At 38.3% G+C, this 72,089-nt stretch overlaps 2 protein-coding genes across 2 annotated transcripts; one reads left to right on the top strand and one right to left on the bottom strand.

Annotated features, from left to right (window-relative positions):
- Positions 1–44,625: 44,625 nt before the first annotated feature.
- LOC129242174 (collagen alpha-1(I) chain-like) lies at positions 44,626–45,260 on the bottom strand. The gene is made up of 2 exons (XM_054878737.1): positions 45,233–45,260; positions 44,626–45,167 (listed from the first exon to the last, which is right to left on the bottom strand). The coding sequence occupies exons 1-2, from the start codon at positions 45,258–45,260 to the stop codon at positions 44,626–44,628; spliced, it is 570 nt and encodes a 189-aa protein (XP_054734712.1).
- A 354-nt stretch (positions 45,261–45,614) lies between these two features.
- LOC129242173 (collectin-46-like) lies at positions 45,615–46,037 on the top strand. Its single transcript, XM_054878736.1, has 2 exons — positions 45,615–45,645; positions 45,715–46,037. Exons 1-2 carry the CDS (start codon positions 45,615–45,617, stop codon positions 46,035–46,037), a joined length of 354 nt encoding a protein of 117 aa, XP_054734711.1.
- Positions 46,038–72,089: the final 26,052 nt, after the last annotated feature.

Here is a 72,089-nt window from a genome sequence, read left to right as displayed (position 1 = left end):
CTGGTGGTTGATATATTGAATCCAAGCAGGCATTTTGTCCTTTTGCGATTCAGTTTTGGCCAGAGCGCTTTGAACACCTTGCAGTTAGTAGTCAGAGACCACCTTCTATTGGTTTCCGCAATCACGCTGAAGTCAATTGCAGTGAAGAAATCATTCAGAAGAATGTTTATATCCCCTAGCATTCGTTGATGGTCCAACACACTGCCTTTTCTGGCGCACTCATCCGCTTTCTCATTTCCCTCCACTCCAGAGTGGCCGGGAACCCAACAAAGTATGGTGTTGTGTTGTTTGATGAGCGAGAGCGATCTCCTGTATTTTTTAACACATCTTGAATTGATACGCGTGGAGGCCGGTGCCTAATCGCTGCTTGACTATCAACAAAATTGGTAAGGTTTGCTGGATGTAAATCCATCAGTTTTATAGTTTTTGCTGCTTGGTCTATAGCGCACATCTTAGCTTGGAAGACGTTGCACCAGTCTGGGAGTCTAAACGAGCAATTTAAAGACAATTCTAAGTAAACTTCCGATCCAGTGTCACCGTTCATCTTTGACTCAGGTCTGGCATTCCTTTTAGTCGGGTATTTTGTACTCTCTTTTCAGATCTATCTTGGGAACCAGGTAGTCTGTTTCCGATGCGTCCTGCAAATACTCCACATATAGTGGGACTGATGCATGACCGTTCGTGTTTTCTTTAAGCATGTCTGCTGATTTCATCCTGGAAGCAGATTCGACAGCTAGCCCTTTAACATATATCAGTGGGTGGAATATGTAGGATCACTTCCAGCGCCGTCTGAGGCGTCGATCAGAGCTCTTAGACTTTACTTACCTTTAAAATATTTAAAATATTAAAACAGTTAGAGATTATATACACCCCTGAGGTGTGATATCATACGATTTTGGTGGTCAATCCACTGGTCCGAGACGAGAAATAATTTGCTCACCGAAACGATGATGCAGTAAATCCATGTTTCGCGGGCAGTATGGCAAATAGCGCCGTCTTGTGGGAACCAAACGTTGTGAAGATCACGGGTTTCAATTTTCAGTATCAAAAATTTGTTTGTGATGACGTGATAGCGTTCGCCATTCACTGCTATATTGGCGCCATCCTCGTTTTTGCAGAAATATGGGCCGACGATTTCGCCAGCCCATAGGCCGCACCAAACGGTTGCTTTCCGTGGATGTAACGGCTGTAGAATGAATGAATGGCTTCGGGTTGCTCTTCAGACGAAATACGGCAATTTTTCAAATTGGCGTAGCCTTAGACCTAAAAATAGGCTTCAGAGCTGAGAAAAGTTTCGCGTTCCAAAATGCGACCCATGGGTGTATTTTCTAAGAGCCCAACGTTTGGAATTATGATGCTTTGGAAGTTCGGGGGGCTTCAAATCTAGAACTAGCTGTATTTTTTATGTTTTCAAACCAAGATATTTGCATCAAATCGCCCAAATAGTGCCATAAGATGGGCTAAGTTGTTGCGATCAGCCCCAAATCGATTCTTCCGAGTCTTCGGTAAAACTCTCATTTACAGCCGCAATATTCTCTTCACTTTGGGCTGTACGTGGTTTAAACGGTTGAGTTTCATCCAATAATGTACAATTATTCTCAACTCTGCCGATGGTTTGCCGAGTAGTACCTTCGGCCGGACAGTTATGCACACCATAAGTTGGTCTGAGCGCGCTATGACTACGAGGGGTGCCTTTAATATGTCGTGATTAGAGAAAAAAAAACAAATTTTAATCATCGAAAATCACTTTATTGATTTTCCAAATATTCTCCATGAAGATCTATACACTTTTGCATGCGTCTGAACCAATTGTCGAAGCACTTTTGCCACTCTGAATGAGGTACCTCCAAAACATGCATTCTGAATGCCGCAACCGCTTCTTCAGGTGTCGAAAAACGTTGACTTCTCAGTTTGTTTTTTACGTACGGGAATAAAAAGAAGTCATACGGTGCCAAGTCAGGACTATACGGCGGATGACCCATTCATTCGATGTTTTGGGTGCTCAAAAATGCAGTTGTTTGAGCCGATGTGTGAGAGCTCGCATTGTCCTGGTGAAGAGTGATCCGTCTTTGGCGATTGGTTTTCCTAATTTCTTAGAAGACAACTGGCAAACAAATGGTTGTGTACCACACAGAATTTACTGTTCTGCGTTGTTTTAGTGGTACGGTTGCGACATGTTCAGTTTTTCCGAAAAAACAGGCGACCATTTGCTTGGAAGTGCTTCGTGCGCGAAAAACTTTTGTTGGATTTGGCTAATCTTGAAACACCCGACTGCTGTTTACTTTCGGATTCATACGCGTAACTCCATGATTCATCACCTGTCACGATGTCATTGACGTGTTTCGAAGCCACGCGATCGTATTTTTTGAGCATTTCCTTCGATCAATCGACACGAGCCTTTTTTTGAGCGATTGACAAATTGTGTGGGATCCAACGCGAACAAATTTATTTGACAGTCAAATGTTTATGCAATATTGAATGTATGCTGGTCCCACTAGTGCCTAAGATTGTCTCAATCTCACGAAAGGTCACATGACGATCTTGCAATATCAGTTCGCGCACAGCATCAATGATTTTCGGAACAACAACTGATTTTGGACGACCTTCACGAAATTCGTCTTGCAGTGAACTACGACCACGATTGAATTCACGACACCATCGATAAACACTGGTCCTTGATGGAGCTTCATCGCTAAAAAGTGAATTAAGTTCATCCATGCAATGTTGCTGAGTTAATCCACGTCGAAAGTTGTAAAAAATAATCGCACGAAAATGTTCACGATTTAATTCCATTTTTGGACCGAGATGAATCTTTTAAGTTAGTGTAAACAACACAAATGGCGCTGGTATTTCAAAACGTTCTGAGTACGTAAAAGCCAAAAATTTTCAAACTTTGCGATACAGCTGTCAGTTGCCAGATTGCAACAGACAGAGTGTGGATTGTCGTAACAGAATTGTACGATTTCTGAACGTTGTTGAGGCGTAAGTCTTTCCGTGATAAAATGTCGATATATAAAAAAAAAATTGTGTATTTAGTTTGGCAGCATGACGCGTTATTTGTTAGAATAAACCTATTGGAAAAAGTATCACACCTCCAACCTGATCACCCCTTAGTACATTTTATTTTATACAAGAACCATTTTTTTATAAAATAACAAGAGGAACGAAGTTCAAAAGTATCCACATATTTAAAAATATATATATTAACTGCCCACGGTGGGCAGATTTTCATAAATGTAACATACAATATTTTATTTCTGTGTGTGTACACATACAGACATTTCGCTTGCATACACAAAGCCTTAAATATCCACTAATGCTTTTAATCAAATCATATCCGCTCATAATTAAAGCATTATTATTATTACATCGCTGCAGTTGCAGTCGACGAAGCAGAACAAATGGACAATGGCTAACCGAGCACAAAAACAAAAGCCCATAACATTACAAACACATACACATTTACATAATCTGTATACGTATATGTTGGTATGCTTGTGCGAGTAATCGATGAGTAAACTCAACTAAACGAAGTTTGTAACGCTGCATAGCTGATGGCATATTTACTGCTAACAGCCATACAAATATATGTGTGTGTGTGTGTGAGTGCAAGCTCGCAATCACACACAAGTGCACAAAGCGGATATTTGCCCACAAATTTATAATCGCTTAATCGGAAGCCAGGTGTTACATCCGGTTGTTGGCCAACACGAACACAGACAGTGGGGCAGACACGCTCACACTACGCCATTCGCGTACAGCCCACATGCACAGTGCGGTTACACTCACACACTTTGCCGTTGCAATTGCATGACGCATTTGTGTGCAGGTGTATGTGGTTGCTTAGTTGTTATTGCTGTTGTTGTTGTTGCAATACTGTTGCAGTTTCGCCATGTCTACGGTTGTCGCCCACATTTGGCACTTGTTCAACAGCCATAACAATAACGATAACGACAAAAACAACAAGAAATGGGTATAACAGCTTTTTCACGAGCACACTCACATACATATGCGGATGGGCGTGTATGTGTGTTAGTGCGCAATAGTAGTTGCGCTGAACGCAAAAACTAAAAGTCGTTTACCATTCGAAAGGTCAGTCAATGGAGCGCACAGCAACAGGCAACAGGCGATAGGATATGTGGCAATTGATAAAAAGAAAGAGAAAGACAAATCAAATCACTAGTCGCAGGGTGTGTGCAAAGGTTACATGGAAAACTGTGTGTATTTTTATGGGTGTTTGTGTGTATTGAAAGATGTGTAAAATGAAATCATGGCAGACAGGCTGGGGAAAGTGTAAATTTGTTTGCGAATGAACTGAGTTATTGTACAGAAAGGTTAAGTAGGAAGTGAAAGAAAATTAAATGCTGTTGCAGGCAAGTTTAAATAACAGATTAACCAATATGACGTTGGCAAAATCGATGTCTCCAAGTTTGCTCTTATTACTCTCCAGTAACTTTTGAAAACACCCAGCGTACTCAAAAAGCTTCGCAAATCATTCTAAGTAAGTTTAGGTGTGCAGTGATTCAAATATTTTGAGTCTTCCCGTATATTTTTATTAAAAATTGTTTAAACAATTTTTATTGAATTTTTTTATTTGTGGGCTTGAATAGAATTAGAGGTAAATTGAAAAAAAATATTTATAATATTGATTCAGGTGGTTATTACTATTATTATTAGAATGCCATAACGCTCTGCGACCAGAGCTGATCTATTGTGAAAGGCCTATTTTTGTAACCCTACTGTTTTAGGCTTTTTAAAAATTTTAGCACAATTTTGGGTTTGTTGTTCGAAAGATTGCATGGAGATACTACGATACCACCAAGGTGATGAAGTATCTGTCTGCCCAACGCAGGAGATTCACCAAGCACATGTTCTGAGCTATCTATGTCCATTTCGCAAAAACGGCAGACATTGGTCTCAGATAGACCAATATTATTTAGATGATACCTCAGGCTGCAGTGACCTGTAAGATATCCTGTTAAAAGACGCAGATTTTCTCTGCTTAGTGAGAAAAGCTTGTCAGACATTCCTTTGTTGGGACTTAAGAATAGGCTTGACGCTGACCGACACAGTTTAGCCAATGTGCAGCAAGTTTTCTTTCCTCCCATTTCCTAAGGAATTCATTAATGTGGCCTTTTGTCAGTCCACAGAAAGGCTCAGGACCAGTAAGTTGTATATTTGCTCCTTGTTTTGCAGCCATTTCATTCCCCTCATCAGCCATTTCATTCCCCTCATGTCACTCATGTCCCGGAATCCAGCATAGTGTTAATATGTTGAGGTTTCCTAACGTGTTGAGAAGGTTTAGGCAATCATATACCAATTTAGAGGTGAGGTGGTTGTTGATAGAAGGGCTTTTAGAGCCGCTTGGCTATCTGAAAGTATGTAGATGTGAGTACCTCTCATTATCCTGCTAAGGCATTCTCTCACACATATTTCAATGGCATGTATTTCTGCCTGGAATATTGTTGGGTAGGATCCCATCGGAATCGATTTTTTTGAATTTGGGCCCATTGATTCCTGCCCCTGTTCTACCATTTTCCAATTTGGATCCATCAGTAAACCATAACTGGGAGCCAGGTTTGAAAGTGATAGAGTTAGTTCTCCAGTCTGTTCGTTCATTAATTATAACTTGGAAGTTCCTGAAGAGTATTGCTTTGGGTAATAGTATATCATCCCTATGAAAAATGGGACTATGTACGAAGTCTTCTAAGATCTTTGAATGTCCTTTCATATCCCCACTTTTAAGTTCAGATATACCTTTTAATCTTAGGGCACTCGAGCGAGTTTCCCTTTCAATCAAGATTGGAAGCAGTGGTATGTTCATGAGCACACCCAATGCATCCGTGGGACATGTTTTCATAGCCCCTGTAATACCAGCACATACCAGGCGATGCAGTTTGCTTAGTCCCCATGTCTTACCAAAAAGCCTTGTACAGGCAAAGAATGCCCTTGTGACTTTTGAAGTAACTCTCTCAATATGGGAATTCCACGTAAGCGTTTTGTCAAGACTGACGCAAAGATAGTTCGCTTCTGTCGAGAGTTGAAGTGTTGCTCGGTTAAGGGTTGGACATTTGAGATTTATGTTCCTTCTCCTAGTAAACGGTACAAGTGTTGTTTTGGATGGGTTGATGGAGAGCCCTTTTTCCGTGCACCATTTGTTTATTATTGTAAGGGCTTGCTGCATGCGATCCGAAATGGTATCCTCATGCCAGCCTAATACATAAACTACTAGGTCATCAGCGTAACCCTGAGTGTGAAATCCTAGGTTATTCAGTTTGTGGAGAAGCTCATCTATGACCATGATTCAATTATAGAAGGTTAGGTAAGTAATGACAAGGGCGCTTTGACACTCCCTTATTTTAGGGCTGCATTTACGAATGATGGAGAAAGAGGGAAAAATGTTTTCCCCTTCTTGCCTAAAGGGAGTAAAAAAGTACATAAAGTAGCTAATTAGTCCTGTACTAAGAGAATAACTAAGTATATTGGTTATTTAATCTATATTAAAACAAAACAACAGAAAAACTATTGTTTTTTTTAAAGCAAATATAAAATTTATTTAGAACATTTTCGATGTTTATCTAACACAAGAGCACGCAGAACTATGTGATGTTACTTATGTACATATGTGTTTTAAGTTAGTTTGCAGTTGTAAAACAAATATTAGTTAGATGTTAAACGAGACCGAAGTAAAAAAAGATTATTTCATAATTGGTTGTTATTCCCTGACCAATTATGAAGAGAAACTGAGTTATCCGGTTAAAATATATTCCTTTTCCAGGTTTTTACATGAAATCTACGAAAAAGTATTTTTTTCCCATGCAAAATACATGGGATATTTCAAAGCCCCTTCGGCACCATTAAATATGGTCTGATTAAAAAAAAAAAAAATACGGGTCGTTTTATTTTTCATTCTTTACTATTTTGGGGGGCGGCAGCATACAAATTTTTTTTGGACCACCCTAATATATATATAATCTTGCAATAGTTTTGTGTATATTTTGGAGGAAAGAACAAAAAATAGTCATAATAAAGGAATTTAATGTGTTTAATTTGCTACAATAGTACAAGTCTTTTAATACACCAAAGGTCAAAATATACTTAATCACAGTAATGAGATGAAACAGAAAGTTTAATTTTTTTCTTATTTCGTGCATAACAATACATGTAGATACATATGTTACCGTAAAGACATTGCGAAATTTGTCTACCTTAATATACTTTGCGTCCCTAATATTAATAGGGAAATGTATTAATATAGACTTAAACGAATACATCGAAAAATTTTAGGTATTGGTAATATAATCCACTTTTAGTAATTGTGATTGTTTGTAAATTTACGTATATCAATACCACGTGTCTCAGTAATGAATCGGAGTGGAAATATGAGGAATGTGGGTGCACTTGCTCGTATAGGTGTTGGAACGCTGCACCTATTCAGGCAGAAATCAAAAACCTGTAAACCAAAAACTTAAAAATTGTTAACTTACAAATATATCATTACAACTTACCTGTAATTGTAGACTTAAAGCGCGAGGACATGCTCGTGTACGTGTTTCGCATATATCTACGTACAGCATATTGTTCTAGACGGGGTAAGGTATCGACGTGGACAGCCAGTTCGGAAGTCAAATTGATTTCATAGGTAGCAGTACTAGGCACATAATGACCGTCACATGTTAAACAGGTATTTGCACCATCATACACAACACGCTCAATGTAACCTATGAAATTGTCCGTAGCACCACATGAGACAATGGTAGAAATACGCGCATACGTGCTTTCGTTTCTAAAACCACAATAGTTGTGCCACCTAGCTCTTCAACACACACCTTCCGCAGCAATTGCTCGTCTGTGAAGTCCTACAAATAAAAACTTTTAAACACAATTTATTAGCAAATATTCTAACAGAACTTACTAACTGTAGTTTATGTATTGTATGTAAGGTGGTCTCTGTTATATTTGCAAAAACGCTGCTATAAAAACCTATGAATGAAAAAGTTTAATAAGAATTTTTACAAATGTCTGATCTGGACTTACAAGTATGAAAATTCACAAACCGGTGGTTTTCTGCAACAGAAAGCCGACTCCAAATAATCGACTATCACCATATGTAAGACATAATCGACCTAAATAGTGAAAAACGGCATTAATTTACAAAATATCTAGCTTTTATTATTATACTTACTTGAATGTTTACAAACAGATAAAAGATTTTCAACGAATAATAACAAAGCAAAGCGTGAAAGTGGAAACGGTGTTGCCGACCATATAATTTGCACCAAAAGTTTAATTTTTACTACAATTTAAAAGTTTTTTCATAAAACATGTACATTTTTTTTATAAAGAAGCAACACGTTTTCAAATAAGGGAGCCGATTTGTCAAGAGGGAGCGAGAAAGCTGCTTACTTACCTAACCTTCTATAATTGAATCATGATCTATGACTAGAGTCCACAGAAGAGGAGAAAGTACGCCACCTTGAGGGCAACCTCTTGTGGCTTTAATAGATTTGATTGTTCCTCCTAGTTCGGTGCTGATCGTCCTAGATTTCAGCATGAATATTATCCATCTAGTGATGGGTTCAGGTACTTCCTTTAGATATAGGGCATTATAGATTGCCTCATAGGAAGTGTTATCAAAAGCCCCTGATATGTCATAAAATGCACATAGAGCTATCTGTTTGGACTCAACAGCCTTTTCAATAACTGTTACCAGGCTGTGTATTGTAGTCTCAGTGGATTTTCCCTGTTGATAGGCAAATTGAAGTCGATATACTGATCAACTATCTTTTCCTTTGTTTTAAGGAAAACTGAGCTGATACTAATTGGTCTGTATGATTTAGGCAATTGTTCGGGTTTTTCCCCTACCTTTGGAATAAATACAACTTTAGCCTCAGCCCATTTTGTAGGTAAATATCCTAGCAGTAAGCTTGCTTTGTATAGTCTGGTCAAATTAGGGATAATATGGTGTGCACCCTGTTGTAAAAGACAGGGGAATATCCCATCAGGACCAGGAGATTTGTATGGGCTAAATATTGATATCGCCCATAGTACCGGCTTTTCATGAAATAGCTTGTTTGCTAGTTTTAAGTTCTCAGCACTCGCGGGTGTAGTAGTTTCTGCCGGCACAGAAATCTCGTCTAGCACAAGTGATCCAGGGAAGTGAGTGTCCAGCAGAAGTTGACTGGTTTCCTCTGGATTCCTTGCGTAGCTTCTATCTGGCTTTTTCAGGGTACTAATGCCGTTTGATTGATCTTTTAGTAGGGCTTTTTGGATACGAATAGCATTCGGAAGACTACAAATCTTTCCACAATGATTTCTCCAAGTAGCCCTTTTAGATTTCCTCAGTTCTTTGTTGTAGTTAGTTAGGGCTGTTGAGTAAGAGGACCAGTCCCCCGTTGATTTAGCTCTATTCCATAAGGTTCTTGTTTCTTTACGCAGGTCGGAAAGTGTACTATTCCACCAAGGAAGTGGTTAACGGGAAAGTAATGCGAATAATTACAGCCACTCCTCTCCCAACGATAACCTCCACCTACAGTCGTAGACTTGTTGTTCTAGAGGTGGTACCCCTTGCTGTTAATGAGGCTCTCTCAACCGAGTCAAGGCGGTATAACCTTGTCAGCACTTTTAGCTAAGGTGTTGAGGTGCTCGTACCTAGAACTGCATGGCTGGTAGTGGCTAAATAACCAATTTCTAACGGACCTTCCGAGGCCCAGGCAAGGCCAGTTGTATTAAGCGCCTTACCATGGTAAGCCGGAGGCCTTTCGTGCTTCCTCGTAGGACTAAACAGCGATGGAAGGTTTAACAAATAAAAATAAAAATAAGCAAACAACTGGGAGTGTGCTGGGCACGCTCTCTGAGGAGAATCTGATTGCTTCCAACAAGGGCAGATTTACTCAGGTTTACGCAGGTTTACTTTTCTGGGTAGACAATTTTTTAATGAGTTGGAAGATCTCAGTTCTTCAGAAATCAGAGATATTTTAAAATTTTTGAAAAGCACACACTAGCTTTAGGAGATATAGGGACAAGCTCCCCATGCGGCATCACAATGGGCTATGAGTCTGAGTGTGTCCCACAGGACAACCGCTTCAACCTAACCTAACCAATCAGCAATACGACCTTTGGTAAGATAGTTAAGGTGGCTCTCTTGCAAAGATGCTCCGACGACCATAGTAAATATTTTTTTTAACATTTAAAAATTCTTGTTTTAATTTTTTAAGATGAATATATAATATTAAAAAAAATGTTTTTTGAAAATAACTTCAATTTTTGTATAAAAATATGTTATGCCATTTTTAATAAACATTGAAGAAATGTTTCGTTTTTGTAACGCAGTGTTATTTATAAAAATGTTTGTATAAAGTTTATTAAAGGGACTTATCATAGCTTTTTTGTTTTTTTACTTTAACATTATAAAATTTTCGAAAATAAATTTATTAAAAATTTTTGTTTCGGTAATTTTTAAAAACTACCCCCTCTCGAAAAGTAGTTTGAGTTCCACTATGAAAATTTCAGATATTACAGCGCATACTCTTAGCTATTAGTGAAAAAACTGATAGTCTGCACCAAGTCACTGCCCTTCCATTTTCTGCGCATTTTCAAGACAAAGCGCCGTGTCAGAAGTCAATCAACACACTGGAAAAACTGCGTGAATTCTACCTCGAATTGCTCTCACATCCACTGCCATCCATTCGTCAGATTTGGCTCGCAGATGGATGTTCGCAGACCTAAAACATCGCTCGCCGGTAAGAAATTTCGCTCGAATAAAGAGGTTATCGCTGAAATTGAGGCCTATTTTTGAGGCAAAAGATAGATCGTTCTACGAAAATGGCCTAGGACTTTTCAAGTATTGAGTGTATAAATAGATACCTTAAGTATACGGCAATGTACCTGGCAATATAAAGTTCAATTCACTATGAAATTCAAGTCTCATTACCAATATAATTCTTCCTCACGTTCACGTTCTTTTTTTGCGTTAGTGTAATTTTCGCGGTATTTACCCCTCTCAGAGCGAATGTTGATAAGTTCTCAGAAAAATGTCGTAACGTTTTGTTTGCTGAACAATTTTTACTGTAAAAGTACGAATACAGACCTAATATGTTCACAGTGCTATAACCAGTTATTAGTAGTTTCATAATTTTCGAATACTGTTTAATATTTCAGGAGGAGAAGGACTTGGTTTCATTTAGTGTGACACAGTTTAGCATCAGAAAGAAGCGGTTGGCGCGATTTGTTAAACACGGCCAATATCGCTTAAGCGGTTATCGTGGAAATCACGAAGAAGAAAAAGAAGTAAACTGAAAAAATGTCAAAACAAATTTAATAAATTTTAAGAATTCTTCAATGCTAACAATTTTGGTATAGATTTCTATAAAGTGAAATATCTGCGGGGGTTTATAACACTTTTGTAACACTTATTGTACATTTTTTTTTTAAATAAAACATGCTTTTTAAAGCAATTGAAAAAAAAATTACTATTTATGTACTATAATTTTTTATTTTTTACTTATTTTTTATTGAAAAGAGTAGTAATTATAAATAATTATTCCCCTTAAAAGGAACAAGCACTGCACTATGGGCTGGCATCAAGGAAAAGCGGCCATAAATCGAAATCAAAACATTTTTTCGTGAAACTTGGTATATAAATGTTTTTGGGGTCGCTGATGTCGAATCTGAAATCAGATTTTAGAAATTCAATATGGCGGATCCAATATGGCGACCGAAAATTTAAAAAATCCATATTTTTATACAAATATTTGCATACATGGGTTTTCGAGGTCGCTGATTTCGAATCTGGACTCAGGATTTAAAAATTCAATATGGCGGATCCAATATGGCGACCGAAATTTTAAAAAATCAATTTTTTTATACAAATATTTGCATACAGGGGTTTTCGAGGTCGCTGATTTCGAATCTGGACTCAGAATTTAAAAATTCAATATGGCGGATCCAATATGGCGGCCGAAATTAAAAAAAATCAATTTTTTATACAAATATTTGCATAAAGGGGTTTTCGAGGTCGCTGATTTCGAATCTGGACTCAGAATTTGAAAAATCTTTATACCAAGCGCCTAAGTTGAAAATTCCAGCACTTTCATAAGCCTGTTATTAGCCTGCAAAGTTTGGTGAACATTTGCAGTTTCCAGAGCCTACCACGAGGAGGTTACAGGTTTAGAAGACTCCACTTTTATTTTTTTTTTATTTTTTTTTATTTTTTTTTTATTTTTTTTTATTTTTTCTTTATTTTTTAAATTTTTTTTTACGGTTTTTTGGTTTTTTTTTATTAAAACGATTTTTTTTTAAGATTTTTTTATTTTATATTTTTCTTAATTTGAAAATTAAAGATATTTTAGGAAAATAAAATTGATTTCAACTGAAAATATTTTTTTTTGCTTTTTTAAGATTTTTTTTTTTTAATTTTTTTATATTTTTATATTTTTTTTATGATTTACTTTTTTTTTATCTCTTTTGAGGAGTGGCCGTTACTCTTCACTTTGCGGAACCTCTGGTAATGCGAGTAATGCAATTACTGCAGATGGAAGAGGCAATTTTTTTCGTTTTTGTAGTCGTGAACTCAAGCTATGAGACGCTATTAGTGGATCTGAGGAATCCATAGAACGCAAGAACATATCTTGCATTGTAGCTTCTCGACTACATTTCCGACTGTGCCGCTCACGGTAACACTTATAATTTTTATTGCGGGCTTCAGAAGCTTCTTCTGCAAACATTCCTACAGGTAAAATACTATTTTCTATAATCGCAGAGCCGTGAATTAATATTTTATGAACCGTCGCAGGCATAAAATACCAATTGTAGTTCGCAACATAAATTCTTGCAGTCTGATGGCACAGTATATTGAATTTATTAGGATCTATCGGCAGATGGCAGGATAAAGCCATTAATATTATTGAAAAGTTGGTTACTAATTCTGTATTCAACTCTAAACAATTTGCAAAGACTTCTGAATTTTGAAAAGCCCGACGAGCTGAATTGCCATCATTACTGTTTCCGCAACCTCTATCCTTGGGCATGTCCACTTTCAATCCCAATTTCTTCCACAAAATATCTTGTATTTCTGCTTTTCTGCGCGAATATTCTTTTTTATCAACTTCGTTTGAGACTCTCCACTTTCTTATATTTTTCCTGTATGAAATATTTAAACAGCATTCCAAAATTTTAATCCAAGCGTGCAATGGACTTATGCCATGCTGCAGGGAGCCAGTAATTGGTAAGAAAACATCTGTCGCAATATTGGAAAGATCATTGAATTGTTTTGGTGTCGCGTGGCAAATTGGACATGACTGTGATGATGTTGTGTCAGTAAGTGCATTTAAAACTTTACCATCTATTAGAGTCATATGCAAAGAAAAATGTAAACGTATACGAAAATGTTGTACCTCAATTTCCAAGCACTCGAGCTTATTAATTTGTTCGTCCATTATTTGCTTTTGTGATTTAATAATTTCAGTAGTTTCTTTTATCCATTTAAGTGAAATTGGGCGACAAAATTTTTCAGATTGAGAAATAGCGTTGTTCCACAAAATGGTCCCATTTGACGTTACTAATCTTAAAGGAATGCATGTACAAGCAAGTAAATTTGTATCAACTTTTTCTACACTTGATTCAGAATAAGGTTGTTTGAATGATGGAAATCCACTGGTTCCATCAAACCCCCAAGAAAAAATAAAAACAGCTTCAATGTCGCAAAAATTAGACTTCTGTGCATATAAAAGTACTACTTCTTGCTGCAACTCGGCAATTCTTCTGGCAGTATGATTTAAAAGCGCTTGAAGATCGCACTTAGCTTCATTCTCATTTATTTGAATGAATTCTTTTAGAGGTCTACATTGCTCTTTAGCTTCCTTTAATCGATCGTAAGGAGGCCAAACATCAGCTCCGCTTAATTTTGTTGCTAACCTTATATTTGTATAAACTGATTTTGAAAGCCCATTATCGATCAAAAAAGCCAGAGCTTCTTCAGGAGATTTCACAATAAGTGAAAGCGTGGCTTTACTGGATTGCTTTATTTTCACGCAATACTCTGGGTTTTCTATGATTTTCTTCAAAACCGAACTTAATTCGCACTCCTGAGACTTTATTGCAGCTTGTCGTGCCGCCAATAATATTTTTAGAGGATCGTTTTCACATTGCTGGCTTATTTTTGCAATTGCCCGCCGCTTCGATCGATCTGACATTTTTTCAAATTCAACACATGGGCGACCACGTTTCAAGGAAGAAGAATCGGAACTAGACTTTATTCTTAATTCTGGAATGAGAAACTGTGAATTAATCCATTCGACATTTTTCTCTGTAAATGATTTATTATTTTTTTTGGTTTTTTTGTATTTAACCTTTCTTTTAGAAATAAGAGACGCAACCATCTTAACTAAACGCTTAAGATCCTCAGAATGTACCTTATTTTCTTCAATTAGTAATTTATTTAAAATATATTTTACACCGCTTCCTTTTTCAGCATCATTGGCATCTAAAATTTCCTTCTTCGTGAATGTCGCCATTATAATGAAACAGCTTTGATTAAATTGCATTTAACAATGAGCCGACCAACTAAGTTTCGAATTTTCTGAAATTTATTTTTGATTTAATGCCTACTATGTTGTTAGAAGCAAAATTCTAGACATTTAAAAAAACCTTCCCCCAATCAGAATTACGTTCTCCCAACGATTTTTTTAATTTATCATGGCTACTTTGTTACTTTTGTAATGTAAACAAAAAAAACATTTCTATTGGCTGTGTAACGATTTTTTAAAAATATTTTTAATATATCAAAAATGACTCAAATCTGTCAATTCAGTAAAACGTTATGGGCATTTGAACATAGACACAGTACAAAAGCTGTTCAGAGCGCACATACGTTTTTACCGTTATCTCTGAAAATACTAAAAAGCGCACATTTGCGCATTAATAGGTAATAATAGATACTTCAAAGAATATTTTCATATTGAAATTTTGTTAATATCATGGAGTGCCAAAAGTTGCCAGCATTCGACGGCTAAAACTTTTTGGTAAAAAACAACATTTTAAGAATAAAATTAATTTTTTTTCGTCAAGTTCCTTTATTTCAAAGCTTTTTCAGTATAATCTGTGTTGGAATATTCTAACTGAATACAAAAACGTAAAATTTACCAAAAATATTTTGAGCGATATTCGAATTTCGCACTGTTTTTTACTATATGACCAAGTGCAAAAAAAGCCGAAGTATGAATGGTTATCGCCCTTTAATGGCAAAACTACTAAACGAAATTCTCTGAAATTTTGCTCATAGCTGCTCTAAAGTGTATAGATATCAAAAATATACTCCATTGGTCCCAGTTCCAAAACCGACTTTTGGCCACCTTTCTTGATGCCAGCCCATAGTGCACTGGCTGCCAAGGCCGTCGGCTATTGTTTTAAATGGCTAATAATATAGATGAAGAAGAAAAAAGGAAATAATTATGTTATACTAAGTTTACTAGATGCTAGCTGCAAGACTATAATATTTTGTACCTATTCTGGAGAAAAGATGAAAATAGTATAATACAATCGAGGGAATGTGGAAGCCACCGCTACTATATATACCACATAACTTAGAAGCCTATGAAGTTAAATTTTTAATTTACAGCAAGAAACGAATTGGTTTATGATACTAATAATATAGTCCGTTGTTTGCTTCAGAAGTTCAGATGGTTTGATATGACCTAAAATATTTTGGATTCCTAAACATATATCCATGAAGTGAGATCAGGTGAACTCGCTGAATCCACAAAACGGGCACGGAGGTTTCGGCAAATTTAATAAATACGAGTCGGTTGAAATTGTATGGCCAATTCTCAGACGAACAACGGTCTTAATATTTCAGCATGATGATTTTGACGGGTATTGGTTTTTCGATCTCGAGAGATTGAAGGATTTGTATAGTTTGTTGGTACTGGTTCCATTTGTTCAGGGAACTTTCATAATTGGTACGCCTTACCAGTTTTATTTATACCTTCTGGAAGAGTGTAGTCGAACATATACAATGGCTCTTTTGTTGCCACCTTAGCTCTACAATCGGCCTGCTCGTTACTTTTGATGCCACTGTGACCCGGGACCCACATAAGTTTGATTGAACTTTTTTTTTGTGTGAGCATGTTGCCTATTTTTGCGATTACTGGAGAGTTTTTAGCTGGTTTTAGAATAGCCTCGATTGTTGATTTGCTGTCACTGCATATTATATTATATATTGATGGTTTTTTTGGGACGCAAAGTGTATCGCCTCAAGTAACGCAGCAGCTACAGGTATCGGTTTTAGATCCGTCAGTAAATAACAGGTCCCAGTCTAATTTCAAAGGAGAAACAGTTTCAAGCTATAATTGCTTAAATTCATCGGGGCCAGTAGTATTTATTTTTTTGATGATGCAGTAAATTATTTATGGCTAAATAGCTTGGTACGGCCCGTTCTGGATGAGACGGTTTTTCTACGAGAATAGGTGATATAAGTATGTTCAGCTCTTTGGCTTAATTTAAAATTTCTGAAATCGTTGATTTTCGGCCATTTTTACTTGTCTTGTGTTGACATGAAGAAACGCATTCAAACAAAAGCTTGTTTCTGCAATATAAAACTCTAGGGATACACATGAGCGTGTTATATGATACCCTTTCTACAAGGGTAGGTAGACCAGCTTCCGCTAAGATGGCATAAATGGCAGAAGTAGGAAAGGCTCTAATGCTCCTTCTAGCTGATGCATGATAAGGCGCTTCTAGGCGTTATTTCTTTTAATTAATATTTTTTTATTACTTGAAATACACCAGTAAATATTTTGCATTTTGAAATACACCAGTAAATATTTTGCACATCATTGATTGCTCAGACTAAGCTGAATAATTCGCGTACTGCGAGCCATTGAAAAATATCATATGCAAGGTGGCGCCAAATTAATCATCCAATAATCAGTTTTACTAAAAAAAAGATTTTGAGTGCAGGAAATCTTTATTTTGACCTTTACGCGCTTCAATGTTTGTCTGTTTGTAAACTGCAGTTATCCAGTTCGAAAGTGTCAAACCTGACAGACGTACGATACCATTTGCAAAAATTATAAATCTTCCTATAGGCTGAACGCTCTGCTTCCTAATATAATATAATAATCTATTTGGGGGTGCTGATCCAAAATGACAAAGAATAATATATTGAATAATATAGTATAACTTTAAAAATTGTTTAACTTTATTATAAAAATGAATGACAAATTTATAAAACTTTTCAGAAGATCCGAATATATTTCAATTCAATCTTCTGTGGGGCATCTTTTTTACAACCTTCGGTTGGCCAGCCGGCTCTAGGCTTTTTTCGTCCAGTTCGAGGTGCCTTTTTGAAAAGTTATATCCATAAATCGATCGAAAATTAAATTTAAGGAAGCTACCTGGAAGCTCAGTTCGTTAGTGATAATCGAAATATATTGAATTCACGTCCAAAGTTGAAAAAGCCAGTCTGGCCAGACCCGGGTACTCAACGGAGGGTTAAAAAGCTCTATACCAAAATTTTTAATATTGAATAAAACTCAAATTTTTTAGGTTTGTTTTTTTTTTTTAATTTTTCCAAGTTTTTTTCTTATTGTATTCCAGCCTACAAATAAATCAATTTTCAGGAAAATTCATGACAATTTCCAAAATACTTGGAACACTAGACAAGTAAACGCTCATAAGTAGCAACACCTGCTTCACCCAACCTATAAGTACAGCTTTGCCTGCTCGTTGTCACTTGCCACTTTTCGAACACCAATTAGTTAGCACCACTTAAACACTTTTAGATTAGTGATTTCCCCTCTTGTAATAATCACTTGAAAAAAAAAACATAATACCAGCACTAAATGCGTTCTCTCTAAAATTATACACTCCGGCTTTCATAGTGAATTAAGTCAACAAATTGAGCGATGCTATTTAGCATGTGAAAGGCGATTTTACTGCACGATTTACACACCAAGTAAATTGCATACAAAACTTACTCCCGTAAACTTCAGCTTTTAATTGTCCACCCAACCGTGGTTGTTGTGGGCTTTCAGTGTGCGCTGCCAAGCGTTCGCCATCGACATATGTCGGTAGTGGTGGGCAGGCTTTTTATTTATGCATGACCAGATTGTTGACAAAGGATGATTAGCCTGCCAGCCGATAGTCGATTCCACTATCGACCAGCAACCGGCCAAACTACTGACCCATTCGACTAGTCAATATGGCATAGTTCAATGCGTCAATTTGTATGTATTTCCCCAGTCATATATGTATACTCGCAGAAAAACACACATGCATATGCGTTTCTGTATGGACTTGTGCACTCGTAGATGTGTAATGAATGAGTAGAATTCTGCAGGACTAAAGCACAAGTGGAGTGTAGAGCATAGAGGTGAATGCAGGTAAATTTGCTTACTTAGTGTTCGTGCGAGTGCAACCCTGCTGGGAAATGGTGTTTTAGAAACCATGGCTAGTTGGAGCCACTTCATTTTTAAGAACTAACAAGGAGGCCAGTATAGCCTTCTACGCCTGCAAATCTATGTTCGGGAAAAATGGGTTCTCAAGCCACGATGGAATCTGGAATGGGAGCGGGGGTTTTCTCTAAATCAGCCAGCATTTTGGTCTCCTTTAAGGGGGGACCCTCATTTATCGGGTCAAAAAAATCGATTTTTTGGAAATAATTTTAATCTATTCTACAACTATTTAAGAATATACTTTCAAAATTTCAAGTCGATATCTGTATTTTTGAAGGAGTGACAAAATTTTTAACAGGACGCGACGGGTGGCCTGATCGCCTGTATCCAAAACTTTAAACGCGTTTTTCTCGAAACATCATTTTTCGATTTTGTGTACACAATTGAGAACGCTGTATTGAACCAATCAGGTTTTACAATAGCTCATTTTAAAGATAATTAAATTGTTTTCAATGTGACATTAAGTGTTTTTTTAAAAAAAAAGATTTTCATATTTTTTTGTAATTTTAAAGTCAATTTTTATGCATGAAAAATCACTTTTAACATAAAACTGGGTAAAAAATATCAATTTCGACATTTTTTTTTTAAATCAAAATGTCACATCGAAGGTATTATCCTAAAGTTTTAAAAAAAATTTGGTTTTTTTATTTCAGAAAAAAATTCAGAGCGCTAGAATGTACACAGATAGAATGAGGTGCCATGGACGAGGTGTATATTTCCATACTTAAAATGTTTTTTTTCTTCTCCGAAAATTTTTGTAGACAGTCAAGACATTTATTAAAGTACTTTATGAATTACAAAACGTTTGAAGTTATTTTACCTGAGAAAAAAATTCCCAAAAATGATGCATTTTTCGACCGTCTAAATGAGGGTCCCCCCTTAAACTGCCGGAAACGAGCAACGTTTTTCAAGCAGAGGTCTTCGCGATCCTGCTTCAGGATCACTGTTGGGAGGGAGACATTAATACTTTTTCCGATAGCCATGCTGCGATCGTCGCCGTATTGCAGCTCTCTCCTGGTTAACTCCTGTAAGGAGGAACTGAAACATCTCTATCGTGTAGGAAATATCAGAAATGCATTTCATATTGATATCAAAATGAATAAATTTAATATTCACTCCTAATCAAGTGAGATTCGGTATTAGCCGCGTCCACTAGGTTTTTTCAGCTTGTCTAAGGGCTCACTGCAAGGGCTATTTATACAAGGTGGGGGTATTCGAGCAACAACAACATTTTTTGACTTAGAAGTTTTAAGGGAACGAGAATAGAAGAATGTAATGAATGGCAAATAGATAAAATTAGTTTGCCGCGGATTCACAACACAACAACTTTCCGTTTTACTGGCATTTCCAAATAAAACGCGAATTGAAGAAGAAGAAATCAACTACTCTAATCACACCACCATCTTTAGATACGCCTTGGCTCACTGGAACATGTTTCAAGTTCGTTCATTGTTTCACCATTGAAATGCTGAAGTTGAGAAAACGAGGTAAACGAGAGATACGGAGCAGAATTGAATGATCGGGAGTTACTGATGTGAGACACTTTGCGTGCTTATGACAAAATTACGCAGGCGGCTAACATCCATCCACCGTCGAAATGCAAACGCTACGCGCATTAGCTGGCTACTCAAGGACCGATCTTAAACGAAACGAGGCGATACGAGAGATATGCAAAATCACTGACATAATAAAATGGAGCCAGAGACGAACGGTTGACAAAGATTGCAATGAAAGGCCACCTTAAAACACCACAGCCAACCTCCAAGAGACCATCAAAGTATTGACACGAGGGTTGGACTTCTGGATCCCGATCCGATGAAGCAATAATTATATTTTTATTAAAAAAAGAGAAAAAAAAATTGTAATTTTTTATGTTAAAAAATAGGACCTAGTTTTATAATAAAGATGGCAAGGAAGAAGAATACTGAATCTCACGAAATGAACACACAATGAACAATGCACAGTCAGGACTAATGACCCACCAACACCAAGAGTTACGACTCCGTTAGCGTTAGAAGCTCTCTCTCGACCAAACCAGACTTGACTAGAAACTAGCCCTCGGAGAGAGAGAAGATGCTCTCTTTGCCCAATGAAACCTGCTCAAGGGTTACTTGCCAAGCCAGTTGTGGCAGCTGTGCAGATTCTTACAATACTCACGTAAACTGGTATCCACTTGAGCGCTATGGTGAAGTATTTAGATGGCACCGAAACGAGAACCAGGCATGAGCCGTTTAAGTACAGGCGCGCCATTAGTAAGTGTAGGATCTTGAAAACATTAGATGGGGCTAAAAATTGTCAGCCGCCGTTTTGGAGCGACTAAATCGCATGTTGCTTCTTTGAGCTTAGTTGGTTAATTCATTAAATGCAAACTGCAGTCGCTCGCTTCAAATATCTAGAGTGTAGTGACTCCGCCATAACTCCAACCCTCTTATTTAAGTAGGTATTTAAGAACGAGTATATTAGGGTACCGGTGACCGCCATAGCCGAATGAATTGGTGAGTGACTACCATTCGACAGGGCCCGGGTTCGAAACGTCAAAGGGTAGAAAAAGTTTCGCTCGAATATCGGCAGGCAATGGAAAACCTCCGAGAGCATTTCTACCATACGAAAGCTCATCATAAAAACCATCCTAAAGTGTCAAAACTTGTCAATAAGTCTTTGAGCTATAATTTTTTAAAGGAGTATATTTTAACTAACCATCGCAAGCCATTCTGTTTGTTCCAGCTCCATTTTCTTTATTTCGAATTCTTTATTAAGCCCTTCTTATTACATATCCAAATTGGCTTTCTCCAACCCTCCAAGTATTACAAAATAATCAAGCTTTCTAAACTGGTAATTTGCTACTCAGTAATATGGCAGCTCGTTAATTTTATGAAAATAAAATATACCTATAAAACTACGTTCAAATCTAATGAAACAAGCCAGCTGTGATTGTCACTTTTATTTTAATTTCCTTTTAGTTTCCATTATTTTCATTTTCCTATTTTCCTCTAGTCGTTATCCGGGTTGTTCGCATATGCAATTTGATTGATGTAAATAAAAAAATGTTTGCGAATAATTCTAATTTTTTCCTACAGGGTCCTACAGGCAGATACATTTGCAGGTGTGTACAGGTCTATGCCCGCTTGTGCCTTTCTCTGTGTGGTTAACCTGAATCCAACCCATTTAATTGATCGATTTGCTTGTGTGCAGCCATTGGAAGCGCTTAATTGATAGGTGGATCAATTTTATGTTATTGCATGTTAAATGCCGCAGATTAATTTGTTCCTCAAATTGGTGCAATGCAAACAAAAAACGCCACGTCTGTTTGAGTGAATATTTGGGTTGTTAATTAAAGTTTTAAATTCTATAACTGGGCTTAACAAATTTATATTGTAATATTTTGACGATTATGAGATAAACTAAGTATGAATATTTTTTTAAGTTTTTCAGCTGAGATTGTATACTCCCCAAAGTCGGAAAAGTTTTTAAATTAAAATATTTTCAGCAGCAAATGAGACTTCTTTTTTTTCCGGTCTGGTTTTTGCTGTAGTTGGATGGCCTTCAATTGCTAAATACATAAATTTTAATTATTCAAAACAATCATCTTCTCCAATTTGTGGTTTTCTAAAGATATTTTCTGCACAGTTTTTTTCTCATAGAAAATATACAGTCGGAGTATTGCCAATGCCTGCCGTAAGGCTATCGCTGTTCGAAAAACTGCGAGTATTTTAACTCGACAGAAATCGAAGTTATCAATATTTCGTCCAGTATTGTCTTCACCAAAGCTCGAACATATCAGCTCACACCAGAGAGCTTTTGAGCACACAAAAGATCGAATTAATGGGTCATCCGCCTTACAGACTTGATTTGGCACCTAATGATTCCTTTTTGGGCTATGAGAACTACCCCAACTGGTGGCACAGAAGTGCTTTTAAATCTGCCACCGTTACACTTAGCAATACAAGAAGAAGCTGCCATGCAATCACTCCCCTTTGATATGAAAGAAAAATTTAAATCAGGCGATCGTACTGAGCACCTAAATATCCTAAACAGGATTGGACATGCAGCATAAATGCCCCAAGCAAATGATCACACGGAACCCGTACTCAATTTAGCTAAGAGATAGAAGGTTGTCTTCTCGTTTAGGGAAGAGTGGAACACTAACCCAACATTGGCTAAATGATGACTCGCAAAAATGGTATACAGATGCATCCAAAACGCTCTAGGGAGCTGGAATAATGGGACCTAGAGCACACAAATCTTTAACACAGAGTACAGGTACCAAAATTTTCATGCGGAACTTTTCGCCGTAATAGAAACACTGGAAATCTATAGATACGAGAGGATTGTAAAAAGGAAAAATTAAAATACTTTCGGACAGTCAATCAGTCGTCAAAGCCTTAAATAGATTTACGTTCAATTCAAAAGTCTTTATAAAGTGTAACAATGCATTCAACAAACTGGCGAATCTCAAAGGTCACCCTGATTTGGGTACCAAGAGATGAGGTACACGAATGAAACGAGAAGGCAGACTCTTATACCAAAAAAGAGAGACGGAAGGGCCAATTAGTGGACCAACCCAATTTTCCGGCTTTAACAAAAACAATCTAAAACAGCAAACCAAAAAATGGACCCAAATAAAAACCAGAGAACACTGAAACGGCGCAAGCGGCCTTAATCACTCCAAAAAGTTCCTGAACTTTAATACAAACTGAGAAAAATCTGCTCTAACCCTAGTTTAGATTACTCTGTGGAGTACTTACAGTCCACTTTGCCTGCATAAAACATTTTGTTTATGCAGGCTCTGCTGTGAGGAAGAGCAGTCCAAGGAACACTTAATCACCAACTGTTAAATATTAGGCCACAGCTGACAGAGAATCCTGGGCTCGTACCTACTGAAGGATGAAGACTTACAAATGATCCCTCCTAAGAAGCTGGTTCGATTCATCGAAATACTAAATAATTAATATTAAGCGCTTAGGGGCGCACAATAGATCAAACTGCTCGCAGTGCGTGAAGGCCTTAGGCTAACCCGTGCACCATTTGTTTGAACTTGAATTTGCTTTGCAAAGTTCTTTAAAATTTGTGGTCATTTTAAAAGTTTGCAAAAAGTTTTTAGTCTCTTTATACTTTTAAAACTTTCTAGGACTAATTTTGCTATTGAAAGAAATGTTTTCAAAATGTTAGTGGTAAAAGTGCATTTGTGATAAATTTGATCAATGTAAAGTGATGCAAACTTTTCGGGGTCTTATAGCAAGAAAATTTTATTGCAATCTGAGTGCAGGAGGATTGTCAGTAAGGCTACACGGTTTTCGACACGGAAAATCAACCGTTGAGGCAATAGAGGAGGTGGTAAACAACCGCATCACCATCTTGGCATTTCTTGATGTACGAAACGCCTTCAAAAGCTTACGATGGATAGACATTATAAAGGTACTACAAGAAAGGTTTCGAATACCTGCATACCTGCTAAGGATTCTTCAAAGCTATCTGAGTGAGCGTGAACTGCTGTACAATACAACAAATGGTCAGGAAACAAAAGCGGTACCGTCTGGAACTCGCCAACCAGAAGCCCGAAGTCATCCTGATGACACGAGGTCAAATGCCACGCGAGGTTAGCATGCAATTGGACGACACGTCACTAGTGAATCAAAAAGTAGTGACGTACCTAGGTCTTCAACTTAACTGCAGACTTATTGTACTTTCTGGGCCCGGATACGGCATGCGGCTTAGAAAGTAGCAAAGGTCACGGCAATTCTAAGCAGAAAATCGCAAACATCGGTGAGCCAACACAAAGAAAAACAAGTCTAGTTATGGCGGTTACGAATTCAATTCTCCTGTACGGCAGCGGAGTGTGGAGAGATGCGCTAAACTGCAAAAACAAGCGTAAAGCTCTGGAGGCTATTCAAGCGAATAGCAGCACTCAGAGTTGCCTCAGCCTACCGGACTGTCTCTGGCGTTGCAGTCTTTGTGATCAGATCAGGGTAGATAACAAACCATGCTGCGGTGGCAAAGCCGATGGGTCACTAAACCCAGTGGCAGTGGACGGCGAAACTTATTCCTTCAATTGACAAATGGTTTAGAGGAAGTTAATTACTTCTTAACTCAGTCCCTCTCGGGCCACGGATACTTCCGGAGATACCTATACCGCATGGCGAAGGTAAGCGATCCCAAGTGCGTAAACAGCGAAGCCCCGATCAATGACGCTGAACAAACTTTTTTGTTGTGACAGATGGCTCGTGGAAAGAGATGCTCTCAGAAAACAGATTGGCGACATTGCGCCGAGCAGCAAAATGCTCGAACGAGAGGACAGCTGGAACGCGGTGAAGATATACATCGAGGACGTGCTACGGAAAAACAGATAGCCCTCGACACAGTGCAACAAAGCAAAGCCTCACAGACAGAGACACATGAAGGCGAGTCTATAGCATGAAAGCTGGCTACAAATACGGTGGTCCTAGACGTGGGTAAAGAGAATTGGTGGATTGATAATGGATGCCATTCTGGGCCCGAAGTAATGCAGAAAGTGGGCCCGGGAAAGTGTCTCCCCAGAAGAAGAGGAGGGATTGATTTAGTGGTCACACTACTCGAAGTAGTAGACGGCGCCCACTGTAAGTGCTAAGGAATTTTGAACCCCACTTCACCCACCAAAAAATAAAAAAAAATACGAAATTTTCTGTTCTATCTATTTGAAGCAATATATGCATAGTTATAGTGTACATACATACCTATTTTGGGACTTTGTTTATTTATTGTTTTTTTTTCTTATAATTTTCTTATTGACACTAAACTCATTTTTGATTACATTTACTATGTTGCCTAGGAAATGTAAAAAGCATTCTTGATATTATATTTATAAAATGCTAAGAAAGTTGTAAATAGCACTGCAAAAAATATTAGCATAGGTGTCGTAGAGATTACGGATTTTTTAATGAATTGCAAAGCAAATGGAAGTGAAAATTTGTTTGCAAAATTTAATTCGTGCCATCATAAAAAAGGAAAACAAATTCATAAACTTAGAACTGCAAATTGCATTCGTTAGATTGATTTAAGTTGCGCCATAAAAAATAAATTTTCTTAATTGCAATAAATTCTTACAAGGAAGTCATCAATTTTAATTATGAAAAATATGCAAGAATTTTTTAAGTATAAGACAATTTAAAAACAGACACTAAAACTTGCAAAAAAATCAAGAATAACAACTGCAGCAATTTAAAGTGATGACTTAATCACGCCACCACAGCTCAGAGTCGAGGCTTGCGAGAATGATGAGTGCGATGAGCGCAGAGGCAGAGATGGAAGAAGATGGCAATTAAAATATTGATGCGCTCAACTGCAGTTATTAGTAGCGTTGGGGGCAGCGAAGTGTTTCTGATGCAGACAGCTGCAGTTGCAGTCTCACACACAGCAAGCAAAGCATTGAAATATTGCAGTACGGCACTCCGTTACTGGGATTAATTCTATTTTCGCGCTTAAATTTGCACGCTCGCGAAAATTAAGCGTACGCTTGCTGATATGGGACAAATGTTAATTCAATTATGTCGACACTGCTGCAGGAAAAGAGCAAAACAGTAAAGGCAAAAGCGCAACTATTCTTGCACTTGCACTTTCTGACCCCAATAAGTAGACCACAAAAGCAAAAGCGTGTGGCAGATCCAAAGCGGAGTGGGGTGTCGGATATGAAATTAGACCACAAAAGCTGTAGTGTACGAAGTTACTGCAGCCCACACCAGCTGAAATCGTTTCTAAATGAACGCCAACTAACAGTAAACGTACTTCAGCTGATGAGCGCCGGCGTGAATGCATTCGTGGCATGCGCAAGCGTTTGAAGCGCTCCAACTTTACCTTAATATGAATTCCTCATCTGCCCAGTTAATCGCCCAACTTCACAATAATGGCCAACCAATACTCTTCCCACTCACTTGAATGTGAAACCTGTTCACGCTTCACTTGCCCAATGGGCAATATATGGCATAGCTTTGGCGGCGTGCAACAGCTGCAAAACGAGCGTTACAGTACGCAATTTCGAGCAGTGGATGGCGACGTTAACTGTGCTGCGAATGGAATTAATATCAATTAACCGTAAGTTGCGCGGCTCCTGGCAAATTATGCACTCAATGAAGTGCTTAATGAGTAGAAGGCAGCTGCCAACACCAACAATCAGCTCCAGCTCTGCGGAATGCAAGCGTGCGTAGTACAACAGACTCTGCGAGTGCGTTGAATCGGTTTGTCTGAGAGCATTCGATTTGCTGCAGCGTGGCGCTGCGCAGTTGCGGGCGGACAATTCAAAGAAATTTTTCTATTTACTGCTGTTCGTTATGTTTAATTAGACAATTGGTTAACTGTTAATTTGCGATAGCAAAGAGGTCTCATAGTTATGAACGGGCAAATAACTGCTTCATGAGAGAATTGGCCTACTTACTGAATTTGTGGGACGCATTCAGGTTCGATCGATTCGTGAATCATATACAACTGCAATGCCGTTGAGGAGTTGGTTCGGGTATTTTGTGAGTACCCGATAGCACTCACATCAAATTCGAATGAAATTATTTTCAAATAAAACACGCAATGCTCGTCTTATGTGTAAATGAAGGAAGTGTCAGATTTTTACAATTCTCTGTCATCTTTTTGTTCACACTTCAAGGCAACTGAACTCTGTAGAGATTGCCTTTAATGAGTTTTACTTAATTTTAAATTCGCTATGATGCTTTCCATTTCAATTCAACCGGGCTATTCGGGTCATGTTCTTCGATTTTGATGTAACTCAAATATGTTGCTCTCTGGTCAAAATAATGAGACACGTATTTTTTTGTTCGCCCGAAAAAAATTTTTTTCAAGAGTTATCGGCAATTTTGTTTTTCGGCTCAAACTCGATTTTTTTTAATTATATAAGAAAAAAATTTTTTTAAATGCCCATAACTTAGTCAAAAATGAACCGATTTTAATAATTCTGGGTTCAAAATGATCGCAATTACTTACACGAGCGACTTCATGTAGAAACAATTGCAAAAAAGTAGTTGAAAATTTTTTATTTAGCAAAAAAGAAAAAAAATTGAAGTTTTTTCGAAATTCAATATTTCAAAAAGTGTATCTTTTTTTTTTTTTTATAACTTTTTCCAAATCAAAAGGACATCTCAAACTTTAATTGAGCTGAATGCCTAGTAGCTAAAATGAGTTGTTTATGAGTAATGAATTTTTGAGTAAAAACCCTGTTTCGCACTTTTCGTTTTTTGCTAAACAAAAAATTTTCAACTACTTTTTTGCAACTGTTTCAACATGAAATCGCTTGTGTAAGTAATAACGATCATTTTTAATCCAAAATTATTAAAATCGGTTCATTTTTGACTAAGTTATGAGCATTTAAAAAAGAAATTTTCTTATATTATTAAAAAAAATCGATTTTAAGCCGAAAAACAAAACTGCCGATAAAGCTTGAAAAAAAATTTTTCGGGCGAACAAAAAAATACGTGTCTCATTATTTTGACCAGAGAGCAACATATTTGAGTTACATCGAAATCAAAGAACATGTCCTTTTGAATTGAAATGGAAAGAATCTATATAAGAAAATTTTTTTTAATTACTCATAACTTAGTCAAAAATATGCCAATTTGAATGATTCTGGGTTCAAAATAATCGTAATTACTTACACGAGCGACTTCATGCAGAAACAATTGCAAAAAAGAAGTTGAAAATGTTTTATTTTGCAAAAAACAAAAAGTGCGAAACAGGTTTTTTACTCAAAAATTCATTACTCAAAAACAACTCATTTTAGCTACTAGGCATTCAGCTCAATTAAAGTTTGAGATGTCCTTTTGATTTGGAAAAAGTTATAAAAAAAAAAAAGATACACTTTTTGAAATATTGAATTTCGAAAAAACTTCAATTTTTTTTCTTTTTTGCTAAATAAAAAATTTTCAACTACTTTTTTGCAATTGTTTCTACATGAAGTCGCTCGTGTAAGTAATTACGATCATTTTGAATCCAGAATTATTAAAATCGGTTCATTTTTGATTAAGTTATGGGCATTTAAAAAAATTTGTTTCTTATATAATTAAAAAAAATCGAGTTTGAGCCGAAAAACAAAATTGCCGATAGCTCTTGAAAAAATTTTTTTTCGGGCGAACAAAAAAATACGTGTCTCATTATTTTAACCAGAGAGCAACATATTTAAGTTACATCGAAATCGAAGAACATGACCCGAATAGCCCGGTTGAATTGAAATGGAAAGCATCCTATATAAAACAAAAAGGCTTTCAAAACCTCTCCCCTCTTTGTCAGGTTAGTGTTCGGTGGCATTGTGCCCCTATTTACAACTTTCAAAGCCCATTGTGGGTCTCTAATTTCGATCTTTTAGTTTTCATATGGTTTTATGAAGCGCTGAAGATTCCGAATATTCAATAATTAAAAATCGGTCAGTTATTTAATTGCTTGCCAAGAAGGCGATGGCGTGTTTTTGTCAAAGTGGGTCAGAGATAGAGGTAGTTTTAACTCTGTTGCTGTTTTATTTTTTTGTTTTTTTTTTTTAGAGGCTGAGGTAGAATTCCAAATGCCTTCGCGTCGTGTGGTGTAGCCACTATAACAATCCCTCTTCTCTTTCTGGGGAGACCGCCTTACGGGACTACTTTCTGTATTACTTCGGGAGGACGCAGAACAGCATCAATAAGAACCAATTCTATTCACCCACGTCTGGGTTCAACATATTTGTAGCCAGCTTTGATGTTATAGGCTCGTATTTTTGTACCTCTATCTGTGCGGCTTAGCTTTTTTGCACTGTGTCGAAGTCTATATTTTTTCGGTAGTACGTCCTTGAAGCTTCCTCAGAGCATCTTCTTCCGCGAGCCATCTGTTACAACAAAAAAACGTGTGTTCAGCGTCATTGTTCAGCGCTTCGCAGTATATACCCTTGGAATCGCTTACCTTGGCCATGCGGTTTAGGCATCTTCTGAAGTATACGTGGCCCGAGAGGGACTGAGTTAAGAAGAAATTAACTTTCTCGAAGATCCTTTTGACCCATTTGTCTATTGATGGAATAAGTTTCGCCGTCCACTGCCACTCGGCTTAGTGTACCATCACCGCAACATGGTTGGCATCTTTGTTCCGCGGCGTTAGTGGGGGCATGATTTTTCCTGTAATGCGAAGCATCCACTCGTTCCCAGATCATGAGCAGTTAGGTTTAATACCTGAGTATTTCACTACTTTTTGGGTCACTAAGAACGTGTCACCTATTTGCATGCTGACCTCGAGTGGCATTTGACCTCGTGTCATAAGAATGACTTCGGTCTTATGCTTGGCGAGTTCTAGGCTATGGTCCTCAATCCATATTTGCGTCCTTACCATATCTTTCGAGCGTTCTTAGTGTCCTGGTCTCTCTGCTGTTGTGGCATAAATGTCTTCCCAAGAAGCATATTCGGAAGTTTGGGTATTCAGATATAGGTTTGACTTGTTACCCAATACGTGAATTTTCTGAGGCATCTACTATTTTCCTGTTCAATAAATGTCGACCTATGCCAATTAACGCAAAGATTGTGGAATGCCTATTATATGGACAGAGTTTATTGCTTTCAGCTCTGTTTTCTGTTAAAAAGTGCAAACGTAGTTGTTGAGCAATACCACCAGTTCCGTTAGAAATGGAAAGGAACTCTCCGAATCGTTTGATACTAAACGAGATTTCAAACTATGTGACTTTCTATAGTACTCAACTCAACTGGCACAATATTTCACAAGAACATGCAATTGCTGGCAAATGCCGATAGGATCTAAAACGTTGGCCTCAAGAATGACCCCGTTAGTTCAGCCTTTTCCATCTGGATAGAGAAACGAAGCGGGTGGAAGTGAACGATAGCTAAACGAAGTATCGCCTGTCATCTCACAAAACGCCAGCGCATTCGCGCTCTAGCAACCTCATCACTTTTGGCAATTATAAATTTGGAAAAGTAGAGCATTTCGTCTACTTGGGAAACAGAATCCACAACGATAACAGAATCAGTCTTGAAATCCAAAGCAAACTCTCGCTTGGCAAAAAGTGTTATTTTGGATTAATTGGCAATTGAGTAGTACAGTCCTCTGTCGACGAACGAAATTCTTACTTTATAAGTCTCATCTCTGTCGTATGGCGCAGAACCTAGAACGATAACAACACCGGATGCAACGGACCTTCGAATGTTTGGGGGAAAGATTCTGATAGCGAATATCATGGGCGATGGAATAAGGAGCTGTAGATGACTTAGATTCAGCGGCTCCGTTGGCTGGGTCATTTACTTCAAGCTCATCAGCTTAAAGGAAGAAAACCAAACCCAGTTTTGCGGAGAGATCTGTTCGAAATACAGAGAGGGTGAGAGAAATATGACTCAAAATGCTACTATGCCCACCAGAGGCCAATTTTTCTGCAACTAATAGCGCTCGGAGCGGCAATGTGTAGGGCTTGAAGCTGCATGATATGAACTGAGACAATGTGCCGTCAGTACTCTAATCAATAGTTTACATTCTTTACTTGGGAGTGATAAAATAAAATTGGTTGTATGCTTATTGCAAGTTCGTAGCAGTTTTTTTGCAATCCTGCGGTAAATCGAGGCTTCCCATATAAACTTCACAGTTAGTTCCTCGCCTAGTTCCGTCTTCAAACCTGAGAATGAGGATACATGTTCGACGTACTCATCCTGGCGTACAGAGTGTCTGCCTTAGCAAGCTCGTCAACTCTCTCACTTCTCTTTATTCTCGTCTGCCCAGTAAATTTTGACCTATCTCCTCGTGCAAATTCAAGCACAAAGTGAGTATAAGAAGGTGATATGGAATGAAAATGCATTGTTTTTTATGCAGGGTTCAGTAATACTGCCAAACAACACTAATGGACACCTGAGCACTTGTTCAATATCGGCCGAAGGGTGGACGAAAGTTGGTTGCCAGCAGCTAATTGCAGCCAATCAAAGTTGATTTTCAATCAAGAACTTCACATTGCCGTATTAAAATACGTAATTTCGTCTTCAAGCCAACGTAAAATGCCTGACACAACATGTCAATTTACATGTCAAGTTGCCTGGTTATACATGCCTCGTATGTGTGCATGTATGAATGTGACGGCATCATTGGTATTGCCTCAAGTGTTGAACTTGTTCGTGGTGGATGTATGCACAGAAAAAACATACAACAGTCATAAGGAAATATGTGGAATTAACAGAAGTAAAAGAAACATAAAAAAATAAAGAGAGAAAAGTGAAAAGTGAAAAGGGAAAAGTGGAGCACAGCAATAAGTGAGAAAAATCTCCAATAGTACTTTATGTCAAAAAAGCGTTGAAATTCGAATTTATTGTCAGTTGTGAATGGCATGACAAAGGATTAATTAGGAACGTGCACACACATACATACATACATATGTGCTGCACACAACCTGCTGCCAATTCTGCTCAAGTGTGCGCTAACTCAAATATTCTCATGAGGTGCATGTCAACTGCTAACTGGAAAACGTTTCCTTGCTCTAGTGCATCTTGACGCTCTAGTAAACCGCAATGTTCAACTGCCACTAGTTATCCTGCTGTTCACATTCATTCGATTTCGATTGCCACATTCGCCAGCAGTGGATTGCAAACATTTATTTTACGCTCATATATTTTTGGTTGCTTTTTATTCCATTTTATTTCTGTCTTCTCCCATTGGCACTAAATCCTTTATAATGTTTCATTGAATTGAGTGTTATGCCATTGATAAGAAACTGCTACAGTCATTTGTAAGAAGGGAGGTCAAAAGGTACGCCTGGTGGAGTGCTCGAAAATACTATAAATGCTGATCAAAAGTTTTAAGTTTCTAACAAATGGGTGTATTAACCTTAGATATATCGCCGGGTAAGCAAGTCATTCGCGGAAGAATTATCTACGTTGCAAAAAATTTCGTGCTGTGATTGTGTTACTCTCTAAGCACAGTAAAATAGAAACCTCATTATGGAAGAGATGCTGAACGGGCTATGCATGCCCTTCATAGAGCAAGCGGTGAAAATCAGCACGAAATGCACCGTAGTTCAAATGCTCTAACACGATTGCTGCCGAACATTGCTAGGAACAGGCTTTTATCTACGGTGACAGACTCAATCCTGTTATATGCCGCTCTCAATTGGTTGAGGGCAGTTTTGCAGAGTGAGTGCTTTGCGAGTAGCCTGTGTTTACCGGACAGTATTGCGTGATTGCGGGACAATCTCATTGGTCATCCGAGCACGTGAACTAAACCATCTCTATCCAAGGCAAGTTGCAAAACCAACAAGGAACCAAAAGTTGGAACAGCGAATTGCGTCACTTAACGAATTGTTTTTTGTTTTTTTTTTTCATTTTTCTTTATTTATTGAATCTTTCTTGTATAAGAAACTAACAATAAGTTTACAAATCTTATATACTAGAGTAATATGTTTCCTTGCCAGTGCTAAGAAACGAATTATTTGCTGAAATGAATATATAGGTATTTACATATATGATTAAATCGGTTGTGAATCTCCAATTCTTTATAGTTGGGAGCTGGAAAGGACGGGTTTAACGAATGACAGCGAAACTGGGATCTTTCTCTTAATGGCCGCTGGACACACGAACTCATCCTAACCTTGTTACGTAGTTACGAGGAATGCACGTTGAAATGGATTACTTCCTCTCTCGGATGCTGAGTGGACACGGCTGCTTCCAGTTTTATCTGCATAGGTTTGCTCTCTCTGCTTCACCACACTATCCAACTTGTTCTGAGCAGGGTGAACAATAGAGCTGTTTCAGCTGCGGTAGTTAGAACTAAATAATATCAACGCCCTGGGTCGCGTCTGGCAACACCGAACTTCCCGTCAATTGCTGAAGTGAACAAGAAAGAGTGTTTCAGAAGATGTCGATTCAGACGTACCGACGATAGTTCCAGACGCTGGAGTTGACACCTCACGACCATATCATACGAAGACAAGACAGTATTGCATGAAATCATAGAAATTGTTTGAGTAATTTCAACGGCCATCCTCCATGATAGGCTTAGTATATCTCTGATCAGCGAAAGATGGATGAGGAGAATACCTACAACGCTTCAAAATGAGCAACGTGTCGAGTGTTCATACCATATCGTAAATCTTTACCATGAGAACAGGAGCAGTTTATGAACAGGACTGTTACTGCAGATGATAGTAGGGTTTTGCATTTGAATTGGAGAAGAGGTTGTATATGAATAGTTGTTTCTTTTCGGAAATTCAGAACCACTCGAAAGTCAATATATTTCGGCATATTTGTGGTTTACTCGAGAGAGCAAATACTACCGCTTTTATGGATTTCATGCACGTGGCATTCTCGGCTAGCTTCGCAGTACCGCATCCATCTAACCCAGTTTTCCAGGACCTTTGCTCGATATTCACCTTAAATCCTGAGACGTTAATAGATTGTTTTCGGTTTGTTGTCGATTTTTCGCGACAGCCCGCAAAAAAAGGCTAACAGCGCCAAATCGTAGCTCCGAGTTGCTCAATTGACATTGCCGAGACGTCTGATAACACGACTACCGAACGTGGTGCGTAAAATATCGATTGTGGCATGAAGCGCCTTTCTGCTAAAACCAAAGTTCGTTTAAGTCCATGTCTTCAATTTACGACCACAAAAAATTGCTTATCATGGCGCTGTAGCGTTCACCGCTGTCCAAGAAGGTGTTCCGGCAAGATTTTGAAAGAAAAACGCGCCAATTATGCCACCGCTCTAAAATCAGCACTAAAGTGTTACTTTCTGAGGATAAGTTGGTTTCTCGGCCATTGAGTGTAACCTGCAATTCTCAAGAGCACCAGTTTTGCTTAAATAATTGCAAAATCCTTGTTCATTTTAATAATTTTAAGTTTGTAATATTTCCTGTTATTGTTTAAGCGTAAATCGTTTCATTTTCATTCCGCGCAGATACAAAACTGACTTTCTCTCAAGATTTCCAGAGGAAAAGAGCTGCCACTTTCAAAATAACAAATCAAAATAAAAGAGATCACAATAAACATACATACGAGGTCGTTCTTCTGCTCCGATTTATGGTGCGCGTCTTGATTTTGTTCCACAAAAATCTATGCAGTAGCAAACAGAAGGTACCAAATAGCCCAAGAGCCTCATACCATAGTGTCCATTGGTAGTCAAGCGGCTATTAAAGCAATTCTTGGACTAACTTGGAATGTGCTTAACAGAGCAGATCCAATATGGTTGAACTCTGCTGAAATGGGCTAGCTACTTATTTACTGGATACCAGGACACAAAGGAATAGAAGGAAAGGAGAGAGCCGTTGAGGTATTCGCTTGCTCACATATTCCCATCAATTTCCTTTCTGAAAACGGAACTAAATAAAGAAGTAGCTCTGCAAGCGCAGTTAGAATGGGAACACTCAACCTAGTACAAAACTGCCAAAATTATGCAAAGGACTTGCTAAGGAATACGAGAACTACAAACTTTATTTTATCACTCTCCAGAGGAGACTGTAAAACATTTATTGCCGTACTGACGAGACACTTGGTCACCCTACATCACGTAGCCAAAGCGGGGTTAGTCCAGAACAATGCATGTAACACAAGCAACGAAGTGAATGCTAGAGGTACAAATTTGCCTAGAATCAATATACTTTCATCCAATTCGGGAAGACGGGTATTAAGAACTCCATAAAATAATAATTAAACTCCAAATACATAGCTCTGGTAACATAATGAGATCCGAGTCTGGCTGGGTCTAAGTGAGATCTTTTTACAGATCACCTGGGACTACCTAACCTAACCCACAATCGAGTTGAAGGATGATGGCTATAGTTCTTTTTTTGAGATTCAAAAGGCAACTTCTTGAATGCTTATGAAGAAAAATTCTGGCAAATACCACGCTAATTATGCCAGAATTTTATCGAGCTGTCGCGCTATGATGGCTTCTTTACACAAGTTGAGCTCGAAGCATTTATCTACCCTATTTGTAGTTCATATTGAGCGCCTTCAGATTAATATTATAATTATTGGAAAAAACTGAAAATAAGAGTTTCAAGAAAAAAATGTCCAATGACGACGAAGTGTTGTCGACTATTTTTGCCTCTTTTGAAAGTCCACATAAAAATATAGTTAATTTGAGGTCCCAAATAAATTTTATAAAAGATATGAGAAGTGTATCAGGGCAAAAGATATTATATGTACTTAGTCTTGCCATAAATTATGTAACGAATTTTACATATTTTTATGTTTGCTTTTATTCGTATGCATTAGGTTAGGTTAGCCCGGTTGACAATAAGCTACGCATAGACTTTTTGGTCCCTTGCGATACCAGCTGGAGACCGACCTCTATGAATACTGAAAGCAGACATCATGTAGGATACCAGCGCTTTTGGTGAATTTAAGCAGAGCTGGGAGATCCGCTTTTGAGACGTCCTCGAGATCCTCAAACAATGGGGCTCCCAGGCTTTTGAAACGAGTTTCCAATAATGCCGGACAGACGCACAGAAGGTGTTCGAAAGCTTCTTCAACATACTCTCGTATGTTCATATGCATTGTCTACTCATAAATTATTCTCAGTTTCGTGGCAAATTTTGCTTGTTAACTATGGAGTGGCGAGCGAAGGAAGATCGCATTGCAGTGATTGCATTGCAAAAGTGTGGTAAAAGTACAAATGAGATTAACGAATGTTTGTTTACCGCACAATCATTAGTTTTCCCAAAAGTCTGAAGTGACCGACAGAAAAGGAAGTGGTAGTCCTCGCGTGGTTCGAACCAGTGAAGCCATAAAATCCGTTCGAGAAAGAATTAACTGAAATCCCTTAGAAAGGAGAAAATCATGTCCAAGGGCATAAACGTATCGGTCAAATTCATGCCGAGACTAATTAGAGATGTTCTCCACATGAAAGCCTTTCGTCGCTCAATTGGTCATCTTTTGACAACGCGCTTGAAGAAAATTAGACTTGATAGATGCAAGCTTTTTCGGTGGCACGCTGTCAACGGCCATGAAATATTCTCTTCAAAGATGAGAGAATTTTCACTGTTGAAGAAGTTTTTTAATAAGCAAAACGACAAAATCTATGCTAAAAATTCTAAAGAAGCAGAAATGTTGTTCCAAGGGTTCAGCGTGGCCACAAAAAAGGGGCTAAAACCGCGCCAAAAGTTTATCAGAAGATGTTTAAGAGGGCGTGGTGAAGCAGTTGAGCATTACTTTTTTCAACGGATAGCGTTGGATCTTCCAGCAAGATTCGCCCCTACCCATAAGGCAAAACCCACCCAGCAGTGACTAAAAGACAATATTCCTGGGTCCTGCAGAAGATTGTCCGTCTGGAAGTCAAGATCTGAATCCATTGGACTAGAGTTTGTGGCCAGAATTGGAGAACATGGCTTGTCGAAGATCGTACAGAAATTTGAAGAGTCTCAAAAAATCTTTGGTTCGAGCAGCGACGTCAATATCCATGGAAACCAAGCGTACTGCAATAGCTTATGGGGCTTATGTAAGAGTAAATGGTGACCATTTCGAATGACAATTAAAAAAAATTCTAATATTTAATGATTAAATAAAACTAACTTCCTTAAAAAGATTATTATAATTTCATATCAATAACGGATTTAACTTGTAACAGAACTTATGGCAAACGGAGTATATCGAAAAAAATCATATTTAGTTTTCCACCTTCGCCAATTCATTCCGCGATTTTTTTTCAACACCCTCCATATCAGGGTATACGCATATGTTATAACTCGTGCTTCGAACACAAGCCGTACAGTAGAATAAATGCATAAAGACTCGCTTATGTGGAAATATATGCATCCATCCCTTATAACTGCTACAAAAGCGCAACGTGCTTACTTGCTTTTTGCCTGGCTCCATTTAAAACTACGTGCACACCTACACCCATGCATGCATACTTCACTCATTGCGCTCTGACACATCACCTTCCGCCATGCTTTCGGTAGCTCAGACATCACGGAAACGGAAATACGTAAAGTTTCAGATACACATACAGTGAAGTAAACGAACCACCAGCCACCGCCAACCACCGACCACATCGCCAACCATTAACCGCATCGACATCGTTGCTGCTTCATCGTCTGTAGGTGTTTAAAGACACACATAAAGTGAATTGTCTGCTTTTTCTTTCTGTTTTCTTTGGTTTTCTTTTGCTTGTTTTTGCCTTCCCTTACTTATGCTCGTTCTTTGCTTGCATCAATTCACTTCAATCCACATCCTTGTATGCGGATTGTGGCTTTATTGCACCTGCCTGGCAGCTATTCATTCTTACGTTTGGTAAGTTTTCCATTTCATTTCTGCCTTGAATATCAATCAGTGATTGCTTTAATTGTTTCATTGTTGCAGTTGGCAAGTTGGCGTTGTTGAACAACTTAATCCTGCTGCCTTGCTTGCACACACTCGCACTCGGATTGCAGTTGAATCTGAAACAAAAGAAACTTGTTTCGGAACTCGGAAAAGTTTTTAATATGTCTAGTTAAGATACTCGCACATATCTTTAGAATTTCAAAATATTGGTATCGAACATTTAACATTTGCTGTTGGAGGTAGTGGCAATTGAAAAGGCTGTGCATTCAACTTCAAAGCGATATGTGAGCGCGTATGTGTTGGATATCAAATTTCAATTAGGGAGGGATTTGTAAGCACCGAAAATAAAAAGTAATTAAAATTGCAGTTGCTAACGGGTGATCAGATTGGAGGTACTTTTACCAATAGGGTTTTTGACAGATCACGCGTGACTGCTGTCAAACTAAATACATAATTTTGTTCAGTATTCATTGACATTTCATCAGAATTAAGCCTCAACCACGCTTACAAATCGTGCAGTTGGATGAGGTAAAGCGACGCTCTGTGAAAAGTGTTCATCGGGCGCTCAGGCCGACTTATGGTGTACATAACTGTCCGGCCGAACGCACTACTCAGCAAATTATCCGCAGAATTGAGAATAATTGTACATTATTGGATGAAACTCGACAAGCTAGACCACGTACAGCTGAAGTGAAGAGAATATTCCGGCTGTAAATGAGAGTTTTGCCGAAGACCCGGAATAATCGATTTGGCGCCGATCGCAACAATTTAGCCTATCTTAAGGCATTACTGGGTTGCCCATATTCGACGGACCCATGTGTTTTTTTTTTTCAAATCAAAGAAAAACACAATTTTTTTGATGTTGACGATAATAATCATTTTATTTGGCTCAAGTAGATTTGTTGACATCACTTTTTGAATATGATAACTCTCAAATGGGCGCCTTGAGCCTGTACGGCGTATTGTGCCCGTTTTGCAGCATTTTCCATAGTTTTAGCTAACATTTCGGCTGGAATAGCGGCTATTTCCTCACGGATGTTGTTCTTGAGCTCTTCTGTGGTATTTGGCTTGTTAATATAAACCTTTGATTTTAAATATCCCCACACGAAGAAGTCAGCTGGCGTTAAATCGGGCGAACGCGGTGGCCAATCAAAATCGCCATTTTTCGACATCAAACGACGAGGAAACAATTTCTTCAAAAAATCGATTGTGGTGCGCGCTGTGTGGTGGAGTGCCGTCTTGTTGAAACCAGTACTGCCTCATACGCTTTCGACGAATATTTGGCATCACAAAAGTGGTTATCATATCGCGATAACGCTCCTGATTGACGGTAACAGCTTGACCATCTTCATTTTCGAAGAAAAACGGCCCAATAATCGTTTTCGCACTAACGGCGCAGCAAACAGTGAATTTTTCGTCGTAAAGAGGTACCTCTTGAATTTCTTGAGGATTTTCAGTGGCGTCAATACGGCAATTTTGCTTGTTTACCGTCCCATTCAATAAGAAATGAGCCTCATCGTACATGATGATTTTGTTCTTCTTCTTTTGACTTCTTTTGTTGAATGTAAGTTTCAACAATTTGGGAGCGCTCGCGTGGCGTGTACTGTTCCATGGTAAAAATCTGCTTGGACCAACGCGGTATGCCATTAAGCGATCTGACGTCTCTGCCAAAAGATACAGCGTTGCCAGATGGGTCCGTCGAATATGGGCAACCCTGTATATCTGACGTATACACTCTTTTTTGGTGTTTGGCCGAGCTCCTCCTCCTATTTGTGGGTGCGCCTTGCTGTTGTTTCATAAATGGAAGGACCTACAGTTTTAAGCCGACTCCAAATGGCAGATATTTTTTATGAGGAGCTTCTTCATGGCAGAAATACACTCGTAGGTCTGCCATTGCCTGCTGAAGGACGATCGCTATTAGAAACAAAACGGCTTCCGAGATTTTTCTTTTCCATTTTCGTCACCGAATTTCGAGATGAACAAGAATCTGCTTCGTCATACCCCAGAGATCAGTGTTCGAGATGGTGTCTGCTCAGAAACCGTGCGCAACTCTGCGGAGATAGCAATTGATGAATACTTGCCGAGTTTTTATGTCTCTCATTGTCGAGTTTTATGTCTCGCATTCAACGCAGAACAACTCAAAGACTCTTAGTTTCGTACGCCTGGATATATACGAAGATTTTCAAACTTTGTCAACATAATATATCAAATACAGCCCGACCTTTCGCTATTCGATTGCGTATGTCAGCTGCTGACCCGCAAATTATGTTGGTGATGCTTCTGAGATAGCAGAATTCGTTCACTTCTTCGATTTTTATGCTGCAGATCTAGAAGTGGTGTTTAGGAACATCACCTTTGTTTTGTCAATGTTAATCCTCAAGCCTGCTTTTGCTGCGCAGTCGCTTACAGCCTCCATCTCTGATTGTATATTTGTGAATTTGTCCAGATTGCCGTTCGGACTCCCCGATTTACCACTATTAGCAGCGGAAGCTTGCTGCATTAGGTCCCGTATTCAATTAAATAAAAGCGGGGATAACACGCATCCCTGTCTCACTCCTGCTGTTTGTTGAATATCATTGCTCAGGATAATTTCATGTCTAACTCTACAACTGGCATCTGTATACACTTCTTTAATGAGATTGATGTTTTTTTCAGGTACGTCAGGTACGCAGACGAGGGTTCTTCATATAGTGTTGTGATGAAGATTGTCTTTTCAAAGTCGAGGAAGCACATATACAGTGGTGTGCGTCACTCAGCTGACCGTTCAATTAAAACTCTTAGGGTCTTTCCGTGATCGACGCAAGAGGGAGTGTGGCCTGAAGCTAGCCTGCTCCGCAGGGCATCCATCAGCCGCTTGTTTATTATGCGCGCTATGATCTTGTTTACCATGTTTAACTATGTTATGCCTCTCCAATTTTTACATTCGAATAAATTAACGTTCTTCGATATGAGCTTAATAACACTTTCCTTCAGCTTCTTGTGAATCTTTTCAGAGTTCCAAGTACTCTCTAATATAGGAAGTAGACGTCGCGCACTCACCTGAGGATCAGTATTGAGGAGTTCTGGGTAGATGATATCTGCGCCTGGCGCTTTATTGGCTTTTAGTGCTTCAATGGCTTTTATGATCTCACTTACCCGACTAGAAATTTTGGTAAGGCGGTGATTAGGCGCAAGTAAGGCAGCCAAACTAGGCCCAAGTCCCGAAAGTAACACCACACATCTGCTTCATTAGGCGCAGGTTCGAAAAACCGAACTTCGGTAATACTCCGGATGCCCTCCAAAACAGTTAGGTATTCCAATTTATGCCTAAGCGAGACACTGCCACAGATTTTCGTGACCACAACCAAATTTAGTATTAGTAATTTAGTAACGTGGGCCTGGTACAGTAATAGTGAGGCGTGTCTCAGTAAGTCCTGCCTGATTCGGGCCTAACTGATTCTTCGGCATGCCTCATTGTAATTCTAGTAGGGTACGTTTGGGCAGGTGGTAGAGATATCGCGCTTTGCACGTTGGCAATTGCACAACTGAATGGGGGCCGAGGGAGTAGCAGATAGCAACTGCTCGTAGTATTTCTCCCATATAAGAATTTGTTTGTCCTTAACACCAGCGGAGGAAATCACATTTATTCCATTTATTCTATTTACAGCTACACCAAGACTTCGATACACCGACCAATTGATAAGGTGCAGTAAAATTTTCTTCTCTAAATGCAAAACTTACATAAAAGAAAAAAATAGCAATTTGATGTGCAACCTGCAGCATCAATTGCATAATAATTACACACCAGAAGCGCTCTCTACCGTTCAGGAGACGTCTCGGGAAAGAAGAAAAGAAAGAAGCAATAAACCGGTTTGCCGCATTGCTTAACCACAGCGATAAAAGCTGTGCTTTACGCAGAGTTTTTATGAGAGATTGGTGCAATTCAGCCACTGTCGCGTGCCCCTCTTGACACATCACCGGCCAGATTGACTGAATCAATAGTACAACAATGGTCGTTGTTATGTATCACTGTTGCGCCTCTCTTCTCATACCCTAGCGGAAAAATATGTGCGTTAAATGCAGAACTCACAAAAACATGAAGTTGCTAGAAGCTGTCGTATCGCATCCGAACTAGAAGCTACACCGGTACACAGCATCTGCGCTAACCATTGACGTTCGCATGTGTCATCAGTATGTCGTCCATAGCCAACGGCAGAGTTTACATTCCTGCCTGCATGCCTAACTGCCGGATGCGCCGTCAGACGTTCACAAACCCAGCTTCTTCGTGTGCAAAGTCATTTAGTTTGCTATTGCAACTGCCTATTTTCGCACTACGAGTATTCGAGACGCTCTGTTGGTCATCCAACTAGTGACTATCCGGAATGGTTTGCAATTACACTAGAGCAATTTTCATGTCTTCTTTTTTATGCGAGTGTACTCACACACGCATACTCGTATATGCAGAGTAAATTCCGGCAGGTGCGCCAAGATTGAAGGCAATTGAAAGACGAGCGAACGTATTCACCACTAGTGGCCACTGGTAGTTGGCAGGAATTGTTACAATGTTGTGAACAACTTTAGGGCGGCTCTATTAAACTCATTACCGCTCAAAACTGACTGTATGTGCTTTCTGTGGAGCAATGCTTGCTTGTGCCCAACCGCTCATTTGAGACTTTGATGTGATGGGTTTTTATTGCCACTGAGCTACATATACCGAGCCTAATCATTTTAATTGGCCGCAGTAAGTTATGCAAATGGGTATTTTTCACTAGCTACCAACCAGAAATTCTGTTGCAGTGAACAACGATGAAAAGTGCAACCTTTTCCATTCTCTAAGATTCTTTCGAAGTCGCACTAATTACTTTCCAGTTCATTTATTTTATAATCAGCGGACTGTAATGAGCCAAGACAACGCCATGAACTGAAGGGATTTTTTCGTTTTGTTTATAATGGGCTTATTTTTATAAGCCGAGACCTCATTATGAATTGGAAAGTATTTCTTGATTAAAGTCAAGGTGAATCTAGACGAGGTAATATCGATTCCACAAATACAAAAATTTGTCAAATTCCAGCCGAGAAAATAAGGAGAAAGGACATGCAAATATTCAAACTTTGGCAAACAGACACCAACCCGCTGTTGAAACGACGCTATAAATTGTATAAATTTGTCGTGGTTCGAATGGACACCTTTTCCACCATTTTTCCGATGTAGTGGTTCACGAAAAATAACTTTACTTCAAGGTTAGTAGTTTACTTCCAGTTACGAACTCTTAAAGCTTCTTAGAAACATTTAATTTATATCGGAAGTTTTATTAAATAATATTTCTTCTTCTTAATTGACGCAATAACCGCTTACGCGATTTTGGCCGAGTCTAACAAATCGCGCCAGTCGTTTCTTTCTCTTGCTAACCTTCGTCAGTGGGAAAACCGGTGAAGCCAAGTCCTTCTCCACCTGATCTTTCCAACGTAGAGGAGGCTCTCCTCTTCCTACCAGCTGGTACCGCATCGAATACTTTCAGAACCAGAGCGTTTGTATCCATTTTGACAACATAACCCACTCAACGTCGGCTACGTTGGATCTCTATTACTGCGCTATGTCTATGTCATCGTAAGGCTCATACAGCTCATACTAACCGTTGCCAACGTGTAAAGGTGCAAAAATCTTCCGCAGAAACTTTCTCTCAAACACTCCAAGTGACGTCTCATCGGATGTTGTTACCGTTCAAGATTCTGCGCCATACGATAGGACAGGCATGATAAGAGCCTTAGAAAGTGGAAAGGAATTTCCTATTCAATGGCTTACTAAGTCTAAAGTAGTACTTGTTGGCAAGAGAAATTCTACGTTGGATTTTAAAGCTTCAAAAAATAAATGCATCATCGGGCTATTTTTTTTCGAAAATGAGCGAGGAGCCGCGGTTACAGTAAATGGCGACCGTTACCGTGACATGCTCAACGAATTGTTTTCAAAACTTGAAGAGGATGACATGGACGACATTTGATTTCAACAGGACGGTGCAACTTGTCACACTGCCAAAGTTACAATCGAACTTTTGGCTACCGTTTTTGAAAACCGAATAATCAGCCGAAATTCCGATACCAATTGGCCGCCTCGGAGCTGTGATTTAAGCCCGTTGGACTATTTTTTGTGGGGAGCCGTTAAGGATAAATGCTATACGAACCATCCAGAGACGATTGATGCTTTAAAACACGAAATCGAAGTTGCCATTCATGAAATTGGAGCCCAAACAATCGAAAATGTGCTTAAAAATTTAGTTGATCGAATGGCCTACTGTAAAGCCAGTCGTGGCAGTCATTTGAACGATATTATTTTTCATTCATAAATGACAATGTTCAATCTTCAAAAAAAAAAAAGTGTAAAAAAATATTGATTAGTGTTCTTTTTATAGCCTTTTGAAAAAGCAAATTTTACATGGCCCACCCTATACTTAACTCCTTATTTGACTCCAGGACCGAAAACTCTGGCTTTCAGTACGCATCGTTCGCACCATGTCATCTTTGGTGACGCGCTCTTTTCTCTTGTGGATGTAGAATTTGTTAAAAAAAATGAGCAATTTATTGCAGATCGCGTCAGTGAGTTTTCATGTCTCTGAGTCGTACAGAAGGACTGATTTGCTGATTCTTATTTTGGTGTTTCGTGAGATAACATTGGAGTCCCAAAATGTTTCCAGCTTGAAGAAGAAGAAGGAAATAGAGGTTTACCGGAATATATTTTTGCAAGATAGCAGCTTCCCTTCCAATTTGGTGTATGGAAACTCTTTGATGGCAGAAATACATTCGGGCGTTCACTTTAAACAAATGAGACACAACATCAGTCCCTTTCTATGCCCCTTCTACCGACACTACATTACGCATGGCCCATTCATTTCTAATACATTCCATTTAATTTATTTATTTATACGCGTACTTAAAATTCACAGAAATTCTTACAAAAGCACAAATACGTGATCATTTTCGCTGTTCAAAAAACTCATCTTCCTCATCATCGTCGTCTTCGTCTTCGTCACCAATTGGTACATCATAATCCGGTAAGGCTACTAGTCCCTCACCCGCACGCCCGTCCAACGAACGAGCTGTTGTTGATGCAGCTGGCCCGGTTGGACCTGTTGGTCCCGTTGGACCTGGTGGTCCTGTTGGTCCGCGCTCACCAGGGAAACCACGTCTGCCACGTCGCCCCGGTGGTCCTATTGGTCCAGGAATACCGGGCCTACCGGGCAACCCACGCTGTCCGGTTGGTCCAATCGGCCCCACAGCACCTTGAAAGCCATCGTCTCCCTTATCCCCACGATTACCCTGCAATCCCGGCTGTCCTGGCGGTCCTGCTGGACCCGGTGGCCCGGGCGCACAAATACATTGTGGCTGCGGGTAGACGATAGGCTGCTGACGTACGCCAAGCAGTGCGCGTTGCTCATTCTTCGTGTCGGCTGATATTAGCCGCCGTTTGGCCAAGGTGGTTGGTAAGGCGATAGAGGCCACAAGAATAAGTAGAGCTAAATTTTAAGAAAACAAAGATTATTTTTTTTTGTAGAAGAATTTTATGTTAAATTGCGTTTACTCCTAATTGTATGCGTTGCGACTTTCATCGTTGACCGGGGATGAACTGAATAGTGAAATCCCAGTGTACCACTTTATATAGAGCGTCGCAAATCTGCACTTAGTGTGTCAGAATCTTTGCACACATTCTCTATGATTTTTGATCTGTATATGTTCTAATTTAACTGCAGCAGCCCTTTCACTAATATTTGCATATTTCGCTTTAATCTCATTATAATTTTTACGATCCGAAGACAGTTGGTTGACCCAATTGATTGATTGATCGTTTATTTCTTGTGTTCCGCAGAGCAGTGAACTCATCAAATTCGCGCATAAATCACCAAAGCTAAAAATCATATAAAACTGAGATTTGCTTCATGTGCGCCATTAAACGCCTGCCAAACATGAGACTACTAACAGTGCTGATCTCTTTTGGTAAAACATTTTCACATAATCGGTCTCCATACAAGCTGTGAATTTCATTTATCTTATCGTCTTTCACAGGATTCATCGCTTTAGCTGCGTCAAATTTTGTCACACAGGTTGGCCCACCTGGCCCGCCGGGAGTGCCAGGTGTGCCCGGCCCACCGGGACAAAAAGGTGAGAAGGGCGAGCGTGGCTCAGATGGACGCGTTGGCTTAGCTGGCCCACAAGGAGGAAGTGGACGACGCGGTCACATGGGCGCTCCTGGTCCAATAGGACCTCCAGGTCCGCCGGGTTTGCGTGGACCACGCGGTTACGATGGTGAGCGGGGACCAGAGGGCCCGACAGGACCAACGGGACCAACCGGTCCAACTGGACCCGCAAGTACTACTACTACAGGCTAATTGATTTTAAAGTCTTCATTTATATGGATTAAATAGGAAATGTGTTATACAAGAAATAAACCAAATTAGAGAAAAAAATGTGTTTGAATAGCTTTGGAATCGCAAGAATTTAAACTACTTTCTATCGCATAAATGGGGCATGACCTGGACTTTCCCCTGACTATTTGTAAACTGAAAAGTGGTAGTCCAAGTGAAAGATAATCAAATCACGTATTTGAAAAGACCAAAGGCTTTTTATAGGGTTATTGGATTTAGCACGGAAAATATTCTTCTCCATACTGCTGAAACTGAAGATTGTGTAAATACTTCACTTTCGAAATAAAATGAGCCATCACTGTCCTCAATTAGGTTAGGTTAGGTTGCAGCGGTTGTCTGTTATGGTACACACTCAGGCACATCATACCCCATGGAAAACTTTTCTTTGCCTCTTTAGCAGGTGTCTGATTTCCACCGTGCTAAAATCTCATTACACAATTTTCTACCTAAAGTAGCAAAGGTCTCTTCATATATACCTACATCTTCTGCAGGAGTCGTGCGCGTCTGGCTATTAGATGGTGTAAGCATCTTCAAATCTTGAATTTGGTCAATTCTTTACTTATACGTACAAGAGCCACAAATAAAAAACGTATATCTTTCTTCTTAGTTTAAGGTGCTCTGATGCTAAATAATAATATGAGGTCTACAACCAAAACTCGAGTGGTCATTTTTTTTCGTTTATATAAAATAGCGAAAAGAACGAAAAGAACATTTGAATATACATATATATAATTTTTTTTTTTTTTTTCAAAATAATAGCACCACGTTGAGGTCACCACAAATAACAAACGGGATGAAAATGGCCCCACGTTGGTGTCACCGCCAAATAACGAGCGGTTAATTAAACAAAAATTCTTAAGGGGGTATTTTCGGAAATCTACAAAAAATAAAGAAAATTCCCAAACATTCACCACAAAAAAAAGTTAAATTTTTCCCAACAAAAAATTAAAACAAAAAATTATAATATATTTTAATATGCTTTATTTCAAAAAACTTTAAATATATTTTATTTCAAAAAATTAAAAAGAAAAACTGAAATATAATATATTTTAAATATATTTTATTCCAAAAAATTTAAAAAAAATTGTACTATATTGTACTATATAAAAAATTCTAATAATTTTTAAATATATTTTATTTCAACAAACTAAACAAGAAACTTCAAATATATTTCATTCTAAAAATTAAAATATTTTTGTAAATATATTTTATTTTAACAAACTCAACAAAAAATTTAAATAAATTTTATTCAAAAAAATTGAAATATTTTTTAGATATATTTTATTTGAAAAAATTAAAAAAAATTCTAATAATTTTTAAATATATTTTATTTCAACAAACTAAAGAAGAAGCTTCAAATATATTTCATTCTAAAAATTAAAAAAAAATTAAAATATTTTTTTATATATTTTATTCTATAAATTTTATTTCAAAAAATTAAAAAAAATTTTATTATATTTCAAACAAATTTTTTTTTTTAATTTTATTTAAAAGGAACCGAAGTTATTATACTTTATTTATTCTCCTATACAACAAAATTTGCGATATTGAATAAATCTAAAATTATTATTATTTTTTCAAAATTGTTTCAGTTTAATTTTTACCATATTCACGCCTACAAGTAAACAAATTTTCAGAAAGAATTTAAGATCAGGACGCCAATACTTGGATCACTTGGTATGGAACCGCTCTACTCGAAAGCCAGCCGTAGAAGTAATTTAAAAGACATTTTGTTACTTCTCTCTTTTTCTATCCAATGCAAACATTGTTTGCGTTTCAAGGGTTTTTTATATTATATAAAAATCGAGATAAATTCTAAAACCCCAAATGGATTACTCCTCATTTAAAATATATAGAATAATTTTTTTTTTCTTTTGGCCTACTGAAAGTGCATATTTCATTAAATTGATATTATGTGAAATTCCCAAAAAGTTCAATAAAATTCACATAAAGAAAAAATAAAATTTCTATAAAAAAAAATAGCACGATTCAGAGGTATTGGGTTTCACTAATTTTTCACTTGTGTTATTATTGGAATCCAATTTATATTTAAATTTTAACGCAGAGAATAATTATAATAACCATAAGAAAACCAAAACTAAGAAAGCTAAATAAAAGTTACAAAATAGGCGATCAAATAGTTACAGATTACTAGGTAGACGTATATCTGTGTGTAGGTAAGAAAACTAATAGAAGATAGAGAAATATAAATCCATCATTAAATTCAATTTGATTATCTCAATCGCTCATATTCGAGTCAAGGCATCAATAATGGCTCGATCTGAGCTGCGGTATCAGAAATTGTTGTTGCCACACCTTGGCACCTTTCAACCTCCACATTTTATAGCTTGAATCACAAATGTATGTGGCAGCAACTGGTTGACGACTTAATGAGCGCTAAGGGCGTAGTAAATACAGGTTTGTGTGTATGTATTTGTATTGGAGGCTCATAAACTAAGTTTGATGATCTGGTCAAGCATCCACTTTATACAAACACACAAACTCACACACACACACACTAAACGTTCTGGCGAGAGTATTTGAGGTTAGCTAAGAATACGAGCTACCTTTTTAGTACCTCGTTAAAAGCCCCCTCGAGTAATTTTATGACACCAAAGATCTTAGAGTCTCGTCTCCTTTAGTACCACCTTCAAAGCCGTATGTTTCTTAAGCCTAACAGCGGAAATCGAGAGGACAATGAAATTGTTGTGAGCAAACTGATCCAGTCTTGGTGAGGTAAAGGCAGCCTTCATTTATTACTACGATTGGGCAAATAGTCTGCTCTTATCATCAGCGCCATAAAATGCTACAACTTCTACAAATTAATTGGAGCAAATCTTCAATTTACGAGCGTTAACAATGTCTTTCACATGTTTGGCAGCAAAAAAAAAAAAACCAAAACAAAAAACCAAAAACAAGTAATGGCGGCATCAAACAACAACACTTTCCTATACATACAGAAAAGCTATTAAATTCATTGAATACTGCTTCATAAAATGCTGGCATCTCTTTTTGAGTGCGAACGCTTCTTTGTATTGCAAGTGACCTTTAGTAACCCAACCGCAGATGAGCGAAGTTTTATGATGCAGCAGTCGTCATGATGAATGGAGCAATCGCCGTAGTTAAGCAGGTTTGTGTGTGACCATCATTCTTGGACTTGGGTTTATTCATAAGACTTGGGTTCGATAATCACTATGAACAAGAATTATTAAATGATAAAGAAAATGTCTTCTAATAGCAGTCACTCCCTTCCGAAGCAATGACAAACCTCCGCATGCATTTCTGCTCTGAAATGTTTTCTCATGAAAGCAGTCGACCCTTCAGAGATAGCGTGAATTGGAAGCACCAGGCGGCGTTGCAGAACCTATTGCAAAACGCAAAACCCTCGAAGAACGTTCCGGCACTGTCCAATCTGCAGAATTTATTCAACAAATGCAAGCGAGCATTGACGAGAACCCTTCAAAACCAATGAGGGCCTTTGCAAGGAAGCTAAATGTTTCTGAGGGTCTTATCTGTAGAGTTGTCCATGAATATCTTTGATATAAATCCTACGTTATGCGTAAAAGACAGTTTTTGACGGAGAAAACACGAAAACAAGGAGTGATCCAATCAAAACGCCATCTAAAGAAAATATAAGAGCCTGAAGCGCCTGAGATCTTTTGACCGTAACCGAAAGACCCCCCGCAGAAATGGCAAATGTCTGTGTTCCAATCCTAAAGAGTTTCCTATTGTCAGCACACGAAGTTTCTAATGAGAGACTGGGAGCTGTGAGCAACAAAGGACATTTAAGCCTCTTCAGCTTCGGGAACAAGAAAAAGTCACAGGGGGCCAGATCCGGAGAATACGGTGGCTGTGGCATCATTAGTGTGTTGTTTTTGGTCAAAAAGTCGTGCACAAGCAATGATGTGTGAGCAGGGGCGTTATCGTGATGCAAGGGCCAATTTGTGTTCTTCCACAAATCCGGGCGTTTCTGACGGATTGGTGGATTGCTACGCGCAAATTGCGCATAACTTGCAAGTAATATTCCTTATTGACCGTTTCACCCTGTGGCAAGAACTCATGATGCACAACGCCCCTGCAATCGAAGAAAACGGTAAGCAAAACTTTTACATTCGACTGAACTTGACGCGCTTTTTTCGGTGTTGGTTCGTGCAGCAGCTTCCATTGAGATGATTGAGCTTTGGTTTCTACGTTATAACCATAAACCCACGATTCGTCATCAGTTATGACCCTCTGGAGCAAATTTGGGTCGTCGCGGACAGAGTCCAACACCTCATTAGCAATATTCATGCGATGCTGCTTTTGGTCGAAATTGAGCAGTTTTGGTACAAATTTTGCGGCTATCCATCTCTTGGCGGCCGCCGTAGCCGAATGGGTTGGTGCGTAGCTACCATTCGGGATTCACAGAGAGAACGTAGGTTCGAATCTCAGTGAAACACCAAAATTAAGAAAAAGTGTTTTCTAATACCGGTCGCCCCTCGGGAGGCAATGGCAAAACCTCCGAGTGTATTTCTGCCATGAAAAAGCACCTCATAAAAAATATCTGCCATTCGGAGTCGGCTTGAAACGGTAGCTCCCTCCATTTGTGGAACAACATCAAGACGCACACCACAAATAGGAGGAGGAGCTCAGCCAAATACCCAAAAAATGGTGTACGCGCAAATTATATATATATACATCTCATGCCCAAATCATTGAAAAAAATCGAATGGCACGAGTCAGTCACTATATCTCTAGGTCGTCAGCAACTTCTCTAACGATGATTCGACGATTAGTCAATACCATTTTCTTCACTGCATCAATTTTTTCGTCTGTTGTTGAAGTGCTCGGGTGTCCGGCACGCCGGCACGCCGGCACGCTTTTCGTCGTTCATATCTTCTCGGCCTTCTGAGAACATTTTGTACCACCGATAAACTTTGCTTTGGTCCAAAGTGCTTCTCTATATGACACAGTCAACATTCGGGATGCATCCCCGCACTTAATTTCGTTTTTCACACAGAATTTGATACAGATTCTTTGATCCATCTTTTTGAATACGTAAAAATCGAAGACGTGCAAGCAAAGCGGCTGTCAACAATTAACCGAACATTCAAAATGGCCGAACTCGTCGGCATGAGTGAGAGACATGAGTACAAACACATCGCTACAAAAAAATTGACATTCGAATTGGTAATGTACGCGAGGGCAGCCATAAATCTTTTAGCAAGACTCTGCTCCTTCACACAAAGTGATGGCGACACAAGATTGGATGGCTGAAAGCTGCCATGATCACATAACAATGAACTAATATGGTCGCCTAACTGCCCAGACTTTATTCCCCTGAACTACTACGTAAGGGGCATAGCTGGTCGTGAGTATCCTTCTTCTCTGAAGGCTGGAAATAATAACGGTTGGTCAGAATCCAATTGTTTCCACGCCCGGATCTAGAGGTTATTGCAGTAAATGGAAATTTTGTTGACTGATTTTTTATATTTATAAATTAATATTGTAAAAAAAATTCTTGAGGCTTCATTAAATTTTGTACAAATTAGAAGCAAATTAGTTTTACTCTCGAGTTGTCCTTGAATACTGCACGCACCTTGTACACAGTAATTAAGTAAAGGCTTATTTACCTATTGCCCTTTAAAGAAAGAGTTTTCTCTGCTTACTACGAATCAAAGTTTTAAGTCGATCAATTTATAATTGTAGTTTCTCTTCACAGAGGCCTTTGTGAGCTTAATTACATGACTACCACCCTTTTTGTTCTGCCAATAAGTCAACCATTGGAATTCTTGAAGGAAACGAATGGCAAATAGCAGGAGTCTAAAAGAATACTTGGAACCTCTAATTTCATCTTAACTTTAGCCAACACGTCACCAGGCATTCGGCAGCGGAATTCCGGTAGCTCATTTCATACTTATTCTTACGCTTAAGAATTAAATGAGCGGAGAATGTGCCGATCACTAACACAATCTCACTATTTGCACACTTTTGTCGTGAACAAACCACCGTCTCACTCCAAGGATGATAGATTTTCCGGGATTGGCCAACAACTATGGAGAAAAACATAAATTGTGAGAGGAACTTCGGATGGCACGTCACGTGGAACTTGCCAGGCGAATTCTGCATGATCATTTCACATATATTCACACACTCGTTCAATCAGTCGTTGTGCAGATAGCAACGAAGCAATATGAACTAACACACTCTTAGTTTTTTTCGTAAACAAACCTATTCATAACCCCGGCTACGTCAGACCATCAGCTGGTTGTGTTAAATTCGCCGAGAACCGGATAACGATATGTTATTGGCCTCACCTTCTCAATTCTTTTCACTATGGCCGCTTACTATACTAAAGGGTGATTTTTTAAGGGCTGTAGGAAATTTTTGAAGATGATTTCATGCAAATTTTTACCGCGACTGCGATTCAAATGGTCCATCCGCTTAGTTCAATTTCGGCATACTCTTTCCAATCTTTCGGCCGGTATCTCACATATAAATGCTTTAATGTTGTCTTCCAATGCGTTAATTGAAGCAGGCTTGTCTGAATAGACATGAGCTTTAACATAGCCCGGGCGCTATATTGCTCGATATGGATGGCCAATTGACAGGTACCGAACGTGAAATAAAATGTTCACCGAATTTGCCTCTCAACAGGTCCATTATTAGGCGTGCTGTGTGGCATGTGGCACCGTCTTGCTGAAACCACATGTCATGCAAGTCAAGCTCTGACACTTTGGGCAAAAAAAAGTTAGATATCATTTCAAGGTAGCGCTCACCATTCACAGTTACGTTACGATTCGCAGCATCTGTGAAGAAATACGGTCCAACGATACCTCCAGTCTATAAACCGCACCAAACTGTGACCTTTTCTGGATACATTGGTAGCTCTTGCAATTCTTCTGGCTGATCTTCACTCCAAAATCGACAATTCTGCTTATTTACGTACCCATTGATCCAAAAATGAGCTTCTTCGCTGAACACAAATTTTCGACATTAAACTTTCTTAACAGAACACGCAATTTTTATAATAAAATTCAATAATTTGCAACCGTTGTTCGTTTGTAAGACGATTAATGGTTAAATTATATACCAAACTAAAGATGTTTCACAGTGAAACAAAACACGAAACGTGCGTCAGCTATTTAAACTAACTGTTTGAAAAGATGATAGCTAAAAAATCACCCTTTATTAAGTCAGCAAGTCAATTGATTCATACAAAATCGCTGAGAGTCGGCTATCGGTCTGATGTTGGCCACACCTCCACATTCTTTATCAACTAATATCACTACTTTAACCCTACAGTAGTCGCGCCCCTGAAACTGGCGTAATTGGTCGCGCGGTCTACATATGTAATCCATTTTAAAATTAAAAATACAAAAGATAAATATTTAATTCTTCCATTGCTTTTGTTTTAAATATTCTTGTTATTGTTTAATTTATTAATATTAATCAAAAATAACATAAATAAACTTTCTGTTCTTACATAAAATAAATAAAACCAAAACTTCATTTTTTAACAAAAAATTAAGATACTTCACAAAAGTATAAAATGTATATAAAATAACCAGAAGATAATTGAGATGTTTTAATTGTTTTCGAAACATGACGAACATACAGTCTTGGAATGATCAGGACAATTGCGTTTATTGCAAGCGTTACACACTTTACGGGTGCTTTTATTACGGGCCCTTCCACAATCGTAGCAACGACCGACGTAGTTATTGTGCGTTGGACCTTGATGAGTTACTTGTGGAAGATCCAGGAAGTCTTTTCTTTTAAATGTCAGTGTTCTAGGTAGCGTGGTAAGTGTTAATCTTTGATGAGCAAGTGGTTTCATCCAAGACAAGGCTAAGTCTATGAGAAAATCACGCCTTTTGACAGATTCATAGTTACTGTTTGCAGTGTAAATGCATAATGCGTTGAGAGCACTGAGGTTTACAAGATTATAGAACTTAGTCAACGGCCACCTTCTCGAATTCCTAGATACGTCATAAAGAGAACTCAACCAGATCAACGACATTTTTAGTGCGATTATAGTATGTTATTATTTCCGGCTTTCGTTGATCTCCGGTGTCAGAATCAATCGCTGTATCGTTGTGCATTGTAGACATGGCTAGGCTATTACCACTTTGTTGGCTTTTAGTACATAAGAAACCAGAGTATATGGAGAATGAAATCCAAATTTTGAGGACCATATTGGATTGCTTCTAGCTATTCTAAATTACCGGGGAACTTCTCTTTTATCTTTTCGAACGGTAGCAATCATTGTAATTCCATTATCAAATCATTGCTTTGCTATTTTCAGAGACGAAAACCAATTGTCCATAGTAATATTGATATGTCTATTCAAAATTGGTTGCACCATTCTCATCACGATATCAAATCTCTCGTTGCTTAACCGAAATTGACCTTCGGGTTGTTGGCCGGCGTAAATTTCTAAGTTATAGGTGTATGGGTAATGAACATCTACAAGTGCAAAAACTTTCAGTCCATACTTAGCAGATTTATTTGGAATATACTGCCGGAAAGAACAACGCCCTCTGAAGGACAAGAGTTGTTCGTCCAAAGTCGTTTCAGCAGAGTAGCATACTTATGTAATTATTATCAGAAAAGTTCCACAAAATTGTAAAACCAAAAAGTATGCCAAAAGTCCACTTTTCTTTACAAAGTATAACTAGCTACTAGCATAAAACCTAAACATAGGTACGTAGACCATGAATTTCACGAACCTCTAGCGACACAACTGCATGCAACAATTAACAGCGGAACACTGAGAGTGACTCTCTATTTGTTAGTGACAAGTAGCAAAAATCTCCGATGAAATCGATGCACGATTTTCAAAAAATTTAAAATTTAACAATGGCGGATTACATATGTAGACCGCGCGACTACTGCAGGGTTAAGTAGATGCTTCAAAGTATGCACTTCAAAGGTGAAAATTCCAGCACCTTCAACTTTCTTTCATAGGGGAACTTTAAATGACTTCCGTTTACTAACCAATAGTAAGGCGAAAATCTTTAAATTTTCATGTCGCTTCTAATTTGAATTTGTGTAAATTCTATTCTTTTACTTATGAAACTCCTTCTTCAGTTTTCCACAAGAGTCCTCCAGCTCATACACTAATTTCCTTATTTCCTTTTTAGCGTCACTTCGGAATAGTTCGAGCTACTACCTCATTAAGGACAGCGTTAAAACTCGAGCAACAAACATACATACATACATACTTAAGCAAGTATGTGGCAACTGAATGAAATAAAAATGGCAATAACCAAATGAAATGAAAAGAAGCGAACAGCCAGAAAGTAAAAACCAGAAACTTTGCATAATTAAAAATTGTTTGCCGGATTGTTTCTTCCACCGAGCCGAGTTGATGTTTTTGTTTGGCTATGTAGTCAATAAAATCAACGAAATGCGCTCTTTTTTTGTTTTGAACTCAAAAAAATAAAAAAATTAGAACTGAAAAAAATACAAAAAATTAAACAAATGAATAGCAAAGTAGTAGTTCGTGAGGCAAAGCGGTCCGTTAATGGAAGTGGCATAGCCATATCCACAGCTAAGTAAATCCATACATACAAATGCACGATAAATGCACGTACACACACAGACATACCTACAGTTTTAGCCACAAGGGCCAGCGTTCATACTCATAGCCATTATATCAATGGCTATTGCTTTCGGCAGCGTCATTTGCCATTAGCCATTCAAAGTTGGTGGGCACACACACACATTTACGAGTATTTACATACATACATATGTACAACCGCTTGTTTTGAATGTTCAGCTTTTAGCTTTCAGCTTCCTTTTCCTTACGTTCTGCAGTTGCCATGCCACTCCCAATCGGCGTACTTGTCATTCAATGCGAAATGCAAAAATTACACTCGTACAATTTCCAAATGAACGGAAGTGAAATTGTGAGAAAAAAATCAAATAAAAACAAGAAACCAAAGCGCAAGAAATAAAGAAACAAATGAAAAGGAAGCATAAATTCAAAACCTTTGTATTGCGGCTGGGATGGTCCTTGGGCTTTTGGGCTAAGCAAGCTTTCAGTAACAGCAAAATAGAGCAGAAACAAATTTTACTCGAATGCCATACGCGAAACACAAACAAATAAAAAGAAAGAAAAAACAGTGAAAGAAACTTTTTTAAAAGAATATTCGCCTCTTGCCCAGTTTGAGATGGCCGACAGTGCATTGTTGGGCGTGGGGCAAGCTGGCGGCCATCGAGTGCGGTTAGAATGGGCAGTGAGCCAGTGTCTGCCCACCGAAATGAGACCAACCATTCGGGGAAATGGAAAATGAAATGAGTGAAACAGCACAGAGCAGAACAGAAGAACAATTTCGCGCGTTACTTCCGCTAAATTAGTGTTGATTGTGGTCGTCGACTTCAATGACGACTGGCGCTGTGTCCGCTCCTACTGTTGCTCCTGTTTTATACACTGCTGTTGCTGCTGTCGTTCGGTTGTTATCCTTAATTTATGCTCGTGCGCTTGCTGTGTTTTCCATTCGCCACAGCGACACCACCAACGCCCGCTATCCCGCTGAGCCCCAAACTACCGAGACACCAATCACAGTACTTATCGGTACGCGTGTATGTGTATGTATGTGTGTATGGTATGGAAATTCTGTGCATTCTTCGAATCTGGGTTAAACGGCACTTTTCATAATTTTTAACGTCATTACAAAAGCGATGGCAATTACACGAGCCTTTGACACACGGAAATTTATTGCGCTCGTGGACAAGCGTTTAAGGGCTACGCTCACTGGTTGGTGAGTTGAAAGAATTTTGCAGCTCGAAATGCAATTATTTATAGTATTTCAAAGACAACACGTTTCGGTTGGGGTTGTACCGCTTGGTTTATGTGATTATTTATTAATTTCTTAATAGGTGTGCGATTTGCTTTTCCACTTGATTGCAGGCGAGGTGAAGAGCCCGATTGAACGACACTTGAGTGTGGATCGCTTTTTAGTTGGTTCCTGGTTATTTAAATTCAGCAATTTACGAAATCGAGGTAGATTATTCTAGCGAAATTTCATTTAAATGTTTACTTGCAATTCAAGGCCTACTTGTGAAGTAGTAGATTGTCATATAAAAAATAATAAAAGGGTATTGAGCGAGTCCATGCCAAGTCGGCCAAGTATTTTGGACATTGTCGTCAATTTTTCTGAAAGCCAGGCTAGGTTTGAGTTACAAATTAGAAGAAACTGTTAAAAATAATTACGAACATTTTGAATTTTTTTATGAAACATTTTTTTTTTTTTTTGTTTTAATTGTTTATTTGTAGGTAGTAGGTAGGTTTGAGTTAAAAATTAGAAGTAAACTGAAACAATTTCGAAAAAAATTATTTTAAATTTTTTTTATGCGAAATATTTCGTTTGTTTTTTGGTTTTTTTCTGAGAATTTGTTTATTTATAGGTAGGTAGGTATCGTGGTCCCGTTACTTTGCGCTCGGCAAATGACAATGAGTTACGTGATTTTAGCACCAGTATGGCCAGATTACCAGTTTCGTAACTTAATTTAGAATTTTTTTTGTTATTTAGTCTCGGAGTTTTAGTTCTTTCTTCATGACATTTTTCTAGCCTGTTCTAATAAAAATGTAATGTTTATAATTTTGTAAAATATAAATTTTTTAATAATTAGTTAAATAATTCACTCAGGTTTATTTATCTTTACTTTTTTTAACATCTGGTAGCATTGCCCGCCATTGCAGGTGTTGTTGGTGTTCCTCTGCTTTCGGCAGTCAAATCTCTCTCTCGTTACTGCAGTGTTGCCGAGCTTTGGATATAAAAACGCACTCAAATGCCCATTTAAAAAAAATATAGTAAAATACCAAATTTCTATTGAACTACTTAAAGAACTTTGTATGCATGACCAATTATCTTTAAAATGTGCGTTTTTTTAAATAAATGCGTTATGATTTTGTACAATTTAGTTTATGAGTTTTTTTGTTAAGCGAGACTCTTTTGTTAAGGGAACGACTTTTTTGCTATATTTGAGGTTATGTAACAAATTAAGGAACTCTTTTTGTAAAAATGTCGTTATGGTTTTTTCAGTATTTTCTGGAATTGTTTTGCTTATTTTTACTATGAATTCACCTCTTAATGCCCTATGTCCCATTAAGGATTGATGATCGGAAGAAACGATTACACCTCTATGGTTTTAATTCGCATTCAGCAAATTCAAACGCTTTTTAAAATGTGTAAAAAAGGTTTCAATGTGAAGAAGAGTTGAGAGAAGAAGATTTAATATTCTAAAATAACCTTAAAATGAGCAAAAAATTATATTTACACTTTCAAAATATCAAATTTTGTAAGAACCATCTAATTTTCATTAGTACTAAAATCTTCTCAGAGTCGCCTTTTTTAACCTTCTTTTTTATAATAATACAGTTTTGTTTTAACTTAAAGTTTCGGTAGCTTTAAATTAAAAAAAACAAAAAAAAACACGAAACTTCAAATTTTCGCGTTTTGAGTCTAAAAAAGCACCAAATTTATTGCGAAGAGCAAATGGTTGGCAATACTGCACAACTCGGAAAAACATGACGTCACGCACTCTCTGATGGGCGCAATCTTCTTTCTATCATTCTTGGGTAGGAGTCATGATTCAATTGTTAAAGGTTTGCTCACTAGTGACATTCGATTTTTGACACTCCCTTACAAAAGGTGAATAAAGTGGAACAAATTAAATATTTTTGGTAAAAATGGTAGGAAAAAAGTATTTTCTTACTTAAATGGAAACAAACTGCGAGCGGTTTAAAAAATTTATTTTAATTAATATTTGAATGTAAATTATGGCACAAATAGAAGTTATTAGCGGAAATTGCCAAATCTAATATTAAAACAAGAAATTATTTCACTTAATCTAAGATTTTATTTTGTGAATTAATTACAATATTAAATTTAAAATCGATCGCGAAGTTGCGAAGCTTCGCCAATATGAAATTATATTGTTAAAAATAAATGAATAATTGGCACTTACAATTCCTATTTGTGGCGCGTGTCTTGATGTTGTTCCACAAATGGAAGAACCTACAATTCCAAGCCGATTCTGGCAGATGGTTTTTTATGAGAAGCTTTTTCATACCGGTACTGTGTTTTGCTAAGCCTCCTCTGGACGCTTCATCCATCCATGGTAAAGTGGCTTCATTGCAAACAAGTTCCGTCAATCCTAACTTTTTTATAATGAGGTATGCAATGTTATGGGTCGCGTCGGGACTATCCAATTATTCTCCCTGTGGTAACTAGCTCTGTGGAAATGGTAGGTCTTTGCAAAGCATGAATTTCTTCTAAATCAATACATCACAAAAAAAAAGCTTTGTAAATTCTCCACCCATCGATCTTGTCATACTGCAATAGTCCTGAAGATACCGATGAAAACTCTGGGGCGAGTAGTTGCTCGTAAGCAGACCATTTTGAAAATTAAAGGTTTTCCTAAAAATTTTACTTTTCTTCCACTTTTAATTTCTTGAGCTAGCAACCCAGTGTCTTGCTAAGGGAGTCGATTTGTCAAGAGCGAACGAGAAAGATGCTTACTGAGCTAAGCTTTTATCATTGAATCATGAATTGTACCCAAATTTTATTTTGACTATATTTCACAGTATGGCTATGCTGCTCTAACTGGCATATCCATTTCAAAAATTTTCCAAACGATGTTAAGTTATTTTTATTTATTAAGTGCGTTTTTTTCTAATAGAGAGTGTATATGTGTATGTATGTGTCAGACGTATGCCTCCTATACCCAATTTGAATATCGTTACACACTCGGAGAAAACTTTCAAGTAAATTGTAACAACTACAATGTCTATATCCTGCAGCCTAATAGCGCTTGAGTTAGTTACAAGTTTATGGCGCACAATCGAGTTGTTGGCAGCGCGTCTTTGTTCATTCATTTGGCCATTTAATTCGGACATGAGTTCCGCATTTATAATAATGGGCTCAGACGCGTCGCCAACCGCCAACCGCCGACACCATACCTTTGCCTGCCACGACGCCAAGAGTCTGTCTATTTGAGATATACATACAATACATACTTACATTTAAACACATAGACGTACACATACACCCAAACATTTTATATCCTTCATTTTCTTTTATTGTATTTCTTACTTCATATTACTTTTTCATACATTTAACGTGCTGCAGCAGTCGACTAGACGGTGTTCAAAGCGAGTTAAATCAACAGCATTCTCATGGCCACGTATGTATGTATACGCGAGTATGTGTGTGTATATTTGCATTCAGTTAAATTTTATGTGTGTGGGCTGTGAAAATTACATGAACTTGTCGGAATTGAATTTTATTAGCTACTTTTGCAAAAATCTGCTCTTGCGCCCGCCAGCCTTATTGCGCTTTGTGTGTCTTTCGGCCTTAGGCTGTGCTGCTGTCTTCAGCCTGCCATTCACACAGCAGCCGCATTTAAACTGTAAGTAAATACATGAATTCTATGAGTAGGCTTTGTGCTTTTGTACTTTTTTGGTAATTACGTTAAGTGCTGAAGTGCCTCGAAACTAAATATGTTGAAATCGGCACACACACATACAAACTGAATTACATATTAATAAAACAAAGAAATGTATAGAAACCCCAAAATAAGCATCGTTTTTTTTTGTTTTGCATGAAAGAGAAATATTATTATCTAAAGCAATTTGGCATTCATAGAAAAAAATTCTGTAGTAATGAAGATTTTATTAGCTTTCAGATGCACAAATACATATACATAAATGATTAAGCCCAAAAGCACTATACTCGAAATTCTTTAAGCGAGCAATTCGAGGTATGGCTTTTAATATTATTTAATTTCATATCTATTTAATTACTTATCATAACCTTCAACGCAAAATATTCTCTATTCACACACAGCCCACGAGTAATATAAAAAGCTACAATATTGTCTTGAGGATGAAAACCTTGAAATTCTATTTTCATTCTATGAAACTTTTGCGCAGGGCCTAGGGCAAGAAACTCCTCACACTGCCTTCTAGAGAATTTGGATTGGTCAGATCTAACTGAATTTGATAGTATCAGCTACTGTGTGTTGGGAGTGCATAGGTTCGAATCTCGGTGAAACACCAAAATGAAGAAAAAGTTTTTTCGAATAGCGGTCGCCCCCCGGCAGGCAATGGCAAACCTCCGAGTGTATTTCTGCCATGAAAAAGCTCCTCACAAAAAAAAACTATACATCAATATACGCCAATAATTTTTGTTTTTAATATTGATCAGACGTAACCACTTTGTGTATTCTATTTTCTTTTCTGTCATCATTCTTCGTTAGAAAGGGTGGCACAAAATTAACCACCTTATATATAATTTTTGTAGAAAACGTCGTGTGTCAATCATATTTGATACTTCTGAACCAGATAGCGGCAGTATACAAAGAGATAAGCAATGGAGGGCCTGAAGCTCAAAAACAGATTTCCATCACTCAAAATATTTTTTTTTTTTTTTATTTCGTAAAAAAGTTAATCCAAAACAAAATTAATGCTTAATTTTGAGTGAGCTTGTATTAACCTAATCTAACTTTTTATTTTTTTGACACTCTCTTCTTAGTTCACTCGCATAGCTCATTTTTTGTCACGTCAAAGTTTCGATCCTTTTTCCACTTCACACACTTCGTTGTGAGCCTTAGCTGCCTCCACAATTATTCTCCATGCATCTCGATCCTTAGACAGACTACCATAGTTGGTCAACGTCGTCTATCCACCGTTTTCGTGGTCGTCCTCTTCGCTTTTCACTAAGCATACGTACATCTAGAACTTTGCAAGGTATTCTCTCATCTTGTTCATCGAATCAGTGTTTTACGAGTATATATTTTGATTTTCGTTTTCCTACTCAGCGAAATCTTATTTTCTAATATTTTTTGGTTGAAATCTCTTGACATCCAGTGTGGAATCAGTCGAGTGGGAACTTGAAGATATTAATATTCACTAATATTGTAGTTCGACTTTCAAGAGTCCAAGGAACCCTTGAACGATTGTTCGATGCATATCTCAGAGAGACGATTACTTGTATAACAATTTAAACATTCTAACATGCCTATCTCAAAGGAAAATCTACAGAAACAGCTCTTACTTAGGTTATAGGTACGTTTAAGTGAAGCATGGAATACAAACAATACATACGTGTCGCCTTTCTCGCCATAGACCCTCTATTAGCTTTTAACAAAGTCAGCACAAGCTCCACAACTAAGGCTCTTAATATGTTAGGATCGGATAAAGACCTCAACGACTGGATCAACAACAAGCTAATATACCAGAATAACCAACGGCAAGGTGGGCAGTAGTAAAGTCAAACCCACAGGGGGGACTTTCATCCCCTTCTGCTACGGTTAATAGTTGACAAAAATATTCTTTCTAAGTTCGACCGAAAGGGAATTAAGGCAGTGGCGCTTGCCGATGACATAGTGATCATAATTCCAGGAATGTTTTCCAGTTAGATCATGGAATGATATCCCAATTACCCAGCATTTAGGCCACAGACTGTGGTTGAAGTGTAAACACGAGTGAAACCGAACTGATGCAATTCACTAAGAAAATGAAGATACCAAACTTTAATCTCTTAAAACAACATCGCTAGCCCAACTAGCAAAATACATAGATGTTATCCTAGATCGCAAACTAATGACTAATGTAGAATACAGAGTGAAGAAAGCTAATACACGTGTATGACAATGTTGGGTATGAAATGAAGTCTTCAACCAAAACTATTCAATCGATCCTGCACTGGGGCACTAGTCTGGTGGCCCCCTATAAAAAAGAAATACATCGAAACCACACCGAACAACATATAAATATCAGCGAGTCTCCTAACCACAGGAGCGCTTAGCACCAGTCCCACTGAAGCGCTTTTACCATTGGACTTATACCCACTTCTCAAAAATAAATCAGACTTCACAGTCCTTCACATGAACTTTAAGAAAGATTTTACAGTACATATTCCATCGAGAGCTGAATAAAGGAACGGAACCGCCAAAATGAGCATCCCTCACAACACATACCGTCATAGTTGTAAACAACCATAGAAAAAGGAAACAATCTTCCATTTCCTCTGTGAATGCTCTACCCTATGGAAGTACGTAATGTTAACCCTGGGCAAACCGCTGTTCGAGAGTCTCGAACAACTGTCTGGCTTAGACATCAGCATTCTAATAAGGTTCGTAAACCGCACAGACTGGATATATTCATACTTTAAATAACTGTCCAACACGTTGGATTCTGGATAAATCACGTCTCTAACCAACCAACCAACCATGCCAGCGTGTTCCAAGCAGAACTCGTAGCAATAAAGAAGGATGCAATCCACCAAAACACTATTAAGAAATTGATGCAAGAGTTACTATATTTCACTACAATGATAACTTGGTCCAGACAGTGAGCTGGCCAGTGGACGTCTAAGTCCTTGTGATTTCGAAACCAGTGGATGGTAAATGGTCAAGGCTTTCTGCGGGCGGTCATTATTCATACGTTGATGATGATACATATGACCCAACCAAAGTATTCTTTGTTATTTTGCATAAGGATAGCAGCTCGTTGTTGTTTCGTATTCTATATGTGCTATCACTTTCCCGGAGGGGTCCAAAGATTTTTCGGAGTATTTTACGTTCGAAAATTTGTAGGCATTGTTCATCCGCGCGGAGAAGTGTCTAAATGCTCAGCTTGTACCCACGTGTGAGAACTTGTGATTCTAGAATATTTGTATTGGCAAAGTATGTTTTATTTGAGGTCACAATTCGGTCTTGTACTGTGTCGTGTATATTATTGTTGATTTTTAGTAAAACACCGAGATATGTAAATTGCTGAACTCCTTCAAAACAATAGCCTCCAATAATTATATTTTCCGGTCGGCGAAAGGAAACGTCTCAGCAAAGCTTTAGGTAGATCGTTTTACTTTCATTTATTTTCAGGCCACCATTGTTAGCACTTTGTTCGATAAGATTTTAGAAAGGTATTTTTTATTGCTAGCTAAAATAGCTCTGTCGTTGGCGTACGCGACTGTTAGGAGTGATCTACTGAAAGGATTTCCCTTGTTGGCTGTACTTATTTAAATACAGGGTTTTTCAATTGGCGCGGGTCGATTTTGGCCCCCTGTAGCAGCCATTTTTTTTTGGTGACATCTGTCAAATCCTTTGTTTATTATTCAGTTGGCATTCATGGCAAGCTACACGATTGAAAAGCACGTTCAAATGATAAAACTTTATTATCAAAATGAGTGTTCATTAACGCAAACGTTGCGCACATTGCGCCCATTTTTCGGTAGACGTGGTGGCCCTTCAAAGTCGACTCTTCAACGTTTGGTGGCCAAATTTGAGACGACCAAGTCAGTAAACAATCAGCCAACACCCGTACGTGTAAGGAACGCAAGATCAGCCAAGAACATTGCCGCGGTCCGTAAAAGTGTACAGCAGAACCCGAGGCAGTCTATTCCTCGCTGTGCACAAGAACTTAGCCTTTCGTAGACTTCAACTTGGCGAATTTAGCGTCGGGACTTGGGCCTACACCCGTACAAGATCCAACTGACTCAGGAACTCAAAGTTGATGACCATAGACAACGTCGTTTGTTCGCTGACTGGGCTTCAAATCGTTTGGAAGAGAACAACAGTTTTGGGCGAAAAATCATCTTTAGTGACGAGGCGCATTTTTGGATGAATGGCTGTGCTAACAAACAAAATTGCCGTATATGGGACGACACCAATCCACACGAGGTTCACCAGGTGATAATGCATTCTCAAAAAGTTACCGTTTGGTGTGGATTTTGGGCCGGCGGCGGCATTGGTCCGTACTTTTTTGAAAACGACGTTGGTGAAGTGGTCACCGTCAACAGCGAGCGCTACACAACGATGATAACCAATTTCTTATGGCCCATATTGAACCATATGGACCTAGACGACATGTGGTTCCAGCAGGACGGCGCTACGTGCCACACAGCAAACGCCACGATTGACATTCTGCATGAACGATTTGAAGGTAAGGTTATCTCTCGCAGAGGTGATGTGAATTGACCACCAAGGTCATGCGATTTGACCCCGCTAGACTTTTTCCTGTGGGGTTTCTTCAAGTCTCAGGTCTATGCAAATAAACCACAATCGACCGATGCTCTAGAGGTGAACATAACTCAGGCCATCGCTCAAATTCAGCCGGATCTATGCGGAAGAGTCATTGAAATTGGACCACTCGGATCCGTTCCACCGTAAGAAGCCGAGGCGAGCATTTGAATGATGTCATATTCCACACTTAATGGCATATATGGGCCTTTCAAATAAAAAAATAATTTTGTCAATAACTCACATATAGCTTGTTTTATTCCATTTCAACATCTACCCGCCCTTATTGAAAAACCCTTTATAATATAACTCGAAAAGTTATAGCAATCTCACAATAAAACTTTCAGCGATTACTCAGTTATCAACAAAAAATAAGAAAAAAATCTGAGTAGTGTTTTTAAAAAATTATAAAAAATATTTCTTTTATAAATGTTTGAAACGAAAAAAATCACAAAAAAGGAATTTGTACTTTTTATTGTAGGAAAATCAAAAACTCATCAAAATATTAAAAAAATCCGAAGGATATACAAAAATTTTCCGTATTGAAAATATTTCGAAATGTTTAAATTTCTTTTTCCAAATTTTTTAATATAGTTTATTTTATTTTATTTAGTGGATGGTAAATGGTCAAGGTTTTCTGTCATTATTCATGCGTTGAATATGACCCAACCAAAGTATTCTTTGTGATTTTGCATAAGGATAGCAGCTCGTTGTTGTTTCGTATTCTATATGTGCTATCACTTTCTCGGAGGGGTCAAAAGATATTTCGGAGTATTTTATGATCGAAAATTTGTAGGCATTGTTCATCCGCGCGGGGAAGTGTCTAAATGCTCAGCTTGTACCCACGCGTGAGAACTTGTGATTTTAGAAGATTTGTATTGGCAAAGTATGTTTTATTTGAGGTCACAATTCGGTCTTGTACTGTGTCGTGTATATTATTGTTGATTTTTAGTAAAACACCGAGATATGTAAATTGCTGAACTCCTTCAAAACAATAGCCTCCAATAATTATATTTTCCGGTCGGCGAAAGGAAACGTCTCAGCAAAGCTTTAGGTAGATCGTTTTACTTTCATTTATTTTCAGGCCGCCATTGTTAGCACTTTGTTCGATAAGATTTTAGAAAGGTATTTTTTATTGTGTGATCTACTGAAAGGATTTCCCTGGTTGGCTGTACTTATTTAAATACAGGGTTTTTCAATTGGCGCGTGTCGATTTTGGCGCCCTGTAGCAGCCATTTTGTTTTGGTGACATCTGTCCAATCTTTTCTTTATTATTCAGTTGTTTATGCCAAATCATCATGGCAAGCTACACGATTGAAAAGCACGTTCAAATGACAAAACTTTATTATCAAAATGAGTGTTCATTAACGCAAACGTTGCGCACATTGCGCCCATTTTTCGGTAGACGTGGCCCTTCAAAGTCGACTCTTCAACGTTTGGTGGCCAAATTTGAGACGACCAAGTCAGTAAACAATCAGCCAACACCCGTACGTGTAAGGAACGCAAGATCAGCCGAGAACATTGCCGCGATCCATAAAAGTGTACAGCAGAACCCGAGGCAGTCTATTCCTCGCCGTGCACAAGAACTTAGCCTTTCGTAGACTTCAACTTGGCGAATTTAGCGTCGGGACTTGGGCCTACACCCGTACAAGATCCAACTGACCCAGGAGCTCAAAGTTGATGACCATAGACAACGTCGTTTGTTCGCTGACTGGGCTTCGAATCGTTTGGAAGAGAAACCCAGTTTTGGGCGAAAAATCATCTTTAGTGACGAGGCGCATTTTTGGATGAATGGCTGTGTTAACAAACAAAATTGCCGTATATGGGAGGACACCAATCCACACGAGGTTCCCCAGGTGATAATGCATTCTCAAAAAGTTACCGTTTGGTGTGGATTTTGGGCCGGCGGCGGCATTGGTCCGTACTTTTTTGAAAACGACGTTGGTGAAGCGGTCACCGTCAACAGCGAGCGCTACACAACGATGATAACCAATTTCTTATGGCCCATATTGAACCATATGGACCTAGACGACATGTGGTTCCAGCAGGACGGCGCTACGTGCCACACAGCAAACGCCACGATTGACATTCTGCATGAACGATTTGAAGGTAAGGTTATCTCTCGCAGAGGTGATGTGAATTGGCCACCAAGGTCATGCGATTTGACCCCGCTAGACTTTTTCCTGTGGGGTTTCTTCAAGTCTCAGGTCTACGCAAATAAACCACAATCGACCGATGCTCTAGAGGTGAACATAACACAGGCCATCGCTCAAATTCAGCCGGATCTATGCGGAAGAGTCATTGAAAATTGGACCACTCGGATCCGTTCCACCGTAAGAAGCCGAGGCGAGCATTTGAATGATGTCATATTCCACACTTAATGGCATACATATATGCGCCTTTCAAATAAAAAAATAATTTTGTCAATAACTCACATATAGCTTGTTTTATTCCATTTCAACATCTACCCGCCCTTATTGAAAAACCCTTTATAATATAACTCGAAAAGTTATGGCAATTTCACAATAAAACTTTCAGCGATTACTCAGTTATCAACAAAAAATAAGAAAAAAATCTGAGTAGTGGTTTTAAAAAATTATAAAAAATATTTCTTTTATAAATGTTTGGAACGAAAAAAATCACAAAAAAGGAATTTGTACTTTTTATTGTAGGAAAATCAAAAACTATTAAAAAAAAATCCGAAGGATATACAAAAATTTTCCGTATTGAAAATATTTCGAAATGTTTAAATTTCTTTTTCCAATTTTTTTAGTTTATTTCTTATTGTACACAAACCTACAAATCAACAAATTTTCAGAAAAGGTTACAACAATCTCCAAAATACTTGGATCACTTGGCAGCGAATCGTTCAGTGATTGTTGTTGTTGATGTAGTAGTAACTTTGCCCTATCAGTGTAGTGTAGTCACCGGTCGTCTTCGTCTAACTCTTCTAACGGTAGGCCCAGGAAACATGCTGTTTCGACACGTTGGGTCTAGGGGAGAGGGGCGTTAGATGAGTGGGTTTGATGAGGGATGTGAAAAGGAAGTTAGTGTCGTGCGGGATGCCTTCACATGCTCTACATAAGCAGGTGTTTTTGAAAGTGGTATAAGTCCACTTTTTAAAAAAACTAAGTTAATAGTAATTTTGATGAGCTACAGACATCTTCTCTCAACAGTTACAATCACAATTTCAATAGAGTTCTATTTAGACATAAAATAATAGTTTTACTGTACTATTGCAGAAATATTTCTTTTGAAAGTGGAATAAGTCCATTCCTGAGAATTATAGTTAAAACAACTGTCTTATTACAATTATTATTGATTACCTCAGACCCTAATGAAGAAAGCAGCCTTTTAGAAGAATATAAAATGCATTTGCGAAATGCAGAACTGGCCAGAAAATATTTAAAAGGAGATCAAAACTTAGCATCAATGAATCCAGATAAATATTTCGCATTTTCCTTTGATCTTTTCCTGTATTATATGCCGGCGCCGTAGACGAATGGGTTGGTGCGTGACTACCATTCGGAATTCACAGCGCGAACGCCGGTTCGAATCTCGGTGAAACACCAAAATTAAGAAATCATTTTTCAAATTACTTACTTACTTTTTACATAAAAATCCATTTTAGTAAAGCTTTATGTCTATAAATTTATGTCTGGACTTAAATATGCTACTATTTTTATTTCTTGTATTATCTTATTTTTGAAAGTGATATAGGTCCGTGTGGAGATAAAAAAATTGTGTATTTTGTCAATATTTTTTAATAATTATTATTTCATAATAAAATTTAAAACGTGTATAGTGTAAAAAACATCACTCGAATAGATTAGAGTTGGCCAAATTTTTTAAATTGATTCAAACGCAAACCCTTAAATATCTCAATATATGAAAAAAATGGACTTATACCACTGTCAAAGAAACCAGCTCATATGTTTAATATGTCGGGGCGATTCTGGATAGGAAGGAGTTTAACCTGCTACAGTATCCAGCACGTAATTGTGCCAAGGGTCAGTGGACCTTATGGACTAATTGCAAAATTAATGAACTAATTGAGTTACTGCATGGGAAATTGGAGTTAAATATGACCTTAATTGTTTAAATTTTCTAATTGCGTAATTAAGGTGAATGTTTGAACAAAATATGAGACTACATGAAGCATGAAATCATTTGTACTCATCCAGACCCGCTTGGCTGATGACATCGGCACTGCAATTTAACAACAACAATACTTTAAACTAAAATATATTTAAACTAAACCTTAACTCAGCCATTAGAGATATCTTCGCTTTTATGAGTAACCATAAAATGGTTACAGTTATCGTTTTTATGACAAAGGCAATTACGATACTTATTGCGAAATGATGCTAGCGCGATACTATCAGACGCTGTCAGAAAAGCCAAACAACTAACAAAATACCCAAGCGTTGCACACTTTTCATGTTGCAACTGGTTGCAATTGCTTGTGTTGCTTTTTCTTTTTGCTTTTTTCTTTGTTTTGTAGCCGGTTGTATAATCGGAAGCCAAATTTCGTGTTTTAGGCAAATTTTCATTATGAAATAGCCGCAGCGAGTCATCGTCAAAGTGAACTGCATCGTGTCGCGGCATTGTAAATTATGCACATTGTGGCATGCAACAAGCGAAGTCAATAAAGCGAATGCAAAAAAAATCGAAGCAAAAAAACGGAAAACCTAAAAAAGCGGCTGTGTATCAAAGTGACCTCACTGCCTGCAAATGTTGCTTGGGAATTTTCGGACGCAAATATTTATTACAGCTAAAAATTGAATAAAACAAAAACATTTCAGTTCAACTGATGAACGTCGAATGACCGAAGCCACTGGCAGCGAGTGGCAAAACGAATAAATTTAGTGAACTGCCGCGGAAGCGAAATACTTAGGCACAATAACTGCATTTATGCTTAGATGCAACACTGCGGCGAAATGCGCTTATTGTTATTGGTATTGTTGCAAGTTGCGCTTGAGCATGAAGTTGAACTTCGTTCAGCGGTAGGGATTTAGAGCTGCGTGTGACCGCAGTTAAGCGAACGTTCGCCTCGCGGCTTCTATGCAAACTACTCTACATACATACACAGACGTACATACATACATACGTATGTATATTAAACAAATGAAATGCAATTTGAACTAAGTGTCGAGACGTTGTGAGTTCATGGTGATTTGGATTTAATTCCGACAAAAACGCGGGGAAATTTCGCTAAATTTGCCACTTGGCTGATTCGCAGTCACTTTACATGGGCAGCTGACACGCGAGCTAGTCAAACGTGTGGCCGTGCCTGTCGATGCACCGCCAGCCGACTTGTTCAAAGTGCAAACACTGAAATAATCCATCTGATTTAAGCGCAGCGTATAAACCGCGCGATTAGCAACACGAAGCGACAACAAACTTGTAAACAATGTAATTCTGTGTGCTAACTGCTGCCGATCTTTTGTGGTTGTTGTTGTTACTGCTATTCTTGATTCATGTTGCTTAAGGTGGATACTCACTCGTACGATATTCAGTTATGCGACGAGACATTGGACGACAATGCGCAAACGAAGCTACCTTGTACGTTATTACTGGACTCGTTTCTTGTGGATCTTAGTTCTTGTGGTTGTTATTATATCTTTTAGATCACGAACCTCGTGGGTTTTCTCACACGTCACTATGCGCGAGGAATGCATGCTGTGAGGCTTGGAATTACCTCAAGTCCTTTTTGTACTGGACGTATGGAGGATGAGTTGGAATTATCTCAGCACCTTCTCCCTAGCTGTCGTGCTCTGGTGGGGCTAAGATCCAGGCATCTTGGCTCTTGCTTCTTTGCTACGCCTGCTGATATAGCTGGCATTGACATTAAACATCTGATGAATTTCATCAGCAGCACAAAGCGGTTGACGAAAACGCAGCACAGCTATCGTTAGTAATCCACACAGTCTGAACCCACCCTCCTAACCATCCCAGCACCATCTTCCCCCACCCTCTCCCTGCATCCTATCCGTCTTTCTCTTCCACCTCACCTCCTGCATAATAGTATCACAAAGGACGAAACCGTGTTTTTTTCATCATTCAAGTGTGATCATTCCTTGGGCAACCATACCAACCTATTATATCTTTCGTAAAGATATTTTGGAATTATCTGAAATCCAAAAAACGGCTGAAGCTAAAACTATTTGTCGAAGCGTATGGCACTCGCACATAGGGAGCTTCGTGGGCGGAAGGTCATCCTCATCTCTGCTGTTCCTATAGAAAACCATAATAAAATATTCCAAATCCGGCAGTAATATAGTCAATTGTTCAGCGTCATTTTAGTATTCCGTTATTAAGAAACCGTTTTTGAAGGGATTGGTAAGTTCCGTATTCTTTCGATTGAGAGAACTTAGGTTAGGTTAGGTTTATTTGTACATAGTTGCTGCTTTCCATCAGGAATTTAAGGGGCCCAATATGATACTACTTTTTTAGGCTCAAGCTTCTCCTTCTAATTTGTAATGTGGTGAGACCACTTCGTCCTTCTGGCAAGCGATGAAATTTTACGAATGACTGCGAATTCCAAGCCTTCCTTGTATATTTGGAAGAAGTAAGAGTTAAGACAGTGGTGTTGCGTATTGACAAGACCGGGAGAGTGAAAAGAAAAATGTTTAAAATTCTTCACTTTTTCCTACTTTTTCGTCAACAGTGACAGATGCGTTAGATGGAGACCTGTTACGTTTCAAATGAGTTTCAATTAGGCAGCACTTGGTGATGATAATAACTACCGTGGGTCGATCGAGATTGTTGAGCGGCCTAGTTCTACTTTAATGCATTCTAGACTAAACCTGTCTAGTTACCTCATAAGTCGGCTCTACTTATTTTTGGTATGTGTGATGTAGACCTATTTTGTCCAGAGCTTACTTGAGGTCAAAGAGATGAATACATACATACTTGTAAGAGTTGAGTGGCTTGAGATCAGTTCTCAGCCTAGCCAGCTCACCCGCGATGCAGTTTCTAGAAATGTCTCTGTGCTGAGGG

This window comes from Anastrepha obliqua, chromosome 3 (genome assembly GCF_027943255.1).
Source record: "Anastrepha obliqua isolate idAnaObli1 chromosome 3, idAnaObli1_1.0, whole genome shotgun sequence".
Lineage (NCBI taxonomy): Eukaryota > Metazoa > Arthropoda > Insecta > Diptera > Tephritidae > Anastrepha > Anastrepha obliqua.
The sequence above is the reverse complement of the archived record's forward strand: the minus strand, read 5'-3'. Positions and strand labels throughout refer to the sequence as shown.

Excerpts from the sequence above, each read along its gene's own strand:
- LOC129242174 (XM_054878737.1), bottom strand. The coding sequence starts at position 45,260 with ATGAAAGTCGCAACGCATACAATTAGGA. Across the intron at positions 45,168-45,232 it reads CGCAACGCATACAATTAGGA|CTCTACTTATTCTTGTGGCC; the intron begins GTAAACGCAATT and ends CTTAAAATTTAG.
- LOC129242173 (XM_054878736.1), top strand. The coding sequence starts at position 45,615 with ATGAGACTACTAACAGTGCTGATCTCTTTTG. Across the intron at positions 45,646-45,714 it reads AACAGTGCTGATCTCTTTTG|GATTCATCGCTTTAGCTGCG; the intron begins GTAAAACATTTT and ends CGTCTTTCACAG.